Consider the following 72,089-nt stretch of genomic DNA (forward strand, 5'->3'; position numbering starts at 1 on the left):
ATGAAAACCAATGTCAAGGAGATTACCACCTATGTTTCTTTTAGGAGTTTTATGTTTTCAGGTCTTATGTTCAAGACTTTAATTAATTTTGAGTTAATCTTTGTGTATGTTATATAAGAGTTGGTCCAGTTTTATTGTTTTACATATGGCTGCCTGATTTTCCTGATACCATTTATCAAGAAGACTGTCTTTTCTCCATCGTGAATTCTTGGCTCCTTTTTTGTAAATTAATCATGTATGCATGGGTTTATTTCTGGGCTCTCTAGTCTGTTCTACTGGTTTATGTGTCTGGTTTTATTTTTATTTATTTATTTATTGTTGCCAATACCATGCTGTTTTAAGTACTATAGCTTTATAATATAGTTTGAAATCAGGGAGAATGAGGTCTATGGCTTTGTTCCTTCTTCTCAAGGCAATAAATTAAATTTTTGATACTTTATAGGATACTATCACATATGTCAGTTATTCCTTGCCATGTCTTTATTTTAATAAATATAGGTATAGGTAAAATAAATTGGCTTAATCTACATTAACGAGAACTAAAAGAAAATATATTCACTATAAGCACTATACACTAATTGTAAAAGTATTTGGGAATGAATAATAGTTGTCATCCTGTTATGAATATTACATATATTTTGAAACTGGTCATGATTCCCTAAAGAAACTTGCATATTCTAAAAAAAAAATAATAACACCATATTAAAGGTTATTTAGCCATTCTGAAGGTAGAAATAACCTATAGTTCAAAAAACATAAATGATCTATCTGTTTAAAGAGCATGGCCATTGTGCTCCAAAAAAGTCCCACCTTTTTTGAAATGGTTAGACTTCCCTAAATAAAATATGGTGGATAGTCCAAGAATAGAGAAACTGAAGTTTCTTTTAAAGATTCCTAAGCAGAGTCCTCAAGAGGCTGAATTTTAAAGTAAGTGATATATTCTTTCTCTACTCTCAGCATGACTTCACAGACAGTTAAACTGCTTTAGAGTTTTAACTTTGTTAAAGAGGCTTAGAAGTTTAAAATAGTCCAACAGGAAGCCTGGAAGTGGGATGGTAAATGGAGTATTTTCAGGGTTGGGCTAACTTTGAAGCAAAACATGAATAGTATTAAAATCTAATATCAAAGGCTCTGTCTATGGATCGGTAAAAATTTAGGTAAACTTGAAAGCTTTTGATTGTTAGGACAAATAGTGCATTTCCTTACAATCTTTTGTTACCACCAAACCAAATAATCAGCCACAATCATCCTGACAATGTTACTTGAATATATGCAGTGTAGTTTTCACAAAGACTGATAATATTGGTTACTTAAGATGCAGTTTATATCTTCATCTGAAATGGTGTTGGGATATGGCTATAAAGTTTAGAATATTCTTAAGGTGTTATGCTTTTATAACCAATTTATTAGCTTAAAATACATCTAGATAAGGTCACACTGATTCTAAGGGAACCAGAAGTTTTCCTGGCATATTAGGTGTCTTTTGGGTGTGTCTATGAAGTGGCATTAACAGTATGTTTTTATTTACTTGTCATTTGCATTTAGTGTTTCTTGCAGAGTTAGAACTGTGAAAAAAGAGATGAGAAATACAATAATAGATAACAGGATTTTAAGTTAATAACATGAAAAATTACATATATCCAGTTAGAAAAGCAGGACATGGTGAATTAATTGAATGTCTTCATTTGGTACCTGTTTTAAAGATTAAAGCCCTAGAGCACAGTTTCTCTGGATTTTCAATCTGCAGCACAATAAAGCTCAAGTGCAATTTTATCTTATGTGATTTCAACACATTTTCTTCCTATTTTTCTTGTGGTTAAGTCAAATTAAACTTCCAGGTAAATTTATGTAAAAATTGTAAAGATTTTTCCTTATCATCTCAGGTAACTGATATGGAGACTTAAAGATAAACTTCCTCAGCATATTAAGATTATTTTGAATTCTCTGTAATTATATCACAGATATATATCATGTACCAATTACACAAATATGTGTTTTCATCTTCACACAAATCATTAAACAAAAACTGAACAAGTTATATACCTCATAGTACAATTTCAGAGACACACCTTCAGCATCTTCCTTCTTCATTCCTATTTCTTTTCATTCAACTATCAATTGTAAAAGATTTATGAAGAAATAATTACAATATATTCTCATTATTTACCATAATCATGTTCCATAAAGGAACAGAGATACTGAATTAGCAAACAATAGTTCATTGTTGTTAGGGAAAATACAAGATTAACTTCCTGTGAGCTTCTGGTCACAATATTTCCATTGACCAATAAATACATGACCTTGTTTTATGTGTGTTTCTGTTTAACACCTTGTTTAGTACATTGTTTAGTCGTTTTGACACCTTGTTTAGTAGTGTTGTTAACTCAGTAACACTGAGTTCATTGACAATATCACTATAATTCATGCTAAAGGAAGATTATCTGACACAGGCATTTTCTCCATAAAACACATCACAGCTAACTGCATTTAGGAACCCTGGACAGCACATACTTGGAGGAAGCTTAAATAGGAAAAAATCATGAAGAAAAATGGACAAAAATGCAAAAACATGGTGCTCTAGGCCCTGAAAAGAACATTTATTTACAAAGTGAAAAATTAACCAAGAAGACAGAGAATAACCATGTTGATCTCATGTGGTAATGGGTGCACTGAGTGATTCATATTTTTTGCTGTTTTTTACATGCACATGTTCACGAATGACTTCAAAATATAGTTTTGATTTTGTAGTTACAAATATGTTTTAGCAAGTGTATAAATACACAAACATAAAATTTGCAAACAATGAGGAGCAATTGCACATGTTAGGCATCACCTTCATGGGCGCCAACACAAAGTCAAATAAAATTTGGTCCATTCCTTCAGGGAACATTAATCTTTAATATATAGGAAACCTCAATCATCACAAATATTTGTAACTTATTTCCTTCACTCTTTACACAAATATTTATTAAGAAATGAGTTGTTGAGTATATAGCATGATTCAAAGAATAAGATGAGTCCCTGGTCTCCAAAGAGATCTCAGTGAGGGATATGGGCTGGTGAAAAGACTAGTAGTATGCTCTGAACTGGAAAGCCCAAGTTGCAACTGGGACACATAGAAGAGGTACTATATGTTACTTACTTGCAGGTTAATAATAATAATGTCTTGGTAGACATGACCTTAAAGTTAAAACCTGAAGAAATGTGAATAAAAAAATTACAAGTAGAAATTGAGTAGGCACAATAAGTAAATGAAAACATACACCCAAAGGCTTGGAGTTGAGAGACAGAAATAGAAAATAGTTTAGTATAGCAGTTGGCAGTGGGAAATGAGGGAAGTTAATGTATGGGAGTTATTGTTACACGGAAAAGGAAATGGTAAAGGAGAAGCAGTGAAATAAATTTATCTACAAATGTAAGCTGATGCCAAATGATGAAAGACATTAATATCAGTTAATTTAAGAAGCTGTCAATTCTTCCTGAGGGCAATGAGAACAATAAATCTAAAAGTGGCATGATCAGAATTAATTTTTATCATGGTAGTCTGGCTCCAGATATGAGATTCATCAGGGATGTGGGGAGTGAGGCAGAGTTCTGATAAGCAAGGCGATCTGTAACAGACATTTCAATAATCCTAGTGATAGATGAGATGATATGACCTGAAATAGGGTAGCAACAATGAAGATTGACACCAATGGATTAAGCTAAAAGATATTTAGGAGTTGGAGTCAACTGGAGTAGGTGATTGATTGGTTGTTGGAAGAGGCATTCTGCATTGGGCCAAGGATTGTGTTTGCAGAAAGCAATCTTTATGGATGAGATATCATCTTCCTACAAAGCGCAGGAATGCTTACCTCACACTATTAAGCTCAGTTTTCCTCTGTTTTCTTTCACACAACCCACTGAGGGTGCAGACATCCATCTAGAGTGATCTACATTGTCTCCGTGGAATTTGGAAGGTCATGGAGAACTGGTGTTAAAACTAGAAGTTCTGGCTACTTTTTTTGTCTTGGGTAATAAAGGCCTTTGACTCTATCCCAGGAGTCACACATTCTCTGCCAATTTCCATAAAACAGTAAGAGATTGGTGTGTTAGCATGCAAATAAGATAAATTCCCACACTCTTCAGAGTTCCTGACAATGGTTAAATAATTCCATGGTTTCTGACTTGTGTAACTCAAAATCACTGGTATAGGGGACACAATGAAATATGAATTTCAGTGTAAAGGAAACAAGATCTGTTTTAGAAATGTTGAATTTAAAGTGTCTAAAGCACACACAAGAAGATAATTCCAGGAGACAATAGGATATGTAGATCTGTAGACAAGAAGATATATAAAATATTAAGAACTTTCAGATTATAATTTCATTAGTAAAGGAATATGGGAAATGACAAACTGAATGTCTAGACTGATTAAAACAGTTTACACAACAGTATGCAGAAGTATATACACATTATTTTGAGAGAGAGAAAGAAAGCACGAGTGGGGGGCAGGGGGGCAAAGTGAGAGAGAGAGAGAGAGAGACAGAATCCCAAGCCTGACACAGGGCTTGATCTCATGACTGCTAGATCACAACCTAAGCTGAAATCAAGAGTTGCATGCTTAACCAATTGAGCCATCCAGGAACCTCAAAGCATATACACATTGAAGGGACAGTTTGGAACAGGAGAGTTTGGAGCTATGAGAGGGCAGGCCATGAAATGTTTTAAGAAGAAAGCACTCTAATGAATGAAGTCTAAGATATCAAATGAGCATTCTTTTTGACAACAAAAAAATTATTTTTTTCCTTCCAAGTTTTCATTTCAATTAGTTAGTTAAGCATACAAGTTAGTTAACATTCAGCGTAATACTAGTTTCAGGTGTAGGAATTAGTGATTCATCACTTACATAAAGTCATCACAAGTGGCCTCCTTTAATATCCATCACCTATTTAACTGATCCCCACACCCTCATCCTCTCCAATAACCATCACTTTGCTTTCTATAGTTAAGAATCTGTTTTATGGTTTGCCTCTCTTTCCCTCCTCTATGTTTATGTTTTGTTTCTTAAGTTCCACATGAGCGAAATCATATGGTATTTGTCTTTGAATGACTTATTTTGCTTAGCATAATACTCTCTAGCTCCATCCATGTCATTGCAAATGGCAAGATTTCATTCTTTTGCATGGCTGAGTAATATTCTATTGTATATATCTACACCACCTCTTCTTTATCCATTCATCAGTCGATAGACATTTGGACTCTTTTCATAATTTGGCTATTGTTGATAATGCAACTATAGACATCAAGGTGCATGTGTCCCTTCGAATCAGTATTTTTGTACCTTTTGGGTAAATACCTAGTAGTGCAATTGCTGGCTTATTAGGGTAGTTCCATTTTTAACGTTTTGAGGACCCCCCCAAACTATTTTGCCAAGTGGCTGCACCAGTTCACATTCCCATCAACAGTGTAAGAAGGTTCCCCTTTCTCCACACCCTTGCCAACATCTACAACAAGAAGGTTATTAATAACCTGCTAGCATAGTAGTTTTTATAGATTTGACAGATGTAAAAACAAAAATATAATAGTTTGTGCAGAGAATTAATTGTAGGAAGTAACAACAATATATTAAAAATAAAAAGGCAGAGATGTGGTGGAAAATAATATAGGGGGAAAAGGAATATATTTCTTAAAATGGGAAAACACTTGAGTGTGTTTGTTTGTTTGTTTGTTTTTTAGGAGGGGTTTAGGAAGGGAAAGGTGTCAAAATTTATTGAGAGATGTTTCTGAAAAATGGTACAAGATGATACTAGCTTTTAAATAATCTTTTCTATCATATACCAAGGAAGTGGAAAAAGGTAAATAAAGAAAAGTGTGTTTTGTATCAAGAAGAGGAGGGAGGCAAGAAGAGGAGGGAGGCCCTCTGTTCCCTTCTATTTTCTCAGTAATGTGAAAAGAGTTCAAGAGAGAGAAAAGAAGGGTGGAGCAATCAGAGATGTGACTAAAATTTAAAAGAGCTGCTCTTCAGATCTAAGGAGAGTACTACCTATGCGTATGCAATAGGACAACTGAGTACCTTGAGAGGATAGCTGATGTTAAAGATCATGAGTTAACATAGGAAGCTGTTTTTGAGATTTTGTGTTGAGGTTTCTAGGGTAGTCCTCAGCACTGTGGTAGGCACATTCTAAAACATATATTAGAGATGACAGAACTTTCAGTTGATGGGGTGGAAGGACTTTTCACTAACTGGTGGGACAGAAAAACAATGAAGCTGCTTAGTTAAATGTAATGGTAAAAGAAGGATGCCAGTTCTTTAAATGACAAGCTGTATTAATGTAAGTTAAAAAGGAAGAAGAGAAAGCTGAAAGGGGAAAAACAGAATAATAGGCCTCAATGTTTCAAGGGGGTTGAGAAAATTGCTAGGGAGAGTAATTTAAGGAGCAAGTTAAATGATACAGAAATTGTGTCATGGATTGAGAAATTTAATTATGGAGTCCATATAAAGTAGTTCTAATTGCTTTATTAAACAACTTACTGAGCTCCTCTTATATTCTGAGAACTGTCCTAGGTGTTGGAGGTATTCTAGTGTAAGAAAAAGTTAAAACTCCTACCGTCTTGGACCCTGTATTACAAAGAGAAAAATTATCACAATTTTATTTGGTGAGTATGCCTCTATGTATTTTTTATTACGTATGTCTCTAATTTATATTGGCTTTCTTTTTTTTTAGTTTTATTTTACACAATTTTTTTCTCCATTCTACTTTACCTCTTAACAGTCTTTTGTGCACATCTAGATGTAACTTATCATTTTTAAAGTCATAAGGTTATAGTGTGAAAGTAACATAAATCTCTTCTTGTTTTGTCACGATTTTCTATTAGACTGTCATCTTTCTCAGTGACTCATTAAAACATATATAAAATATACATAAAAATCACATAATATAATTATATATAATTCAGACTATATTTTGACACAGTATTTTTTTATATTAGCATTTCAAAACATGTTAATTATATATTTTTTAACTTTCTGTAATGCATCTCTGAAGAAGCACCATCTTATAAGAGTAACTCTTGTAAAAAACATTGAGTGCTTAAAATATTAAATTGCATAGTTATGAAGATATGATTTTGATAGGATGATTCATTTGTTGAATCAAATCTAAAAGTGTTTCATGAAAAGTATGATCTGAAATCCTGCCATACAAATGATAACCACAAAAATAGTCTGGGTTAGGCATTTTAATTAAAGTATATGCCTAGAAACTTAATATTGGGAGTCAGATGAGGAACCAAATTCTCTAGTAAATATACTTACTGTAATTTAAAGGATAGACTAAATAGGTATGGTTTGTATTCCCAACATCCTCCAATTATAGCATATTTATTTCAATCTTTGAGCTTTTATGTGTATGCCATGCATGTGAAATAAGCTGCAGGACTGTTATGAGTTTATTGTATACACTTAAATGCAGAGAAACTGTCATTTGTGTTACCAGAACTAGTGATTATTCCTCCAGCAGATCTGGTTATCTGTTGCGTGATGACCATAATTTTTAAGGGCAATGACCTCATCTATCTTGTTCACTACCATACCCTCAGTGCCCACCCCAGTAGCTTGCATGCAGTTGACAAACCAACACAAGTTGCAATGAATAAATTTAACTTGAATTATTCACTTTTAATACTTCCTTAACAGAAACATGTATGTATATACAACATCTTATGAAAGGTCACATATAGTCCAGTTTAAAGCGTATGCTACTAAAAGCAAAGTACTCATGATATATAAAACATTTATATTACACACTTTTTTTTAAAGCTTCTAATAGTTCATTTGCAAGTTCTTTCTGATGTTTTGGCTTCTAAGATATTCACTGGAGGCTTTCTCGGTTATTTTATTTTCTTTTATGCAGCTAAACTTCATGTGTTTTTAGAAAATGAAAAAAGAAAACACAGAATACCGTCTGCTTGTTAAAAATCTCACATTTGAAACTGCAACAAGGGTTCTATGTCTAAGAAGAGATTTAAGCTGTTCCACACCTCAGAGATTTAACCACCTTCTCATCTGGTATATTTTATATCCACATTTTATTGTCCTGTAACTTATGGCAAGACCTTAGAGAAGCAACCGTGTCCTTGAATATACTGTTTTCCTTACTACACAGATAACACATAATAATCATGCCATAATAACTTTAATGAAAGAAATAGGAAGTCGTATTTTTACCCTATTCATCTTTACTGGGGAAATTTTCTGATTGAAAAATGTTTATTAGCAAAGTTTCTCCCTTTCAAAATCTCAAAGCAATTGTGAAGAACTATCCATCTTATTTTTTTTCACATAATTTAATTTAATTTATTGCAAATATAATTATCATCTCATCATAAATCATCTCAATGTATCAACTCAATAGCGAAAATAATTAAAATTAATATGTTTAACAACATATTATCTTACCCATTCATTTAAGTTCTATCACCTGAATTTTTCAAACAGGAAAATAAAATTTTCCTATCACCTTTTGTTAACCAATATACTTGTGCTGACAAAAGAGTAAGAATTTAGATAATTATCTGTTAAATCAGGTAAATTTGGTTCTTAGGAGCACCTGATTTCTTCTCGAGATTAATTCATGCTTCCATTGGTAACAATTATCTGTCAAGCACAAAGTAAAATGGACAGTAAGCAGTATCTAGATTCCACGATGTCCAACAATACTGTATTATTTATTACCCAATTAAACAGAAAACATACATGGTTGAGATAATTATGCATATAATTGTAGAGTAAATTGCCTCTAATCTTGAGGGAAAAAATTTGCTCCCAAGATGAAAATTTTCTTTTATTTTTTATTTTTGATAATTATTTATTTTTGAAAGAGAGAGACACAGAGAGAGAGAGAGCACAAGCAGGGGAGGGGCAGAGACAGACAGAAACACACACAGAATCCAAAGCAGGCTCCAGTCTCTGTGCTAACAACTCAGAGCCTGCCATGGAGATCGAACTCATGAACTATGAGATCATGACCTGAGCCGAAGTCAGATGCTTAAGCGACTGAACCACCTAGGCACCCCAAGATGAAAAATTTCTAAGTAAATTATCATAATGATGAAACTCATGGGTCTTGGTCAGTTGTCTGTATTAGTTTTCCAAGGTAGTCAGCACTTTGGAATTTTCTTTTATTTTACTTCATTTGAACTGCTAATTAAAAGTTAATGGACAATGAAATGGCCAAAAAGTGGATGGTGTATAGAATAAAAAAAGGCAAACATATAGATTTTTTCCTTTAGAGAGGGGATAGTATACAGTCAATGAAATGATTCATCTTACAGAGGTAAATCTAGTTCATTAATTATGAAAACATCCTTTCTGAGTAAGGTAATGTAGTTTTTTTTAATTTAAAATTTTATCTATTTTATTTTATTTTATTATTTTTTTAGAGAGAGAGCACTAGTGGGGGAGAAGGGCAGAGGGAGAGAGAGAGAACCTGAAGCAGGCTCTATGGTCAGCATGGAGCCCGACATGGGCTTAACCTCACAACTGTGAGCTCATGACCTGAGCCAAAATCAAAGGTAGGGCACTAAACCAATTAAGCCACCCAGCCACCTCTGTTTAAAGTATTTTTACATTATTTGTTTAAAAATGGTTTAATAAGAGAATATAAAAAATGTTATAATAAAAAATGTTTTAATGAGAGAATGTTTAGATATTGTTGAAGTAAAATTTGAAGATTATGAAAAGGTATAGAAAATGATAAAATAGAGACAGAAAATAGTGAAATAGAGAAAAAACATTGATCTTAGTGATTACAGACTAATAGTCTGTTAACCATAGGCCAATGATTATTGATTATTGGTATGATTTATCAATAAATTGCTTAAGGGAGAGATGAAATGTTAATTATTTGGAACTTGAATCGTTTACTTATTAGAAGGAATACCAAAGTGTCTGACATATAGAAAGTACACAGTAAATAATTTTTATCTGCCCTAACTTGAAATAACAAAACTTATTCTGGCTGCCTTTGCAATTTATGGATATTTGAGAGCTTAAACTTACCCCTGTTTTTTAATAGATATGGGTTTTAAGCATAAATACTTCAAGCATGTATTTATGACTCTGTCTTATTAAATAGTTGCTTGGATAAAACCTAGAGAACATATTTATCAAGTTGAAGATACAAAAAACAACTGGACATAAAACAGCCTATTCCAAAGTCTGCAAGTTTGAGGACAAGTAAAAACTGAAAATGATATGTGAGAAAAATGTAGACTAGTTTTGATTTTTACCTATTAAGTACATATAAAATACATTTTGGAAGACTAGTAGCACAAGGGAAGTCTGTTGCATGAAAAAGTAATATAGTATAAATGCAATTAAAAATGAAACTAAGTAACATGTTTAAATGTATTCCAATGTTTAGAGACTTTAGAGATTTCAAGATAAAGGTCTGTGTTCATTAGACAACATATGAAATTCTCCATCCAGTTTGGGCATCCCATTTTATGGCATCCTTTATATTCAAAATGTAATTAAAGGAAGGTGCATAAATCATATGATTACTAGAAATTGTCACATGAAGAATTAGTAAACTGGAACACTTATCTTACAGAAGAAAATATTTAAAGCTATACAATATGTGTTAATAGAAGTAGATGCATAATTACTCTAGGGTTTATTAGAGGGGCAAAACAGATTAAATAGTAAAAGTTATTGAAAGGAAAATTTTGTTCACTTTTTATGAGAAAGCATTGTCTAAAACTAAGTGTTGTACAACAGTGGAATTGCCAATTTCTTGCAGTGGCATTTTCCTTTAAGTGAATATATTCAAGGAAAAACTGGGGTGTTAAAGAAGGGATTCTGTTTGGGTAGGAAATTAAGTTGACAGCTAAATTTCAAGTCTCAACTCTATTAATAATCTTTGAGTGAAAAAAATTTAAATGTTCATCTATTTATTATTGAGAGAGAGAGAGCATGAGTGGGGAAGGGGCAGAGAAAGACAGGAGGGCAGAGCATCCCAAAGAGGCTCCATGCTGTCAGCAAAGCCTGATGAGGGGCTTGAACTCGCCAACCGTGTGACCATGACCTGAGCCAAAACCAAGAGTCAGACGCTTAACCGACTGAGTCACCCAGGACCCCCTGAGTGAAATTTTGTTAATAGTTTCCTTATACACAGGTCTAGACTTCATACCATATTCGTATGCATATAATAAATATATCATATTATTTTAACTATCTGTATATATAGTATCTCTCCATATAGGTACATAAATTCAGAAAAGTATGTAATTCATTTTGTATTTACAATTTATATAAATGGATCAACTCTAAATATACTTCGATATTTATAATTTTAGTTATTTGTGGCATTTTTTTCTATTTAAACTGGGAACAGATTTCATTGTATTTATATATCTCACAGTTGAGTCATGTGAAAAAAAAATGTGGATAGGAAATCCCTCATAATTGCTTTTGAGATGTTGGATTCTCAAGTAGAGATGCATACAAGAGAAATGCAACTTCTGATTTCTTTCATTTGTAAAGGTTTACTAACTTGATCCTGAAGTCTATAAACCATTCATTAGTAGACTAGACTGTTTTATATATGTATATATATATATATATATATATATATATATATATATATATATACTTGAAGTTGCTTCAATATGAAAGATATATTATACTTAAATCGTGTTTCCAGCTGAATACAAAGAGCATAATAAGCTGAACTTTCATTTATTTATAATTTATTTTGGGGGAGCCTGGTTGGCCCAGTCAGTTGAGTGTGGGACACCTGTTTTCAGCTCAGGTCATGATCCCAGGGTCATGGGATCAAGTCCAGCATTGGGCTCCACACTGAACATGGAGCCAGCTTAAGATTCTCTCTCTCTCCCTCTGACCTCTCCCTTGCTCATGATCTTTCACTCTCTTTCAAATTTAAAAAAAAATTAAGAGTACACTATATATTAATGTATATTAATTATATCATACACTATAATAATATATAATTGTATATTATATATTAATGATATATATTAAATATAATTATTATATATAATTATTGTATAATTACTTTTATTATACAATTATATTGCATTATGTATTAATAACTTATGTTAACATTGTATATTAATAAATTACATATATACATATAATTTATTATAAGGTTTTTTAGCAAGATTTGCCCTGTGAATCATTTTTGTATAGTAGATACAGCTTTTAAAATTCAAGCATGCCTGAATTCAAATTACTTAAAATTGCTGAATTCTGCTTTGGCTTAAAAAAATCACTTAAGTTTGTATGTTAGTTTCTTCATCTTTAATGAGCATAATATCTACATCACAGGGTTTCAGGTTAACTAAAGAAAAAAACTGAAGTAAAGTGCTTAGCACAATGATTGTCATGGAACAGACCATCAATCGACATTTCATAAATGTCTTTCCTCTTAATTGTACTATGCTTTTAATTATTTTATTCATGATTAAAGAATGCTTATCTGATTTTTAAAACTGCTTTGTCTTATTTTGAGATATATTAAAGATAGACACATGGGTTAAGGTTATTACGTATATCCTAATAAATTTTTTCATTCATAAAAATTGAAAATACTAAATTTAAAAATATTTTAAAAACTTATACTATGTAATTGTGAATTAAAGGAAGCCTTTTGGTTATTATACACTCAGATTCGGATTATTAATGTAACGTAAAGAAATATAATTTTTATTGTTGTATATCCTTCATTGGATAAGATAAGATACCACTATATGTGAGTTAATAATATGATTTATTGTTTTGTTTTTTCTCTAACATATTTTCATAGATTCACTTAAGATATGTACACCAATCTTTTTCCTCTAATATACCTTCCACTTATATTCACCTGACAATTGACAAACTTTGACAGTGGCCTGTGATAAAGCTAAGTGGATAAAGAAAAGAAGCAAATGATAACACAACCTCACAAAATGTAACTGGATAGAAATTCATTGGTTCTGGAATTTAAGTTCTATCACTTATGTACTATGTCTCTTTAACAAAGGAAATTAGAAAATCTAGATTTAAACAGACATCTGCTTAGTGTAAAATGATACTGTCAAAACCCTTTCTTGCTTTGAAGTAGTTTTTGATTTCTTTTTCTTGACCTGACATGTATCTTATTTATTGCTTAGTATTTGTTTTCTAATCTATAATCAATCTACTTTATTGGTATGAGGCTATATATCTATAAGTATATAATGATATAATAGTTATAGCACATATCAAAGTAATGGGAGCATTTTATATTGCCTTTCCAATGAAAATAAAATAAGTCTTCAGAGAAAATGTTACTGGAGAGAGTAGGGAAATTATGCCAATTAGGATTGCTTAATATTTTAGGTCATCATACAGAAAGTCTAGAGTAAATACGTTATGCGTTTTCAATACAAAAGTACTAGAACTTGCAAATTGTGCAAAGATCATGTTTCAACTCATCTTATCATTTTGAAATATGTTTCTGTGTTGAAAACTTATTTCCAACTGTGATCATATTTATATGGCTTCAGTAAGTTGTTGAAAAAGCTTTCAGTGATTTTTTAATTGTTTATATCACTGTGAAACATTCAATTATATTTCCCTGTATTTCACCCTATTAAGGTATATCCTGTTTGAAATGATAAAAAACTAAGTTATTACTGAGGGCATGTGATTGCAAGTGAAAATTCTGGATATGGAGAGATGGAATTATTTGTAAAGAGACTGGTTAGCTCTAGAATTGAAGGGATAAAAGAGGATACAGGTATAGAAAATAAATGGTAAAGAGAAGATGAAAAAAGGAGATAGTATAAGTATAAAACCCACCCTAGGTCTTGCAGATTTTTTTGGCTAAGATATTGCCAGGTGCTCTATAGTCAGTCATCACCCTGACATCACCACTAAGCTCCTGCACATACTGCTTTGGGACAATGGGGAATAATTTGGCCAATGATGTCTTTTCATCTTTCCCTATGGATTAAAAGTTCAAAGCTTTGATTGTTCAAGTTTAGGTCATGTTCAAGGTTTAAGTCTGTGTACGCATTCCAGACTGAGATGTGAGAGTCTGCACAACAGGGCATTCCCCCAAATTAGGATGCCTGTTCATGCTCAGAGGTATGTCATAAAGATAGAGATTTATAAATCCAAGCATTTTTTTCTTCCCTTATTTATTTTTTTCTATGAATACAGGCTCATTATACTATAGAGAACTAGGAAACAGAAAATTACAAAGAAAAAATGTAAGAAATTCAAAACAACTTCAAACTAAACACAACTATTAATATTCTATTTTCTTTCTAATTTTTATTTTCTTTCTGGTCCTTTTCTTATTTGCAAGAATATGTGTGTATGCATTGCACGTACCCATACGTACATACCTACAAGTCACATTTTTTAAAAAAATTAGATCCTGCATAAATAGATTAAATTCTGTAGCTTGTTTAACTCAAGATTTCATCAAGAACAGTGGAAGTTATTTTAAAACAAATTTATTTTTTAACAGTTTTTAAAAAGTGTTTATTTATTTTGAAAGAGAGAGAGGGAGAGTGCACAAGTTGGGGTGGGATAGAGAGAGACAGAGAGAGAATCCCAGGCAGGCTCTGCACTGACTTTGTAGAGCCCCACGTGACTCAAATTGAGAGTCAGACACTTAACCTACTGAGCCACTCAGCGCTGTTTGAAACATAATTTCTATGTTGTATAACATTCAATTCTACAAATGTATCACCATGTGCTTAAACAGTCCTTTAGTTTAATGTATAAGCTATTCTCGGGGCGCCTAGGTAGCTCAGTCAGTTAAGCCTCCGACTTCAGCTCAGGTCATGATCTTGCAGTTCGTGAGTTTGAGGCCCATGTCGGGCTCTGCGCTGACAGATCAGAGCCTGGGGCCTGCTTCAGATTCTGTGTCTCCCTGTCTCTTTGTCCCTCCCCTGCTCACACTCTGGCTCTGTCTCTCTCTCTGAAAAATAAACAACAATATTTAAAAAATATATGTAGCTCTTCTCTTTTTTGTTGTTGTTGTTATAAACAATGAAAAAATAGACATCTTTTCTCAAAGATTTTATTTGCAATTTCTTTCTTTTTTTTTTTTTTCAGGATAGGTTTCCTCAGAAGGAAGTTATTTTAAGGATAGAACTTTTAAAATTCCTACAATATATTCATGTTGTTTTCAAAAAAGAATATTGTCACAGACTTTGAGTCTGGAGTTCTCTCTTGTCCAGCAAGAAAGCAGATGCAGAATTAAGTGTGAGACAGGCTAATGTCCAGGAGGAGACAAGGGTTCTTGCTCCGTTTTTATTAGGATCAGAAGGCTTACAAACATGAAGGATGTGCAGAAGGAGACAAGGAAACACTGAACATTAACTCATATGTGTGAGAGAAAGGGGGTTTCAAAGATATGCAGTGTTAGGGGTTTGGATCAATATAAAACAAAATTGTGGTGCCAAGCAGATGGTTGTTTGTGGCTAGGGCATAAGACAGAGCATGCAACCTCAGGGTCAACAAGACACCTTTCTTTTGCTAATTAACTCCTTTGGGGGCAATTTCACCCTGCTGTAGTGGTCTCTAGCCCTGTTTACCTGTTTACCTATTCTGGACCTTCTGTCCTGTGAAAGCAGCTTTCTGCTTTTGTACTATGCTGGGGGTGCTTTCTCCCTGTTTACCTATCCTGGATGCTTTCATCTTGTGGCTTCCCATTCCTACGCTTTTGTACTATGCTGGGGGTGCTTTTTCCTGGTTTACCAAATCTCAGATGCTTTCATCCTAAACCTTGTTAACCCATTGGTGCAAGCTCAAGGAATTCCTAAACTTATTCCCCACAGAATATCAGTATTATAAAATAATGGCATTTTTAAACTGTTACTTAATAACACTGTTGAGAATATTTCCTTATAGAAAAAAAATAATGTACTCTTTCATTTTGCTTTAGTTTGACCATTTGTGTAGTTAATGTGTTTATTTTATACATACGTATTACACGTGTTGAGAGTGTGCTAAGTATTGTGGGTACATTACTAAAAAAGAGACTAAACTGATTCCTTCTCTGTCATAGCTTACAGTATAGAAGAAGAAACTCTCATGAAGTGATTCAAAGTCAGTTTTTTAAGAGCTATAAAGTGTAGATGATACTATGGGATGACATAATATGAGCAGCAGAGCCAAAGCTGAGAGAGTCACTAATGCTTCCCAGAAGAAAGGACATCTATAACCTGAGAGTTCACTAACTATACAAATAAAAGGGAGAATGGAAAATGTATTCCAGAAAGTGGGGAAACAGCATTACAGGTTATAAAATTATATGAATTACAAAAGTTTGGAAACAGGAAAATAAAATATCAGGAACTTAGTTATTTAGAAAGTTTACAATGTAGAATATAAAGGGTTGTGGCCCAATATAAGTCTGAAGGAATAAGTAAGAGCAAAATAATATAAAGCTACAAAGTATAAATAATAAGCTAACCTAAGGAACTGAAACTTTGTTCTCACAGCAATGAAGATACATTGAAATTATTTATTTTTTACAGTGGAGAATGCCATAATAATATTTGTAGATTAGGAAAACCATTCTTTCTACATATCTTTTGAAAGAGTTCTATGGAGATAGAGGAAGGAGGCCATGGCAATAATCTTGATGAGAGATAAGAATAAGAATAACAACAACAACAACAAAAACAACAACAACAACAACACTTGGAACAGGTAAATGGAAAGAAGTAAATATTTCCAAAGATACTTTTGATGGATTTTTTATTGGGATGTGAGTGGGAAAGAGAAAAGGAAGAGGGATCAAATATTATAAATAATTCAGTTCAGAGCACAATTTGAATTGTCTTATCTTACCTTTGAATTGTCTTATCTTTAGGATACCTAAGAGGATATGCAAAGTAGGCAGCTAGCATATTTACTCTGCTATGAACTGTTTACCTGTTGTGCACAAAATTCATATGCTGAAGTTCTAACCCCAACATGACTATAGTTGGAGATAGACTTCTGGAGGTACTTAATGTTAAATGAGGTCACAAAGGTAAGGTCCTAATCTAATGGGACTGGTGGGTTCATAAAAAGAGGAAAAGATCTCTCTTCCTCTCTCTCCATCTCTGTCTCTCCATGTGCATGCATGAAGTAAAGGCCAGGAGAACACCCGGAAAGTGGCCATTTGCAAGCCAGAAAAAGAGTCCTCACCAGGACCTGGCCCTGTGAGAACCCTGGTCTTGGACCTCCAGTGTTTAAAATTGTGAGAAAGCAAATTTCTATGTCTAAGTAACAATATTGTAAAATGGCAACCTAAGATACAATACACTCTATCTCTCAGAGGAGATGACTACATGAACACAGAGAAAAGAGGCATTGCAACAGAAGCACCACCATGTACCTAGATATTATGAATAGACTTACCAGTCTTTGTTTTTAAAATTTTTCCTATTACGTCTAGTCATGTCTATTTTCTTTCTGGTTAAGTTTTAAAGGTTCTCCTATCTATGTATACCAGATCTTTGTGTATTGAGAATATCAACTCTAACTCTTTCTCATTGTTGCCATTGTGTTTCATTAATAGTGGTTGATTTTCCATGATTGTCAAACTGACATTTAGAGAGGTGAATCAATCAACCATATAGTACTTCCAGTCTCCAAATTGTGGTAGAATTTTTCACATTTTTTAATATCTCCATTTCATACTTAAAATGATTCTGCTTTGTGTAAACGTATATATGTAAAGGCTTTAGGAGAGATGTATGTTGGGTTATTTTCTCATCACACTAGCAAAAAAAAAAAAATATCAGCAGTGGATTAGATGAGGTGTGCTGCTTAGCAACACTCTTCCATATATACTGTGTTGCTTAGCAGCAAACTTTCAGTAACGTGCTACCTAGAATTGGTATAAGTTCTATCTTCCCTGAGTAGAGAAATGTACTGCTCCTTGGATCCAGTATCCTCAATAGTGGGATTATGAATTCTGGACAGGGCAGCAAACTAACATTCCCAGTTTGTTTTGGACCCTATATTCAGAAGGCTATCTCTTTAAACAAATTTTCTTGACCTACCAGAGGCCTCAGGGTGAATTTGCAAAAAAAGACTACTGTCTTTCAAAGAAACTCATATTTTATCGACCTTATCATACATCAGGATTACTGGAGTTAGCATATCTCTGGAATCCATAACCAAAGAGAATTTTTAACCCTAAGTTGTACTGTTCTTATGTCTCCTTTACTACATCATACAATTTTTTCAAAAAAACAATTTGTTACAGTGATGAACTATCCAATAATAATGCATTACTTGGCAAGACGAGAGGAGCAAGCCGTCCACTGAATTCAATTCACTGGTGTTTGTTTTTATTGGTTTCTTTCTTCTGTCAATCTTAATGTGTTTATAGTAATTTCTTGGCCTCATTTGCATTGGAAATGTTACCAAAGAGACCAAGTGTTTAACATCTTGATGGAAATATTACCTAAAAATCCAGCATTGCGGTTATATTATGTCTATTTAAATAAGAACTTAGTATAAAAGAAAGCATAGGATATTACAGGGATGTAAATGTTTTCTAAATAAGAATAGGTGTTCAAGATAGGTGACTTAAAGACTGGGTGCTTGACTCCACTGATTCCTTTTATTTCTCTTTGAAGTTTATCTTGAATGGGAATACATCATTTAAAACTAGGAAAATAGACAAAAATCATAAAGTTAACTTATTAACTAAGAAAACCTTTTCAAAAAGAGTAAGTGCCACTTATGTGAGATACCAAGAAAAGTAACATTCATAGACACATGAAGTAGAATGGTGGTTGTCAGGAGGTAGGGGAGTGAGTTATTGACTAATGGATATGGAAGATGAAAAAAGTTACGGATATTGTTAGTGGCAATGGTTGCATAACAATGTGAATGTACTTAATAGTTAAAATAGTCAATTTTATGCCAGCATAATAAAAAAATTAAAAGTAAGTCACATATATAAAAATCATATATATATTATTGAACCAAATGAGCATATATTTTAAATTTATTATTTGTTGTAAAAAAAAAGAACAGGAAATATTTAGAAATAATAATGATTTAAAATTATATTATTGAGAAAATAATCTTATGGATTATAAAATTATATTCATTTTGGGGCACCTGGGTGGCTCAGTTGGTTGGGCATCTGACTTCAGCTCAGGGCATGATCTCACGGCTTGTGAGTTCAAGCCCCACGTCAGGTTCTGTGCTGACATCTCAGAGCCTGGAGCCTGCTTCAGATTCTGTGTCTCCCTCTCTCTCTCTCTGCCCCTTCCCTGCTTTCTCTCTGTCTCTCAAAGATACATAAAGACATTAAAAATATTTTTTTAAAAATTATGTTCATTTTTAAGATAAAACAATAGAGATACACACAGGTACTATTACTTCTCCCAAATCACAGGGTACGAAAGTGACAGAGCTCAGAGGCTAACTATAGTATTTATATTATCAACCATTGGGCTACATTGTTCTCATGGAGATAACTTCTCTTAAGAGTTTATTACGTAATATTATGTGTTGTTATGTTTACATGTATTGTTTGCTACTGACTAACGATAACAACTGTTATATAAGTATATTAATCCATTAATCCATATATCAATCTAATGAGGATTAAATAACATTATAAATGTTAAAATATTAGCTTACTTTCAGACACAGTAGACACTAAATATATACTATCACCCATATAATTTTTAGTTGCATAGTCTCACTGTCATTTCTAGAAAATATTCTATTGGCCATATTCTAACATTACTGTCAATAATTGAGAAAAAAAATGTATTATTTTAATCCTATGAATATTAATTTATTTTGGTAAATCTCCTCACTTTGTTCTCAGTTTAACTTTCATCTTCCATATTCTTTTTGTTTTATTCTCAGTCATTGATACCTAGGGAATTATCTATCCTAATAATTTTTATGTAGATTTCATTAATATAGTAACTTTAATTTATTGATACATTTTTATGCATCAGAACAAATCACTGGGGAAGATCCTTTGAGTAGAATGGTTAAAAGTCTATTCATACTACATGTAGAGGCAATGAATGTTACATTTAAATTATAAAATTTTAAGTAGAATTGAAATACTAAATAAGCAGCATGGTTACTCTCTTTCCAGTTGTCAGCTATTATGTTATAAAGATAAGAAGTTTGTCCTATGCAGGACGCAACCAATTTTAAGTCAAAGTTAGAAAAAAATAGTACACATTCATGAGCATACTAACTAAGCAATCATGATTTATATGCCTACTTTAGATATGGGGGGGGGTGGATAGCCTCCATTTAAACAAGCTAGCTTTATAGTTAAAAGGTAGAAACTATTAGGCCCATTTTCTCTCATAACTCCTCAAAAGAACAAAACTAAAAAAGGAACCGAAATAGAATTCGTATTAAGTACAGGCATTTTAGGATTATCACCAAATAAATGCATATTCTTTGAAAAAAAAAAACTCATTCTTTCAGTTCACGTTAAAAATCACCAGACACGGGGCGCCTGGGTGGCTCAATCGGTTAAGCGTCCGACTTTGGCTCAGTTCATGATCTCACAGTCCGTGAGTTCGAGCCCCACGTCGGACTCTGTGCTGACAGCTCAGAACCTGGAGCCTGCTTCCGATTCTGTGTCTCCCTCTCTCTCTGACCCTCCCCCCATTCATGCTCTGTCTCTCTCTGTCTCAAAAATAAATAAACGTTAAAAAAATTTTTTTTAAAAATCACAAGACTTATAGAATGAATGGATTTACAAGTTTACCCTTCAAAAGCTAACTGCAACTATAACCAAAATAACAATACCTATACAAATACTAACAAGGCTAAGTGTTCTCTACTATTTACACCTAGAATCGTGTTCGGTCCATCCTATACTGACTTTCTTCAATCTAGCCTATGCAATCTTTATACTCTTATTCTCCTCCAAAACACTCAGCTTAAATTGTTCACACACAACATTTTTTTAAGGATTTTAGCTAATGAATTCAGTTGCTTTCTTTTCATTATAAAAGGGTTATAAAATTTAAATATTTTGTCCAGAGAAAATAATTTGATACAAGAAAGTGTTGGGCACCTGGGCGACTCAGTTGGTTAAGCATCCAACTTCCTTTGGCTCAGGTCATGATCTCATGGTTGGTGGGTTCCAGCCCTGCATTGGGCTCTGTGCTGACAGCTTAGAGCCTGGAGCCTGCTTCCTGATTCCCTTTCTCCCTTTCTCTCTGCCCCTCCTCTGCTGGTGCTCTCTCTCTGTCTCTCAAAAATAAATAAATGTTAAAAAAATTTTTTTAAGTGTTGAAATTTATCCCAGGCAGTCAATAACAGTGTATTATGATATTAGTTATATTACAGCAAAAACAAAAACAAAAACAAACTTTTGAATACAGTAGAGAACTACTTCCTTAGAATTCTTCAAATGAAAATCAAATGACTGAGAAACTAAAAGACAAAGAGAGTTTTGTTTTGGTTTAGCTCCAGACCTAACCCTCATCTAATCCTTTAATGCAAGATTTAAAAGCACAGATAATTTTTTTTGTTTTTTCTTCTTTTTTTACATGGCATAAAATACAGATATGATCTGATGAAAATAAGTTTTCTATTCAGAATCTGAAACAGTAAAATTTCATAGCTCTTATTAATATTATCAGAAAGATGTATGCATACTATGCATGGTTTCTACATATTTTTGAGTTTTAACACATCTCGGGACAACATTGCTATTTATGTTATCTTGGGGTCATTTGACTATGAATCTATGCTTTTCAGTTCATATTATATAGCATTATGCCATGTTATATACATTTTTCATCACATGTAGTTCGAAAGGTTTTCAATTTTGTGAAACATCAGGGCACAAAATAGAAATGGTTCAACATGTTTTTAAAGTACAATCAGATTTGAGATGACGTGATCATGTAGATATGGCTGAAAGTTGGGGGAATTTCTAGATTAACTAATGGTCAGTCCTATTCTGGCTTTAACAAAACTTCTTTTTGGAAGCTTTCCATAATCACCCACTCTGTTGCTCTCCCCTCTAACCTACCACTGTGTATCATATTAGCCTGTTTATTTTCTTAAGAAAATATGTCAGTAATTTAAATTATGTTATTAATTTTTATATAATGTCTGTTTCCCTCGATATAATGTGAACTCTAATACACAAGCAAGATCTTGTTTCTTTTTTTTATCCACTTCATCCTGACCTATAAGAGCTCCTACCTGGGGAGCTCATAAATACTATGAATGAATAAATAAATGAGTAAATGAATATCATCACTATCATCACTTATTTTTCTTGTATTATAACTTTGTGAAATTATGTAAGTGGTGGGCACAGTAAACATTGACTACTTCACTTCTACTTATGTTTCATTGCTTAAATGTGATTATCTGAAATGACATATAAACTTTCTAGATACAAAAATTTGAAAAAATAATCCCTTTTTTTCTAATCTAATTCCTCATATGTAAAAGCTACTTAAAACAAAGATTCTGAAAAATGTGAAATCATGACATTCACTCAAGAAAATAACACCTTAATAAATCCTAAAACAGTCACATATCCTTACAAATTCAGGGTTTGATGGAATCAAGTAGCTTTGTTTTTATTTAATTAAGTATAGCTATTACAAAATCATTTTACATAAAAACCAAAAAGGGAATTATGGTACTTTGATATATCATACTGATTTTAACTATAAAATTAATTATTTGTGATGCTAACTTTCTTAACAGATAAATTTGGTAAGTGTCCATTTACTTGTGGATTCTTGAAATAGGGTAAATTGATATATTACTCATTGTACTCTATGTAATCACAGAAACTGCAATCAAATGTGGCATTCTTAAATCCAATTGTCAAGGCTTATCCATGAGTAGGCCTTATGAAGAGTCAGAGTAGGCAGCTGAATATGTCATATGATTTGAAAGAACTGGGAAATTATTTTTACTTAAAATAAAGTATCTTCCTCATTACCTTTCTCTGTGCATGAAATTTCAGCCTTAGAAGTCTCTTGGGGTTTTAACTTTAGTTTTCACTTAATACTTAGAAGTGTGACTCCTCTTTTACAAATGCTCTTTGAGAGCTCATATGGAGATTCAGGGAAGACATCCCCCCTTCCACCCACTTCTTTAAAGAACTGCTTTCCTATTTCAGGGAAGTTTTCCTGTCATGAAAATCAGATATAATTTATAAAGAAGGGAAGAAGGCCGCACTTAGCTGGCCAGATCAGTTAAATCATACTTGGGAGATAAATGGTAAATCACTCACTTTGCACTCATATGCCCTCATAGGGTGTTAGTTGACTGAAATTAGAGGCCAGGAAAAGACTGTGAGTAGGAGGATCACTCACACAATAAAATCTTATAATGTATTTAAGAGAATATTCAGTTTACCCCCTCATCATACTAAAGAACTGAAGATCAAAAAGATTGTATTTGCTTAGAGAAACACAGATACCTCTAGATGAGAAATACACCCACATTTCCTGACAACAATCTCCTTTTCTTCTGCATACAATTGTTTCACATCCAAATCCAAAAAAGAAAAAAAAAAAACATAGTAGGGGTTTAATTATTCTTTTCTGTGTGTGTGTGTGTGTGTGTGTGTGTGTGTGTGTGTTCTTATTTTGTCGTTGTGTTTAAAAGAACTCATTTTGAATGGATTACCGACCAGAATGAAGTTTCTTATCTCATTACTTAAAACACTGTTTGTCTTACTGCTCAATTTTGAGTAAAAAAAATATAAACTGTTTAATTCCTAATTTTCCCCATATCCCTTTTCTCTTTTATTTTATGTTTAGCAATTAATACTCTTTAACACAGCATATGCTTTCTTTATGTATTATATTTATTGTCTATTTCCTGCACCCTTCCAGAATTAAGTTTTATGAGGGCACAGATTTTTTTCCGATTTTATTCATTGTTATGTTTCCGGTGCCTCCAACAGCTTGGCACAGATTCAGTATTCAATAATATTTTTTGAATGAGCAAATGGATGATATTTGAGACAAGAGAAGCAAAATCTTTATTAAACCAAAATACTTCCAGTAGCACTCCTACCACTAATACAGGTTTCTAATATCAGATAGAATAAATATACAGGGAAAATGCATATGTTCTAAATGGGCAGTGACACACAAATCAAGAAAACCCCATAGAATGTAGTAATATTATAGAATAGCAAATCTCATCTTTTAGTGGACTGATACTTTATAGTTCAGATGTCCTTCTTAAGTGAGTGCTCTTTTACAGCTTCTAACGTTACATTGCAAGTGAGTGTAAGGTTTATAGGATTTATTTCTCCATTTCCTCTTACTTTTCAAAATTTTCTAATACATAAAAGATATATAAAGATATTTACTTCAGTCAGTGTTCATGAGCATTCAATGCTCTTCCATGTATATGTAGTACTTAGATGCTCTTTAATTAGCTACCTTGGGCAATAAGGTCTGGTTTAGAATGTTAGAAAATATATAGGATGCAGACAGCAATTAAAGGTACATATGGTATTAAACTTTCTGGTGAAAGGTGAAAATTGCTTGATATTATTTCAGTTTTAATAGTACATATTATTTAACCATAAGATGAAAATATGTCAGTAACTTGGTTGTGAGCCATAGTTAAAAACCTTTGTTCTCCAGAGCGCTCTAAAAAATGAGAATATTAAATAATTTGTTAATTGTTTGATCACCGAGTGTGTGATCACCAAGATCACAATCAATATTTTTAACCTATTTCTAATGAAAACATTCACTTTATTTTGGGGTGTATAAGTATGGTGTTCCTTCCTAAACTTACCAGAGAGAGAAACTGCTCTCTGAGCAAAACTGCACATCAGTGTCCGTTTCGATTTTGGTTAACTGCTTAACATCTTAGCTTGTCTTCAGTCAACAAAAAGCTTGTCTAATTCATTGACTCTATATGTGATTTTGAACTTTCATGGTATATGAAGAATGTGTTTTAAAATGTAATTTTACTGAACATGTGTTAACAGTCTTGTAAGTTAAAAAAGAAAAGTTGTGGCAGTTCAAACTAAGAGATAAATTAGCCAGACATTTAAGACTAAATCACAGTTTAGTTTATGAGCTAGACATTTAAGAATAAAATCATAGTTACGAGAAGGTCCAACACCCACAATCTGATGGTGCATAATTATGATAGCATGACACAATTTTTTTTTTAAATATCCTGATTATGAGAGAAGCAGATATAGGCAGACTCTCACCTAGACAAGTCTATATAACAACAAGAATAAACTTCAAAAAGTAGTTGCAACAGACATAAAAAAAATGTAAGATCATTATCTAGAAGCTTGAGGCCATTTATTGTAGAAGTAAATAACTTCTCTAAAAAAGACTGTTACTATACCATTAATTTTATAGTAAGAATTTCTTTTTTTTCAAAACTATGTTCATATTTTTCCTTTGGGTTAGCATGGAAGTTTATAATTTAGAGAGTTTTCTATTGGGAAATTCAGAAGAGAAATCAAAGTATTTTGACTTTACTTAATAAATGATGATGATTAAAATGAGTTACATAATGAAAAATTATTTTCCTTTCTCCTTCCTCTCTTTTTGCCTCTCTCTTTTCCCCCCATTTTTTCCCTTCAAACATCCAAATAATATTTATTGCACAGAATTTTGTATGCTAAAATTCTGCTTAGTAATAATGCTATAAATACAAATGACACAAAATATCTGACCTCAAAAAGTTTACAGTGGAGAATATGAAAATTTGAAAATAAAAAGATGTCACTCCTCCTTGCTTACATCAAATAGACATTCACAAGATTCTTGCTCTAAAGAAGTTGCAGACAGAAACGTCCTTATTCTTTTTTCTGTACTACATTTATTATAATATTTGGTATGTTAACATTGCTCAAAATAATTTTACTAAATTATTATATGTAATTTTATGTAAAGTTTCTGGGTGGGACTCTTTCATGCCAATAGTCCCTTTTTCATATTAATGTGGTAAGGAATTTTTCTGTAAGTCTGTTGATGATTGGAAGAAAATATATAAGTAGTGTTTAATGATATTTAAAAAAATATATATGATTAGTACATTATAGAGAAACCAAACATCATTTCTCTCTTTATATGTCTATGTATCTTTCCCTTGACAATACCTATATTCAATAGGGGCACAATCACAATTCATAGACAAATAGAGGGCAGATGAAGAAATGTCTTCAATACATTTATTTTACATCAGAGTATCATTAATGGGTGATATTCTATCATTTATAGGTGACAAAAAGGCAATTTATTGTACGAGTCTTTAAAAATGTGCTTTTTAGCCAGAAAGAATGGTTTCTAAACCCAGCACAAACTTCCTGATTGACAGTGGGATGCTCTTTACTCTTCTTCACTAGACTGTAGTCTCCATGAAGGGAAGGACTGGTCCATCAAGTTCACTAATGTATTTCTAGCACATAGCATGATGCCTAGTACATAGCAGCTACTCAATAAATATGTCTCTTACAAATGAATAGTGTCCAAAGTTTTAAAGTCCCTTTAAGACTTTATGAAAAAGCAAATACTATCCCATCCTAAGCTAGTTTTAGATCTTGCCTCAAGGAGCTTTCCTAGTTAACCCCAAAGTAGATTAGGGCCCTTGGTAAATGCTCCAGTAACACCTCATAATTGTCTTATATGGATGGTACTTACCACATTATAACATTTGATAGTTATTTCACTGTGTATTCTCTAGACTGTAAGGTCCCTAGGTACAGAACACATCTACTTAGTTGATTACTTTGTCCCTGTTAAGTAAAATATTCCCAGAAACAATATTAATAACCCAAAAATATTAATAAAGTTATTTAAGGAAATACTGTGCTTCAGCTTACCATAAACTAACAAAAATGCTAATCAATTTTATCATGGTTTTTATAATATAGCTACACCATGTTAGAAGACAAAATTATACGTTTTATATGTTTCCCTTCTTCTGAAAATCTAAAATTTAAAAAGGTGATCAATCTGCAATTATGTTAGCACAACTAATTTTAATTTTGCAACTATTAGATTATCAGCCCTTCAAATATTTCATTAAATTCATATTTTAAAAAGTTACTAATTATTTGTTGCTAAAATAGAATGCACAGATTTTACTTCATTTAGGCAAGAATTATATAAAAAAATAACTCTTAATTAGTTTTCAGTAAGGCTTTAAACTTATCATCCTTTTCAACTAGAGTTATATTGCCTTTCAACAGCTAAAAATATGAAGAGCAAGGTAACCTTTGAGAAAAGAAAAGAGAAATGTCATCTTTATTGCCAATAGGGCACAAAAACATGACAGATTTTTTATTGGGAATATTCAGGAAACTGATGACAAAGGTGTCTTGTCAGTGAATGATAATTGTTGAATTTCTATGAGCGTGTTGGAATTTCACTGTTCTATGCAAAGCTGTAAGATGAGAGAAGTTTTCCTTTTAGCTCCTCATTCGAATTCTTCTCTTTTAACACATCCCTTCACATGCCCAGTGCACTCATGGTTCCCCTTCATTTTACATAACTCCTCACTTCAGCACTCTGCCCTATTGTTGTTTCCCCTGAATTATATAATACAGGTTATTTATTTCAAGTCTCACATACAATGCTCCATACTCTAGTTTATTTTATCAGCTATTCTCACTAAACAAAGTAATCTGATAAAATAAGTCACACAAAACTGATAGTATATTTTATTACCCTTTGCATTTGTATATTATTTTATTTTTTTTTAATTTTTTTTCAACGTTTTTATTTATTTTTTTTTGGGACAGAGAGAGACAGAGCATGAACGGGGGAGGGGCAGAGAGAGAGGGAGACACAGAATCGCAAACAGGCTCCAGGCTCTGAGCCATCAGCCCAGAGCCTGACGCGGGGCTCGAACTCACGGACTGCGAGATCGAGACCTGGCTGAAGTCGGACGCTTAACCGACTGCGCCACCCAGGCACCCCATGTATATTATTTTAAAAGTAGATGTGTGAAAGTGACACTATCTTAAATTAGTGTAGCAATAATCAGGAAAAATAGGGACTTTTTGTAGGTAGATTCAAGGCATATTAGGCAGAACAGAATTCTCATTGACTCAAAATTCTGGATCCTAGTTGCCTATACTAGTTTTGTTCTTTCTTTGATTTGTTGTAAAAGTATCATTCAGTAGTAATAATCCCACTTACTAATCCTTTTGATAAAATAATATAAACTTTAATTTTTAAAAAGTAACCTTCTGCAACAGATTTAAGAATAAAAACGGATTGATGCTTGTATTTAAGATGATTAACTGAAGGCACATTAGGTTTATCATTGATAATCGTAACGATAATGCCAAGCTTGTCAGAATACTGCTATGATGACGTGAAGCTGATATTGTGCTCCATGTAAAGCATTTTAGAGGGTATCTAGTATTATTTCTTAGTGCATATGAACCATCACTGCCATTACCACTGGAACACAGTTTAACCCTCTTGGCAAAGGAGCTATATAGTGTCAATATTTGAAAGAAAACTACAAAACTCCCCCTGCTGGCAGAAAGTACTATTATCATAGTAAACAAGTCTTTTGTGCAGGAAACTGGGGGGGGCGGGGGGGGGGGGTGGAATGATAAGAATCAATCAGCTGCCCAAGGAAATATAATAATCAGAAACCAATCAGCAAGTTATCTGCTCTGGGGCGATGAGTGGCTTTCTAACGGCTGATAGGTAATGATACATAGTCAGAAAAACAGGCTTATAGGTAAGTAACCTTCATTTTTCCAAAGGCAATGCACACCATTTATTATACTGTCATGGTTCCATAGCTGGAGGCTTAGAGAGCTCTTAACTTGTAAATAGATTTTGGATAATGGTTAACTCCAAATGACTTCATTCTTGAGGCAGATTATGGGTAGCAATTTTTTAGGGAGATCTGATGTCAAGACTAGCTAGTTGCCTTGTAATTTTCCACTGTTGTAACATTTTGACCCTTAGAAAAATGTTGAAGTAGTGCTATTTGACCCTTTTTGTTGTTATTGCTAACAGATTTCAGTTGTTGTTAGAGTAGCAGCATCTTCTCAAATGTCTAAGGTTTCCATGATCCATCTAAATGATTTTCAACATTACTTTCAGAGACAGTTTTAGCACAGACTACACATAACTAGTAAGGCATAAACTGGAGTTTCTCTTAGGGTGGCAATATTTTAAAAGAAACTAAAATCTTAATACAAAGACACTCTAACTAGAATGTTAGACACTGGCACATATTTAAATATATGGGATTACTTAGGACTATATTTCTCAAGGCAGAATTATTTTTGCCCCTTTTTCCTATAAAGGTAAAGTGAAATGTCTTCATCAATATGTCCGCAAAATAGTATTTTTGCATACAGGGTCCTGTGTTCAAAAATGTTTATGTGACTCAGTACATTGAATTATTTGGAATTTTAAAAATATATTTTCTGTTTGACACAGCTTTCCCAAACATATATGACCATGGAATTTTTTAAATGTAAATTCCTATGATGTCCAGTGAAATACTACTTGAGAAATACTTATCTAGAAAAGAAGGACATTGACTTATCTTGGATTATAGTTAAATGATTTTTCCAAGGAACAAAGTAAGATAATACCAAGATTTTTAAAAAGCTATCTATGCAGTTAGTAAACAATAGATGTAAAATTATGTCATGTTGCCATACGTGAAATTATGTTAGGTTTTCACAATGGTTACCGTTCCCAATATTTTGCAATACATACAGCTCATGGAAAGCAATATGCAATGATCATAAGACAATCTTTTTTCACCTGAAATATTATAGAGATTTGAGTCACAGGAGAGCAGAAAGGGCATTATAGATTAATGGTGCAAACGCAGTCTCCCTCACCTGCTGGTATAATGTTTATTATAAAAGAGAGATGAAGGTGCAAAGAACAGTGGTCAGAACAAGAAATGCTTTGCATGCAAAGCCAAAGCCTTTGAACATGGCCTATAATCTGTGGAGAGGAGGATTTCATGTAGGGGGGATAACTGAGGAAAAATAAAAATGTTCATGGCCTGCATCTTTTTCCTGCAAATTAAAAGAGCTTTGTTGAATTCCATGAATAATATATATTCTTATAACTTGTATAATCTATTTTATGAAATAGAAAAATGTTACTGTGAAATTGGTACTGCTCTTTAATAATGAAAGTTAATATTTAGATCTAGAAATATTTTAGAATGAATATCACATCACAAAAACAGCTCTATTGTTAATCCTTCTCATTTGTGATTTGCTTTAGAATTTATCTGACAGTTTACCTGCATGATCTCACTGTATGCTCACTTTACAGCAAAAACAAGTTCAGAGACTTCAAGTTACTCTCTCATTCTCACATGGTAGAAGAGCTGGAATCAAACTGATTCCTTTCAATGCAGTGTTTATTGAACACCTATTGAGTATCAGGAACTGTGTGGTGCACTGGGAACAGAGCAATGAACAAAACAGTCCTCCCTCAGCCTTTCCAAAACCAGTCCTTTTTATTTTGTAGATATAGGTTCTCTGTCCACTTGGGCTAGCCCACCTGAAGCATCATTACCTCCTGAGATCTCCCGGAATAGTCAGAGGCTAAGGCATCCTTACTATCATTGAATTGCCCTCCAAATCCTAGATCCATGTGTCAGCAGGGACACAACATTGCATCATTCACAGCCTGAGCATATATACAAATTCCTTTTGTGAAACCCTTCACCCTCAAGTTTGTGGTTACATACTGGTTGTACCACATTTACTCTATCCTCCACTGCTTTTCCTTTGCAAAAAAATGAATGCTGCACTTAAAATCAGATTGCAAAGCTGAAAGGTTTATATGCTGGTGGTTGGCATGGAGTTGGTCATGCCTTTGCTGCCTGAGACAGAGCTGCAGAACAATTTGCACCAGGGGTGCACTGTGGCTTAGAAAGATAATTAAGGCTTATTTAGTAAAAATAAGAACTTCTACTTAGTGAAGAAAAAAATTCTTTAGGAATAAGACTAGATACCAATTGAGAGGTAAGTTGGAAGGCTGTTGCAGACAGCAAAATAAGAAACGATAAAAGTTCAGCCAAAGTAGAGGAAATAGGGTAAGAGAGGGTTGATTTGGACAGTATTTGGAGAATAAAATCTAAAATATTTAATGACTGACTAGGTAGAAATGAAAACAGAAGAATCTAGCCTAAGTTCTATATTTCTGAGTTGTACACTATAATACCTCTTTAAGGAAGAATGGAAAATGTAAACTCTTCTGTTTAAAAAAGTTGAATCTATGTTCTATTCACACATATAAAGGTTGCTATTTCCCTGCTAATTTCATTTTCTCATACTCAGATTCCTAGCAAATTCCATTATTATGTCACATATATAACAATCTCTCTATACTCTACTATATACTAGCTCTCTCTCCTAAGCTTCAGACTCTAATATCCACTTCCCTATTAGACACCTCCAACAAAATTTTCTACTGGTAAATTAATTCCGTATGTCCTAATATGTACTTATAGGATCTGTACCCAAAACTGTTCTCCCTGCTATACAACATGTATAAACTGTATAATCTGGGTTGGCTCCCTTTAGTTCTATAAATTAATTTCCTTATCTATAAAAGGAATAATGCCTACACTAGATTATTTCTATAAAGATTAATGAGACAGAAGCAATTAAAAATTGTTGATGATTTTTCATTCAATTCTTAAATGAATACTATTGAGTAATTATTTTGTGAAAGCACTGCTATAGGTACCAAAGATGGGGCAATAAACTAAATAAGGCCTCAACTTTCCTATAGCTTCATTCTAACTGGGGGATGATAAAAGCAAATGATAAACAATAAATATATGATGAAGTTGGTGGTATAAAAGCTACAAAGATAAATAAAGCAAGTTCTGTGAACCCAGAGAAATAGGGGTGATCTTTCTGGTAAAGAAGTCACTGAAGGTCACTCTGAAGAGGTGACATTTGAGCAAAGACATGATAAAGTGAAAAATAAATGGGATGAGGAGCTTTCAAGGCTGAGACTAAGGAACTGAAAAGGTACAAGCATGCTTGGTATATTTAAGGATTAGCAAGAGGTCAGTATGGCTGTTGCTGAGTGAGCAAGAGGTGAAATCCACAGGAGGTAAGTTCAGAAAGATACCCACAGGCCAGACATTCTGTGTTTATTTATCATATACTATGGATTGTCATGTATTTTAGGAACATCAGAGGGAGGTATAAAATAAGCTTCTTTAAAAAAAACTGTTATAAATGTAATAAATATCAATAATAACATAACCTTGGGTAAAGAAATAATGAGAAATTATTTAAAATAAGTCAGAGTGATATTGTGATTGGACTAAATTTAAATTAAAATGACTCTGTTTTATAGTTGTTTATATGCTATACTAAATCAGATTTTATTTTTTGTTTCTGTATCATTTGGCCCTTCTTATACATATTGTCCTTGAATATAGTTTACTTATCCCAACATTTTTTTTAATTACCAAAACTATTTTTAAAAAGTGATAAAAATTATGCATTTTAACATTCTTTAAATTTTCCTTTTAAAATGCATTTGGATCATTGTAAATATTAAAGATGCAATCATGTTCTATTTTGAATATCTTCTAGGAAATTCCATAATTATAGCATGTTTCATTAAAATGTTACATATATGCTTAACTCTGAGATTCTGCACTTCCCGTCAGACATCTTTTCATAATAAAATATATACCAGCTGACTCTCAATCCTAACATATTTTCATTATTTAAATTTGTGTTTTGGGATGGTGTTAATGCCAAAATGTTAATATTTACACAAAATACTTGATATAAACATAGAAGTGACATATTTTTTAATGTTTACTTATTTTGAGAGAGAGACAGAGAATGCATGCACAAGCAGGGGAGAGGCAGAAAAGAGAGACAGAATCCCAAGCAATCTCCACACCATCAGTGCAGAGCTTGATGCTGGGTTCGAACTCATGAACTTTAAGATCATGACCTGAGCCAGACATTTAACCGACTGAGCCACCCAGGCACCCCATAAGTGTCATATTTCTTTTAATTGGCTACAACATAGCTACACCTCAAGAACTTTTAAAGAAATAGAACTCTTTTATTAAAAAAATATGTTTGTATTTCTTTGTATATAGTGTTATACATACATCCTGAAAGCTTGATTTCATTAGTATTCAAAAAACTTGTAGGGACTGATCCCATAAAAACATCTAAACACTTTACTATGGAAGGAGATATAAACACCTCAAATAATAATTTATGTAGGGGCTGAATTTAATAATATGCTGGGCAAGGAAAAGTCTTGCCTCTGAGGAAAAGTCAGTAAGTCTCTTCAACTCTGACGTAGGACAGTGCCATACAGAACAAGGCAGAATAGAGTTGGAAAGATATTTATTGATTGCTTACAGAAGGAAACTGGAAATCCACCTTGCTTATTATTATTGCAGTGTGACACTGTTTTAGCAGGCCTAAAATGAGGCTTACTTCTTTAAAAGGTCTGAAATGTTAAGACTTGAGTTGGTTTGAAATCATGGAGGAGTCAGGCCCACACATATTCACATGTGCAAAACTAAACAGAGATCTCCTTTATCATTATTTATAATCATTATTATTATATATTTATATTCATTTATTTATTTATAATCATGATATATAATCATTACTTATAATCATTTAGCACCTGTACATAACCTAAAGGATGAAAACTTCAAGTATGTATTTTCAAGGTGTTGGTCTAGTTAACATAAATACTTTATACTTTTCTGTTTTTATTCCATGTTTTGACTACAATAAATTGGTTGCAATTACTCCATCCCTGGTATGCTGTTGACACCTAAATACCTTTGCATACACAGTTTCCTTTGCCTTTTATTTATTAACAGTGTTAATAAATATCTATTAAAATGTATATTTGATAGTACTTATTACACATTAATTATATGGTAAGAAATGGGATATATAATGGTAAAAAATAATCACAAGATTTATTCATTCAGTGAGAATTTCTTTTTAATTTCTACTTTGTGCTAGACATTGTTCTAGGAAGTAAAGATACCATAGTGAGCCAAACATAAATTACCACCATCAGAGTGTTGAAGAAAAACAGAATATGTCACTCCTACATATGTCTCTGACAAAAAAATATTTTGAGCTAAAGGCAATTAAGAAGCAGCAAATTCAGAGAGCTTTCTCTGCCATCCCAATGTCCTTTTCTGCTTCAACCCAGAAAAAAATACTTGTTTTGTTAGAGACAGATTTGTATCAACCAAAAGATGATACCAGAGGAATGTGCAAAAACAAACAAAAAAACAAACAAACAAACAAAAAACTATTCCATTAGTTTCCTCCCATCTATTTTCCTTACACACTTTGCCACCCTTGGAAACCTAAAACTGTTTTCCTTTGTTTCGTCTTTTCTCTACAAAGTTATTGTTCTTTGTTGAAAATGCTATGTAAACCAGAGTTCAAAGCCACCACTTGAGTTCCTTTTCACTGAGGTGTCTCCCATATGATGTGTGATCCATGTTAATAAACTATTTGTTTTTCTCTTGTTATTCTGTCTAAAAAGTTCTAGCTGAAAACCTACGATGGTTTAGAAGTGAAATTTTGTCTCACTTATAATATTTACATTCAAGTGGAAGGTTCAGAAAGTGAACAAGTAAATTATATAAGTCTTGTTAAGAGTATGCAAAAATTGCACTGGACCAAGTTAAACAGGCAAGGAAGATTTTTTTCAAGGCTACTACAATAGAGGAAGGAGGCCAAAGTAATCTGAACTCAATTTTACTGAAACAAAGGTTGAGATAATTTTTAAGAGTTAGGATGAACTAGTGGAAAAGTATGGAAGATATTTGAGAGGAGGCTGATCAGAGGGATGTGTGGAATACATTGAGTTATTAACTGAGTTTGAAGGTTTTTTTATCTGTGATTAGACCATTTGTGTTTGCTAATTGGCTGCCATGGAAATTAGGCTCCTGTCTACCTCACAGAGATGAGAGGTAGGAGCACTTCTTTCTTGATGATTACATTTCAAAGGGATGTCTCCTATGTCTGTGAGAAAGACATTCCTAGGTTGTTAACTGGAAGAGGCTTTTTTAAAAAGACTAACAAATATCTCAAAGGGGCATAGAGAGAATTCACAATTATGTTTTCTAAAGAAAATACTTTAGGAAAAGAGACGCCAGGGGCCTAAAATGAGAAAGAAACCTGTCTAAAATTCAGTCAAGCTGAGGTTCACGTGAAGGCTACCTTGGACAAAAGTAAGCAAGCAGAAGAGAGTAATGGGGAACAGCTAATTATGAAAGAATTTTAAGATGACTGAGGAGGTAATATTGGAGCAGTGGCAAAGAGGTGAGTATTTCAAAAGTATTCCAAAGAGTGGCTGAAGTTTCTTGGCAGGGAAAAAAGAAAAGATTTTCTTCCCTAATGTTCCCCTTTTAACTCTTCATTCTCAACATTGTCCTAAAACACCTGGAAAAATTAAGTAGTTTCTCTAGTTTTCTCTTTTATATCCTGGGACTAGTGGACAGCCCTGATCATAGAGGCTTCTACTCTCTAGCTCTTCAGCTCTGTAAGATGGCTCCATATTGAAACGTATCAAAACATGAAGATAACTCTCACCATTGTTATTTAACACAGTACTGGAAGTCTTAGCCACAGCAATCAGACAATGCAAAAAGAAAAAGCCATCCAAATAGGCAAGAGAGAAGTCAAACTTTAACCATTTGCAGATGACATGATACTCTATATAGAAAACACAAAAGACTCCACTGAAAAATAGCTAGAACTGACACACAAATTCAGTGAAGCTGTTGGATACAAAATCAACATTCAGAAATTTGTTGTATTTATATACACAAATATTGAAGCAGAAGAGAAATCAAGGAATCAATCTCATTTACAACTGCACCAAAACGCATAGGATGCCCATGGGAATAAAACTAAATAAGGAGATAAAAAGATCTGTACTCTAAAAAACTATAAAACCCTGATGAAAGAAATTGAAGAGGACACAGATATGGAAAGACATTCCATGCTTATTGGAAGAACATATATTGTGAAAATGTGTATATTACCCAAAGCAATTTACACATTTATTGCAATCTCTATGAAAATACCACCAGTATTTTTCACAGAGCTAGCACAAACAATCTTAAAATTTTCATGGAAACACAAAAGACCCTGAATAACCGAAGCAATTTTGGAAAAAAAAAAAAAAAAAAAAAAAAAAAGCAAAGCCAGAGGCATCACAATTCTCAACTTCAAGTTACATTACAAGGCTATATTGATCAAAATAGTATGGTACTGCTACAAAAATAGACACATAGATCAACAGAACAGAACAGAAAACCCAGAAATGAACCCACAACTATATGGTTAATTAACCTTTGATAAATCAGGAAAGAATATTCAATGGAGAAAAGACAGTCTGTTCAACAAACGGTGTTGGGAGGCATGCTAAATAAATAAATAAATAAATAAACAGAAAAAAAGAAAGAAAGAAAAAAAGAAAACTTGGGGGGGGGAGCCAAGATGGCGGAACAGCATGGAAGCTTTTTGTGTGTCTTGTGTCCATGAAATACAGCCAGACCAACACTAAACCATCCTACACACCTTGAAAACTGATTGGAAGAATAACACAACAATCTGCACACCCTGAACCACAGAATTCAGCAGGTATGTGACATGAAGAGCTGAACTTGGGGAGCAAGAAGCCTGGAAAGATAGGGACCCCTCTTGTGGGCAGAGAGAGGATGGAGACTGGGGGGGGAGCATACGGGAAAAGCACCCTCCTCAAAAGCAGCTGGAAAGAAAGTGGAAAATTGGAAACAGCCACAGGGACTAAACTAAAAAGGGAGAAAGGAGAAAGGAGAGGGTTTAAATTCCATTAAGACTGTAAACAAGGGGAGCGCAAAGGCTGCAACTCCACAGCTCGATACCTGGCGGTGCTCTGGTGGGAAAGGTGAATCCCCAGGAACAGAGTGGGGTCTGGGAGGTTCTCGGGCCACACGGGGAAAGCAGTTCCACTGCTGGAAGGACATTTGGTAGAGACCGTTGAAGTCACCTGGTCCCAGCAGATCCCGGAAGGCAGCCACATTCGCTGGTGCTGACGCAAGGTTGTTGAGGGTGAAGCCTGGTGCCAGATGTGTGTTGTGATTTTCCATGGTCTCTGAAACGCTGAGGCTACACTGTCTGGCGATCTTTTTGGGGGGCAGGCTGGCACCTGGCTGCAGTCTCGGGGCACTGGCAGCAGCAGGGTCCAGCAAGCATTCCTGGGTGCAGCCGACATTCGGCCATTGCTCAGTGAGACCCTCCTGCAGAGTGGTGGAGCCAGTCAAAGCCACAATCCTTCAGAAGTAAGGGGCTGGGGAAAACAGCCGCATCTGAGACAAAACTTGGGAAAGAGGTACTGCCTGGGGCCTGATCACGTAGAGTGGAAAAGCGGGGAGTAGACGAGAGCTGAAGACGGAGGACTGGTGTGCGATTGCTGATCTGGGAGAACAGACTGGGTGGCTGGGTGGCACCATTTTTCACCGCTCCTGCACATGCGCATGCACACCAAGAAGCACCACAACTATCCACCCCAGTAGGCTAGCAGCACCATCTAGTGGAGAGTGGAGCTGTTACACCGAGCCCGCCCAACTGGGCCAACTTCGCTCTTCAAGAACACAAGTCTCACCACCAGCTTAATTTATAGATGATAAAGAGATACATGGACTGACCTCTAGGGGAAAATGAAGCAATTTAATTCCTACTTCAATCTGATAGCAGGTTCATCTTTTCAATTTTTTTTCTCTTTTTCCTTTTTCTCTTTTACAATTCTTTTCTTTTTCTTGAATACAGAAAGAGAAAAAACTCATTTTTATTTTCAACTTTTTATTAAAAATATCTGTCTTTAATTTTTATTACCATATTTTTTACTTTTGTGTAATTGTTTTGAAATTCTACTTTACTTCCATCATTTTATTTTAGTCTACTTCAGTGTACTCACCTTTTCAAATTTTCAATTTCCTTTTTTCTTTCTTTTTCTTTTTTCTCTTTTTCATTTCTTTTCTTTTTCTTGAATGAAGAAAGAGAAAAACTTCATTTTTACTTTCATTTTCTTTTAAAAATATTTTTATTTAATTTTTATTACTATATTTTTTGCTTTTATGTAATTTTTTTGAAATTCTGTCTTACTCCCATCATTTTATTTCAGTCTACTACAGTGTATTCACTTTTCAAATTTTCAAAAGATTTCTTTTTTGTCTTATATTTTTTCTTTTTTATCTTTTTTCTTTTTCATTTTTTTTTCTTAAATACAGAAAACAAAAAAATTCATATTTCTTTTTGTTATTAAAATATTTTTCTATAATTTTTTTCTACTATATTCTCTACTTTTGTGTATTTTAGTCTACCTTAGTGTATTCATTTTTTCAAATTCTCAAACGATTTCCTTTTTTCTCTTCCCCCCTTTTTTTTGTTTTGTTTTGTTTTGTTTTGTTTTGTTTGTTTCTCTAATCTGTCAAACCACTTTCTACACCCAGACCAAAACACATCTAGGATCTAGCATCATCTATTCGATTTTTGTGTGTGTGTGTTTTTAATGTTTAATTTTAATATTTTTTTAATTTTAATTTTTTTAATTTCAAATTTTCTACCTCATTAATTCCTTTTCTCCCTTCAAAATGACAAAACGAAGGAATTCACCCCAAAAGAAACAGCATGAAGAAACGACAGCCAAGGACTTAACCAACACAGATACAAGCAAGATGTCTGAACCAGAATTTAGAGTCAGGATATAAGAATACTAGCTGGAGATGAAAATAGATTAGAATCCCTTTCTGCAGAGATAAAAGAAGTAAAAAATAGAATGAAATTAAAAAATGCTATAACTGAGCTGTAACCATGGATGGATGCAGCGGCAGCAAGGATGGACAAGGCAGAACAGAGAATCAGCGATATAGAGGACAAACTTATAGAGAATAACGAAGCAGAAAAAAAGAGGCAGATTAAGGCAAAAGAGCATGATTTAAGATTTAGAGAAATCAGTGACTCATTAAAAATGAACAACATCAGAATCATAGGGGTCCCAGAAGAGGAAGAGAGAGAAATAGGGGTAGAAGGGTTATGTGAGCAAATCATAGCAGAAAACTTTCCTAACCGGGGGAAAGACACAGTCATCAAAATCCAGGAAACACAGAGGACTCCCATTAGATTCAACAAAAACTGACCATCAACAAGGCATATCATAGTCAAATGCACAAAATACTCAGGCAAAGAGAGAATCATGAAAGCAGCAAGGGAAAAGAAGTCCCTAACCTACAAGGGAAGACAGATCAGGTTTATAGGAGACCTATCCACAGAAACTTGGCAGGCAAGAAAAGAGTGGCAGGATATATTCAATGTGCTGAATCAGAAAAATATGCAGCCAAGAATTCTTTATCCAGCAAGGTTGTCATTCAAAATAGAAGGAGAGATAAAAAGTTTCCCAGACAAACAAAAATTAAAAAACTAAACCAGCCCTGCAAGAAATTTTAAGGGGGACTCTCTGAGGGGAGAAAAGATGAAAATATAAATACATACATACATACATACATACATACATACATACATACCAAAAGCAACAAAGATTAGAAAGGACCAAAGAACACTACCAGAAACTCCAACTCTACAAGCAACAAAATGGCAATAAATTCAAATCTCTCAGTACTCACTGTAAATGTCAATGGACTCAATGCTCCAATCAAAAGACATAGGGTAACAGAATGGATAGAGAAACAAGACCCATCTGTATGTTGTTTACAAGAAACCCACTTTAGATCTAAAGACACCTTCAGATTGAAAATAAGGGGATGGAGAACCATCTATCATGCTAATGGTCAACAAAAGAAAGCTGGAGTAGCCATACTTATATCAGACAATCTAGACTTTAAAAAAGAAAACTGGATGGATTTCTTACACCATACACAAAAATAAATTCAAAATGGATGATAGAACTAAATGTGAGATAGGAAATCATTAAAATCCTAGAGGAGAATAGAGGTAGTAACTTCTTTGACATCAGCTGTAGCAACTTCTTACTAGATATGTCTGCTGAAGCAAGGGAAACAAAAGCAAAAATAAACCATTGGGACTACATCAAATAGAAAGCTTCTGCACAACAAAAGAAACAACCAACAAGGCAACTTACTGAATGGAAGAATATATTTGCAAATGATATATCTGATAAAGGGTTAGTATCCAAAATATATAAAAAAACTTATAAAACTGTATACTCAAAAAGCAAATAAGTCTGCTAAGAAATTGGCAGAGTACATGAATAGATACTTTTCCAAAGAAGACATTCAGATGGCCAACATATACATGAAAAGATGCTCAGCATCATTCATCATCAGGGACATACAAATCAAAACTACAATGAGATATCACCTAATACCAGTCAGAATGGCTAAAATTAACAGCACAGGAAATAACAGATGTTGGTGAGGATGTAGAGAAAGGGGGATCCTCTTGCACTGTTGGGATTACAAACTGATGTAGTCATTCTGGAAAACAGTCAGAGTTTCCTCAAAAAGTTAAAAATAGACCTACTTGGGGCACCTAGGTGGCTCAGTCAGTTGAGACTTTGGCTCAGGTCGTGATCTCACAGCTCCTGAGTTTGAGCTCTTCATCGTGCTCTGTGCTGACAGCTCAGAGCCTAGAGCCTTCTTTGGATTCTGTTTCCATCTCTCTCTGCCCCTCCCTGCTTGTGCTCTGTCTCACTCTCTTTCTCTCAAAATAAATAAATAAATAAATAAATAAGTACAAAATTAAATTAAAATTAAAATTAAAAAATAAAGTAAAATCTTCTTATAGTAGTCTATAATACCCAACAATCTAGTAATTGCTCTACTAGGTTATTTACCCAAAGGATACAAAAATACTGATTCAAAGGGATAGATGTCCCCTGATGGTTGTAGCAGCATTGTCAATGATAGCCAAATTATGGAAAGAGCCAAAATCTTTATCAACTATGAATGGATAAAGAAGAGGTGATATATGCATACAATGGAATATTACTCAGCCATCAAAAAGAATGGAATCTTGCCATTTGCAATGATGTGGATGGAGCTAGAGTTATCATGCTAAGTGAAATAAGTCAGAGAAAGACAAATACCATATGATTTAACTCACATATGGAACTTAAGAAACAAAACAACCAAACATGGCGGGGGGGGGGGGGCGGTGGGGAATGAGAGGCAAACCAAGAAATAAATTCTTAACTATATAGAACAAACTGATGGTTACTGGAGGGGAGGTGTGTTGAGGAATGGGTTAAATAGGTGATGGGTATTAAGGAGGGCACTTGTGATGAGCACTGGGTGTTGTATATAAGTGTTGAATTACTAAATCCTGTATGTGAAACTAATATTTCACTGTATGTTAACTAACTGGAATTTAAATACAAACTTAAAAAACAAACCAGAAAACCCCAAACTAAACCAAACAAAAAGAAACAAGTAACTTTTTTATCAAATAGATGAAACTTCGTTAATTTGTACATTTAAGAATGAGATGCTTGAATATTCTCTCAGGTATGTTAAATATTTCTCATGCAATTTTATTTTCTTCTTATTAAAATGGTTTATTTTTTTATACAAAACTAAGGGGAAAAAGTAAACTTTAGTCACAAAATTTCAGTGTAGTGTTTTATAATTTTCCCTCTCCCTCATAAACAGATGCACACAATGAAGTGAATTTTCAAAAAATGACTTCTAAAGTTGAATGCCTTATAAGTAACCTGATAAATACTGGAAAAATTTCACAAGGCATAACTGTACCAATTAGTTTATATGACAGTTTTCTAGAATTCTTGCTTATTTGAATAGTAATAATTTTAAGTAAAAAATGTTATATATCTCTTGGAGTCTTATATTATTAATGGCAACAAATACACACATTTCACTTAAGTAAAATTTTTAAATTTAAGCAAAATCTTTTTTTTTAATTTTTAATTTTATTTAAATATGAATTAGCAGATAGTGTAATAATGATTTCCGGAGTAAAATTTACTGATTCATCACTTACATATAACACCCAGTGCTCATCCCAACAAATGTCCTCATTAATGCCCATCACCCATTTAGCCCATCCCCACACCTAACACTCCATCAGCAACCCTGTTTGTTCTCTGCATTTAAGAGCATCTTATGGTTTGCCTCCCTCTCTGTTTTTATCTTATTTTTCCTTCCCTTCCCCTATGTTCATCTGGGTGTTTTTTCTTAAATCCCACATATGAGTGAAATCATATGATATTTACTTTTCTCTAACTTATTTAGTTTTGCATAATACCCTTTAGTTCCAACCATGTTGTTGCAAATGGCAAGATTTCATTCTTTTCGATCCTGAGTAATATTCCATTATATGTATACACTACCTCTATCCATTCGTCAGTTGACAGATATTTGGGCTCTTTCCACAATGTGGTTATTGTTGATAGTGCTGCTATAAACATTGGGGTGCATGTGCCCCTTTGGATCAACATTTTTGTCTCCATTGGATAAATAATAGTAGTGCAATTGCTGGGTTGTAGGATTAAGCAAAATCTTGATTAGGGTGAAAGTGGATAGTATGAACAGCAACTGATTGAAAAATTCTTAGTTGTTTTAAAAGTATTTATTAAAAAAAAACTAGATTAATGAAAATGTTATGGCAGAACATAAATTAATGAAGCCTTATTTAGATGTGAGTAAACTATTCTCTTGGAAACATTGCTACTAGTATGTGAACAGACATAAATTTTGATATTACAAAATTCCTTGTTTAAAAATATCTTTAATTACACTATAATTTAAATACATAGAAATAATTTCCCATGAAATGGAATTTGTTCTTCACTAAAAAATGAAGAGCTATAAAATTAATTAACATTAGCTAACATTATTAAATTACTGAGAATGATTTTTGAATTTCAGTAATTTGTTAATTTTAGTCGACATTTTTAGGCAGGTAAATGAATTAATAATTTATTAGAAGCAGTTGTGTGTATTTAAATGTAGCCTGTTGTCAAAGTATTTTTCAGCAATAGTATTCTTTGTTATGTAAATATTGGGTTGATATGGTCACCAGGCAGAGTTTTCTCGCTGATCATTTGACTATTTCCGCCTTGCCAAGGATAAAAATCTCCAATTGTTATGCATTATCACCATTGTAGGGTACAAAATAATGGCACTGTGAAGCAAGGAGGAAGCGGTCAATATCTCATTAGTCCTGCTGAGCAAGATTTACACTGCAACACATCCTCAAGCTTCAGTCTATAAATTATGTAGAACTGTTACCCCCAGTTCAGTGACATATTTGTGGCTGCTATTTAAAAGGTAGGCAGAACAATCCTTTCATGTACAGAATTTAACTAGAGGTCTGAGTTCTAAAAAAGCAAATTCTAATATAAACATTTTACAGACATGTTAACAGATGAAAGTAATTTTTATAAAATCATATTCTGTGAAGGTGGAAATATAGTGTGTTTGTAACTTTCTTTAGGACACATAACAAACAGAATAATATGAGATTTGAACTTATTTTTATATAAAAAAAATTGATAAATATTTTTGAATACCTGGGATTGTACCCAGACCTTAAGCAGTAGCCTGTTTTTTTATTCCCCTGAGAGGACTTAAAAGTAGTAACATGGCATAAAACCCACTTTATTGAAATAACAAAGATATTTTAAAACGGCAAAATAATAGTTTTCTAAAGAAAGTACAAGAATTTATTATATATTTTTTATAAATTAGGTAGGAATTATCTCAAAGACATCATTTGGACTAAGAAATTAGTGGGGCCTGAATTTGACTGCTAATATTGATAATCTATTAAGGGAAGTGAAGGTGGGCACATTACGTAAGCTTTCTGATGCTCAGTTCACTCCCCTAAAAAAAAATCAGGTAACGGTAATTTTTAATATTAATTATGAACCAAAAACTTATGTAAACTTAACATATGTACTAGGATCCATCAAAGAATATGCACCTCTAAATATTTAGGCTATTGCTATTTGATTTTTATTCTCGGTCCTAACACATGCCATCATCATTACTTATTTGTAATGACACACAATAATGTCCTTAGTGGTATCATTACTTTAATATTTTCACCCTCATATTAATCCCACCACCATCCTATTCACAAACTTTCTCTTAATTTCTTTGATCAAGTGTTTAAGGGCTTTTAATATTTTTATATTTTTTTAATAAATCTACTTTTTCTTTCCTCTACTTCCCTTCTCCAAACATACATACCTGTCAAACTATGTGACTTCTTATTTCTTAGATATTTTTTCCTCTGTATCTTTATGCATATCATTATTAACTCATTCGGAATTACCTTTCACTGACTGATGTTCTGGCCTATAATTTCTCATCTTCCAAGAATCAATCAAATCCTGCATATAATTTTTACAAACCTTCATCTTTCCTCTTCCTTATGTTGTATTATGCATAATTACACAACCCACATAACATATTGGTTTATGTTGCAATTGTGTAAACTTTACATCTACTTTCTTAAATTATAAGTGATATTATGGCCCCCAAATTGCCTTATAACCCTAACCTCTAGTATGTATGTATTGTATGTGTGTGTGTGTGTGTGTGTGTGTGTATCCACTAATATATATATCTAACCACTAATATATATACACATACTTTTTCTGGAGAGTAATATTTTGATACTGAGCTTATCTGAAGCATGTTTTGCTTATAGAAATGAATCAGTCCCCAAATGAAAATTAGGTAATTTGATCTGCTTTTTTTGGCATTAAACATAACACTTAAATATGGACTATATATTGCAATGTATAATAATAGTGTTATAGTCACAGTTTCCTGTAACATGACTTCTGATAATTTAGAAAGCAATTTGTAAATGCAACAGCAATAATCTTGAAACAAGATTTTTAAATTATTTTTTCGTATTTACAAAAGGTTAAGTAAGATATAACTTTATTGAAACATAACTAATTTATTGAGATATAACTTTACATATATCTGGAATATCAAAACACACATTTATTGAAGTTATTCTATAAATGAAGGCACAGAACACCTTTACAAGACTTTATTATGAGATGATTATAAACTAACTTTGAACTTTGAGGTTAACAACAAGTTTGCTTAAGAGTACTTAAAATTTTTTTTTACTAATACTCAGTGAGGCAATATCACTAAAACCTTTCAGGGAAAAAGAGTTATTTTATAATTAATATATTGTGTAATCTATAATTTGGATAAGAAACAGAAAAAGAATGTGAAAATATATTTAGACTGATGCCTTTTGCAAAAAGAATCTGGCAGCAACATTTTGTACCAGGTGGAGTTTATGTAGGTTCCTCTTGGGCCAGAAGCCAGTAGAGGATTGCATTAATCTAATCTTAAAATAACAAAAGCGTGAATGACCATTCCAAAGTCTAATTCAAATAGACATGATTATAACCCAATAGGGGTTCCTTTATGTGAAAGTAAGATAGAGTATCTTCCCTAGCAGAATAAATAGTTTAAAACAAAATAAATCCAGGAAATAGAAAAAGCAATAATAATATTTTATAATTATTCATTTTTACCAGTAATTGAAGCATTTAGCTCAATAAGAGAAAAAAACTTAAAAAAATAAATGATATTATTAAAGATATTAAGATAAAAAAGGAGCTTCTTTCAGCTTCAATTATTTCTGTAAATATTCTTCTACAGTCTGTAGTGAATATATATCATATACTGTAGGTAGCCTGGCTGGATAAATTATGGGAATCAAACAAATACAAACTACTTACAACTGACCATTAATTTTACTATATGATTGGAATCTAACTCCACTAGAAATACATTAAAATGTATAAAGTAAGCAATTTATTAGTGATGAACAGTTAACAATGAAATACTTGTAAAATCAAAAATCATATTTTAAAAAGCCAATCTTAGACTGAATAAAGAAGAGAATAAAAAACAGACCTATCTTGCCAATAGGAAGAGTAAAACCATGATTGCATATATGTATGAGTGACATATGAGTAAATAATATGAATGAATGTTTGAATAAATAATATTAATTAATAAATAATATGAATAATATGAATTTAAATCAATGTGGTTATGTATGTTATACACTATGGCCACCATCAAAAATCAAGTTACGCTCAAAGAAAACAAAAATCAACCTCAAAATAGTTGTTTCATGTTGTTGTTAACAGTGTTTGTACTTAAATAGGATTTTATATTTACAACATCTTTAGATCTTGAATTTCTATCCAGTTGGGAATTTAAATTATTATTACTTGTCAATTCATTCAAAACTGTTTGTTTGATCTCCCTCTCTCTCTCCACACACAGACACACACAGGACATACAATTACATAATCAGTTTATCATAACTGAAAACTCTTTCTTAACTTTGATGTTTAATGTTAAGTTTATCTATAGTTCCATGAGTTTACACAAAATAAGACTGAGCTAATAGATATTATAATAAGTGGCTAGCATTCCAAACTTATGTTAGTCTGTAGGCAGACGTCCCACACTGGGGCCATGTTGAAGGAACAGAAATGTTTATGTCTAGAGCTTTTATGAATCCTGATAATACAGATCTGTTAATATTCCACAGAGTCCTAAATGATGTATTCATAAATAGCTGTTTGATAAACTTAGGAAATTCTCCCTTTCCTTGAGATCAAGCTGTCAAATAATGAATTATGGTCTTGGAAAACTAAGAAGTGAATTTGTTATAAAATTTGCTAAAATACCCACAATAAATGATGGTATAAAATTTCCAAATATTTACATGACAACATTAAAAAATACATACTTGATCCTTCCTTAATAAAAAATAGCCTATCCTATTCAACCATGACAAACAATAACTTCTATTTATGAAATAATCAATTTGTAAACAGGGATTATGACATTGTGAAAACAGATTAAAATCTAATAGATGCCTGACTCCTTTATTTAGTGAAAATATCAGAGTCATTTTAATGATTCACAAAGGAATAGTTCTATACTTCCCTCTGTGAATTTTATGTGAGAGAACTTTAAGACCAAAATATGGATTATTATTAAGGCTATACTGAGGTTAGCAGTAATATACAAAGAAATACTGAATGTAAAAATAGCTATTTTTACAGAAAGTGGAGGCAGAGGAGGAGGAAGAGAAGCAAATGACCAGCTGAGTTCAAGCACATAGCTCAGTAAGAACTGCAGAAAGTTAACAGAGCAAAGTGGTTAAATTGTTCCCTCCTGGATTGTTGTAATAAATCATGAAAATAAACTAACTCTGGAGGCAAAAGTGGGTCTTTGATCTAAACATAAGCTCAAAGTCTAAAGGGTGTAGGTGGATTATATTTTGAAAGCAAGATTAGGAGACTGTCAAGAAATAACCAAAAAACTTTTGGCAAATATTTAGTGTTGGCAAAAGGAGAGAAATCTTGTCTTATTACTCATATTATCGAAAGAATCGAGATTTCCTGACCCTCAAGACAGTCTCTGATACAGACATACCATGGTATTTTCCCTAGCTTTTGTCATTAATTTTTGTACCTAGATAAAGACCTTCAGATTTATTATTAAAAAAAAAAAACACTTTAGAAGAGCATAATTTTCTAGTTCAGGGAATCTTGTGTTTAAAAAATTAAGAAGTAGCAGATGATCTACTAACCGCCTTCAGCATGTACCAGCAGAACCATCCATTTGTAGGAGATTTACTGGGAAGTACTACAAACTTCAGGGCTGTCATCAGTCCACATACTACCCTTCAGGCCAGAGGAAAATAATGCTTTCTTTTTTCTTTTCCACCTTCCAAATATCATGTGAGCACATTGTTTTAACAAAATCCAAACCACAATTTTGCTGACAACACTGTCTGGAAACTGGACTCTAGTTTGCCAATGTGTATGATAAAGGAAAAAAAAAATCAAGAAGACATAGATGATCATTGAGTCAAAATCAGTATCCAGAATTATTTGGTCATTAGTCAGCAATCAGAAAAAAAATACAGCCATAAAAATTGTGACAAAATGTAGATACTGGATGTGAGCAGCAGAGAAAGAGCCAGAATTTTTTTTTTTTTTTTTTGGACTAGTAGGACATATTGGCCAGTATCTGGACGGCAAAAACTTGAGAGGTGAAGAGCACCAAAAGTAAATTTATAAGTCTCACCAAAAATACTTTTAACTATGTGAACATTTTCCTAGGACTGACTTTTACTCTTTTCTCAGTGATTCACAAAGAGAGTAAGCACATTCATATGTAACTAGAGTATATAGTCTGATATTCAAACATATCTCTGTACAATACTGGCCAGATATTTTACTAAGATTGAAAAGTAATTAATAATGATCAAGTCATGTTACCATGATATGATTTATTAAGAATGAAAAAAAAATAGAAATTTAGAACTGAAATCATCTTTAAAGATCAACTATTCTAGCCATTGTACTTTAAATATAAAAACAATAGAAACAAAAAAACACTGAGTCTCAGAGAAGTTGTTTCTTGATATCACATATCTAGTAATTAGATCTATGTCTAACAACCTTGTTTCCTTATTCCTAATATTCTGCTCTCTTTATGCTACCATCTTTTGGTTATGTAGTAGGCAATGTTTTTTTTTTTAATATATGAAATTTATTGTCAAATTGGTTTCCATACAACACCCAGTGTTCATTCCAAAAGATGCCCTCTTCAATACCCATCACCCACTCTCCCCTTCCTCCCACCCCCCATCAACCCCCAGTTTGTTCTCAGTTTTTAAGAGTCTCTTATGCTTTGGCTCTCTCCCACTCTAACCTCTTTTTTTTTTCTTTCCCTCCCCCATAGACTTCTGTTAAGTTTCTCAGGATCCACATATGAGTGAAAACATAGGGTATCTGTCTTTCTCTGTATGACTTATTTCACTTAACACTCTCCACCTCCATCCACGTTGCTACAAAGGGCCATATTTCATTCTCCATTGTGTATACAAACCACAATTTCTTTATCCATTCATCAGTTGATGGACATTTAGGCTCTTTCCATAATTTGGCTATTGTTGAGAGTGCTGCTATAAACATTGGGGTACAAGTGCCCCTATGCATCAGTACTCCTGTATCCCTTGGGTAAATTCCTAGTAGTGCTACTGCTGGGTCATAGGGTAGGTCTATTTTTAATTTTTTGAGGAACCTCCACACTGTTTTACAGAGTGGCTGCACCAGTTTGCATTCCCACCAACAGTGCAAGATGGTTCCCATTTCTCCACATCCTCTCTAGCATCTATAGTCTCCTGATTTGTTCATTTTGGCCACTCTGACTGGCATGAGGTGATATCTGAGTGTGGTTTTGATTTGTATTCCCCTGATGAGGAGCAACATTAAGAATCTTTTTATGTGCCTGTTGGCCATCTGGATGTCTTCTTTAGAGAAGTGTCTATTCATGTTTTCTTCCCATTTCTTCACTGGATTATTTGTTTTTCAGGTGTGGAGTTTGGTGAGCTCTTTATAGATTTTGGATACTAGCCCCTTGTCCGATATGTCATTTGCAAATATCTTGCAAATATCTTGTCATTTGCAAATATCCCATTCCATTCGTTGCCTTTTAGTTTTGTTGATTGTTTCCTTTGCTGTGCAGAAGCTTTTTATCTTCATGAGGTCCCAATAGTTCAGTTTTGCTTTTAATTCCCTTGCCTTTGGGGATGTGTCAAGTAGGAAATTGCTACAGCTGAGGTCAGGGAGGTCTTTTCCTGCTTTCTCCTCTGGGGTTTTGATGGTTTCCTGTTATTTTTATACAAACAGCATTCATTTTTCTGCTTCTTGTAGTATCTCTGTCTTGGTTTGAGAACATCCATATTCTCACTACATATATTCCTTGTTGAACCATTAATCAAACTGCCAAATAACCCTCCACTATAACAAATTATGTACACCTCACAAAGCCAGGCTAACTAGATGCTCTATCCCTTAAATTTAATCATTAATAAGGTACACATGCCTGGAAAAAAATTTGAAATCCATTTCTACAATGATATCCTAAAGAGACCATGCATTAAATTTTGCTACCTAGCTCACTTCCTATTTAAAAATGGCTATTTTTCCTTTAAATTCTGTGATATAATTCACATAATTCCAAAAAAATTCCCTTTTGCTTACAGTAGGCAATATAATTATTATTATTTGCAATCAATCCTAATCATACAAAAATTGTTACCAGACAATGGATATGCTCAGAACAGACGGTCAGGGAAATGTAAATGATTCAGCATTGTGGAGATTCCAGTTCATGTTCTAGAATGGGATTAAGAAAGTGTGAAATGCAACTGGAGTAAGGGTACCTTGGAATATTCATGAGACTTGGAGATTTCTGAATTCCCACTTCCTTCTAAATACTCCACAGTTCATAAAGCTGTTCCTTCTGTGACAGATAAAACTAGGAAGGCCTTTTAGGGCTAAATCCTGTTTATTACTATGCAATTACCACATGCTCCTGATCTCAGTATGTGTGCAGCATGGTGGTGAGGTGGAATTATATAATCACCAAAGTAAGATTGAGCTTTAATAAGTGGTTGGAACTACTTGGTAATCACAGCTATAAAAATGGTTCAGGGGTGCCTGGGTGACTCAGTCGGTTAAGTATCCAACTCTTGATTTTGGCTCAGATCATGATCTCACTGTTTCTGGGTTAGAGCCCTGCATCTGGCTCCATGCTGACAGTGCAGAGCCTGCTTGGGCTTCTCTCTCTCTGCCCCTAACCCGCATGTGCACTCTCTCTCTCTCTCAAAATAAATATAAACTTTTTAAAAAAATCATTCGAATCCAAGAAATCACTAGATATGTATAAACAATTTGTATAGTTAAAAGCTATTAACAGTCAAAAGGAAAACAAATATTTTTGAGAACATAGCTCTGGTTTGGAATGAGATCATTCCAATTACAATTTTCAAGCTTGCTTCATGGACCAATAAGCACCTACGACTAAAGTCTTTTCTATGAAACCACAAGTGCATATCTTGAAATATTTTCTTAAATTTGTCAAAAATGTCCTATGGTCATTTACCAGGTAACTGTACTTTTTTTTCTTACATTAGTTTCAGGTATACAATATACTGATTCAAGAACTCTGTTCAGATTCAAGAGGATTGAAAAACAAAATCTACATCTTGATAGATAAGCGGCAAAGTTACATTGCAGAAGATCATATGAGATGAAAGTTACTGTTTTCACATCTTTTTAGAGACACCAATTTATTAAACATATTTTTTATTTTCCATGTTATTGCATGCAAGTATTTTGTGAAGCTTCTAATACTACACAATATGACTGAATTAGTAAAGATTTTTCAGAGAAAAAAGAACCAATAAGATCTACATCTATGTCTGTCTGTCTATCTATCTGTCCATCTATCTATCCATCTGTCTATGTAGGGAGAGATCTCCATAAATGTAGGTTGATCTCAATATAATAATATATACCCCTATGAAGAGATTTATTATGAGAAATTGGCTCATGTGATTATGAAGGTTGAAAAGGCCCATGATCTGTCATCTGCAAGCTAGAGATTTAAGAACACTAGTGGTGTAAGTCCCAGTCCAAGGGCCTGTGAACCATAGGAACTGTATTATAAATCCTGGTCCAAGGGCAAGAAAAGATGGATGTCACTCAAGTAGGCAGGCAGGAAGTAAAAGGGGCAAAAAAAAAAACCCTCCTTCCTCTGCCTTTTTTGTTCTGTTTAGGCCCACAATGAATTAGATGATGCCCACCCACACTGGGGAGGACAATCTACTTTACTGAGACCATTGATTAAAATGTTAATCTTACCTGGAAATACACTCACAGATGCTCAGAAATAATACCTAAATTGGGACCTCTCAGCCCAGGCAACTTGACACAATCAGTTCATGTGTTTCTCCAACATCCAATAAAAATGTCTTTTCTTCTAGTCTCCTCAAAGCCTTCAGATCTCTGCACACTGCCTGATATTAATACTAATGCCACATTGAGTATTTTTTAATAATAGTACCCCATTCCAACAACTAATTTCTGTTCCCATGATCTATTCTTGCATACCAAGCTATGACTAAAATTTAGTAGGTTAAAACAATCATTTATTATTGTATTGAGTATGTTTATGGGTTGTCTTAGCCTAAGTGGTCTTGCTTGTTAGCCTTCTCAACCATTATAGTCAGGTGGCAGGTAGGGCTAGAGTCATCAAGAAAGGTCACTGACATGGCAGTTGGTGCTGTTTGGCAGTTGCGGACTCAGCTGGCGCTTTCCACCACAGTACCTAAACATGGTCCCTTGGTGTGGCTTGGGCTTCAAACAGAATGCCACGTTTGTTCCCGCTGTAAGCATCTCAAAAGTCAGTATTCCAAAATGCGTAATGATGCAAATTTGATTGAGAACTACCCCCAGAACTAGAAAGGTGACATTTTTTCTTAATCTATCTGTTAAAGCAATCCCAGGATATTCAAGGGGCTGGAGAAATAAGTGTAATTTCTTGATGCAAAACTGGCAAGGTCACACTGCAGAAAAGCATATGGAAGTGGATACATGGTTTTGGTCATCTCTGGCAAATATGACATTGGGAGGGGTTTGTGATGGCATTAGGACATACAGCCTTTTCAGAGTACTTAAGTCATGAGGCTGGAACCCTCAAAAATGAAATTAGTGCTTTAGAAAAGAGGCTCCAGGGAGCCCCTTTGACCAGGTGACCACACAATGAGAAGTCTGACTGGGAAGAGGGTCCTTACTTGACTATGCTGGCACCCTGACCTTGCTCTTCCAGTCTCCAGAAATGTGAGAGATAAATTTCTGATGTTTATAAACTACCCATCCTCTGGTGTTTTCTTAGAGCAGCCCAAATGGACTAAGGCAGTAACCATATAAATATATTACCATTTCATTCTGGATATAGAGCTACATGGTATTTCTAATTTTACTAAGTTTTATTAATGGATACATCACTGATATATGACCAATATCACTTTTCCCAACAGAATGAACATAAATATGTGTGTGCCACTTCCACGTCTGAGCCATAATTCTACCAGTGTGTTATCCATCATATTCTTTCTCTTTTTAGTTGGTTAGGATAGTGATGCCAGGGAAATCTGGGATACCACACACTGAAGATGGCAGAAACTCTGTGACCCTGAATACCTAAATGACTGTGTGGATTAGACAGAGCCATTACTGACATAAACCTCTCACCTTGATTCTTATGTCTGTGATGTGTAATGTGTGTAGAATTCTATTAATGATCACCCAATGATCATCACTCATGTATAATTCCCTCTTGCTGAATATGGGATGAATCTATAAATATGATGATCTATCACTTCCATGCTTTTGTTATATTCTATGGCAAATGAGAATTTGCAGATATAATCAGTTTTCTAAAGCAGCTGGCTTTCAGTTAGGGTGATTATTTTAGGAGGGCTGGATCTAAGGGGCTCTTTCTGATTAAAAAGATACAAAGACAAAGATTTGAAACATATCAAGGATTTGATGTGACAAATATTTTTCACTGCTGGCTGTGGTAAGAAATATGGGTGGCATTTAGTACCTAAGAGTGACCTCTGAATGACAACCAGCCAGAAAATAAGAATTCCAGTTCTTCAGCCATCAGGAACTGAATTTGGTCAACAATGTGAATGACTCTGGAAGAGTACCCCAGACTCCAGATTAACAACAGAAATGGCTAAAACCTTGATGTCAGCCTGGTGAAACCCTAAACAAAGAGCCCAGATATGCAGAACCTGGACTTCTGACTTACAGAATGATGAGGATGTGTTTTTTTTTTTTTTTCAATTCAGTATTGTTTTCCTTTATTGGCCAGATAAACCAAATGTAATTTTTAAAAATTAACAAACATTATATTTTAGAGAAGTTTTAGGTTGACGAAAATATTCCATATGAAGTACAGAGCATTCCCTCTCTCAACTCTCATAGTTGTATTAGCATGGTATATCTGTTGCAACTGATGAACCTATCCAGATAAACTATTATTAACCAAAGTCCATGGTTTACTTCAGGGTTTACCCTTTGTGTTGTATAATTCTATAGGTTTTGACAAATGCATAATATCATGTATCCACCATTACAGTACCATACAGTATAGTTTCACTGCTCTAAAAATTCCGTGTTATATTTATTTATCCCTCCCTCTCCCCCAAACCCCTAGAAACCAGTGACTGTTTTTACCATCTCTATAATAGTTTGCCTTTTCCAGAATGTCATTTAGTTGGAATCATACAGCATGTAACTTTTTCAAATGGCTTATTTCAGTCAACAATATGAGTTTAAGTTTTATTCATGTCTTTTTGTGGCTTGAAAGCTAATTTCTTTTTATCACTGTGTAACATTCCATTGTATGGATGTACTGAAGTTTTATCTATTCACCTATTGAAGGACATCTTGGTAGCTCCCAATTTTTTGAAAATTATGAGCAAAGCTGCTATAAACATTTATGTGTAAGGGATTTGTGTGTGTGTGTGTGTGTGTGTGTGTGTGTGTGTGTGTGTGTGTGTGAACATAAGTTTTCAGCTCATTTGGGCAAATATGTAGGATATAATTGTTGGATCAAATTATCAGATTATGTTTAGCTTTGTACAAAACTGTCAAACTGTCTTCTGAAGTGGCTATGGCATTCCCATCAGCAATGAATGAGTGTCCTTGTTGTTCCACATCTTGGCCAGGACTGGGTGCTTTCTTGAGTTTTGGATTTTAGCCAATCTTATAGATGTGTAGCGGTATCTTGTTGTTCTACTTTGCAATTCCCTAATGGCGTATGATACTGAATATGTTTTCATATGCTTATAGGACATCTGTGTATCCTTTTTGGTAAGGTGTCTGTACAGATCTTTGGTCTTCTTTTTGTCTTTATTGTTGAGTTTAAAGAATATTTATATATTTGGATACACGTCCTTTATCAGATATATACTTCACAAATATTCTTCTCCTAGTCTGTGACTTTTCATTCTCTTAACAGTAACTTCCATAGAGAACTAATTTTAATGAAATTCAATTTTCAATTTCTCTTTAATGGATTGTACCTCTAGTGTTGTATCTAAAAAGTTATCACTCAATCCAAGGTCACCTACATTTTCTCCATTGTTACCTTTCAAAAGTTTTACAGTTTTGTATTTTACATTTAGATCTATATTCCATTTTGAGTTAATTTTTATGAATGTGGTAAGGTCTAGACAGTTCTCTCTAGATGAACTTTCTTGTTTGCGGATGTCCATTTTTTTTTCTAGGATGATTGCTGAAAAGAATATTCTTTCTCCATTGATTTAATTGCCTTTGTTTTTTGTTTTTTGTTTTTTTTTTTTTTGTCAAAGATCAGATACATATGTTTGCGTCCTATTTGTGGGCTCTCTGCTTTGTTCCATTTACATTTTTGGCTATTCTTACTCTAATATAACAATGTCTTAATTACTGTAGCTTACAGGGAGACTTGAAATCAGGTAGTGTCATCCTCTGATTTTCTCTTCTTCTACAGGTATTGTTTTAAGTGGTCAAGTTTGTGGTAATTCCCTACTCATCCATAAAACAGATATATAAGTTTATAAAGGAATAAACATAGTTATCTAACAGTTTGCATAACTGTGTGTTAGTGCAGTAAAATCCACGCTAGATACACCTCTTAATATTATCTAGAAAAGTTTGGTAGTTTTGAAATCATTTTTTCCATAAATGCCTTGTAGAAATCTCTGGTTTAAGTTTTTTAGCTTTCAGTGCTATTTGTGGAAAAATTGGTTATTGATTTGAATGCTGCAAAGATTAGAGAAGTATTCATTTTCATTTATTCATGAGTTGGCTATATAAATTGTTTTCCTAGGTATTTGTCCATTTAATTCAAATATTCAAACACTTTGGCATAAAATTTTTCATGATATCCCACAATTTATTTTTCATGTCTTCACCATCTGTTGTGATATCCCTTTCTCATTGCTAATATTGTTAATTTGTACATTCACTCTCATTTTTATGCTCATGAAAAATTTTTAGTATTATTAGTTTTTACAAAAACCTTATTGAACAAGGTACTGAGCTAACTGAAATTTGGTCTTTCTATATTGTCAAATATTTGATCTATTTTTATAAATGTTTTATGGGTACATAAAAGGAATGGCTATTCTATCATTACTGGATGCATTTTTCTATATATGTACATTAAGTCAATTTGTAATTTGTGTTGTGCAATTCTTTTATATCCTAATTATTTTTGTCTCCTGTCAATTACCAGAAGAAATTAATTAAAATCTCCCAATATGATTGGGGATTTGTCTCTTACTCTTTAGATTTCTCTCTTTCCAGGGTGCAGCTGGCTGACTCATTTGGAGGAGCATACAACTCTTAATCCCAGGCTCATGAGTTTGAGCATCAGGTATGGTATAGAGATTACTGAAATAAATAACAACAACAACAACAACAAACACTAGCATTCTCTCTTTCCTCCTCCTTGTGCCCCTCCCTTCTCTGTTTTTTATTCTCTATTTCACATAATTTTCCATTTTTATTACATATTATTATTGTTTCTTTATACATACTTTCTATTTTTTGTTACAAAATTCTCTACCCTTATATTTTCTGCAATGTTGTTTTAAAAAAATGCATTTTGGGGGCACCTGGGTGGCTCAGTCAGTTAAGCATTCAACTTTGGCTCAGTTCATGGGTTCGAGTGCTGTGTCAGGCTCTATGCTGACTGCTCAGAGCCTGGAGCCTGCTTCAGGGTCTGTGTCTCCCTCTCTCTCTGCCCCTCCCCCCCTCAAAAAATGAATAAACATTAAAAAATAAAATAAAAATGTATTTTGTTTTTTATCTGGTTAGATAAATTTTCTGTTAAATTTACCCAATTAGTTAATTTGTATACTCTACTAATGGGTTAAAATTAACATCTACATCTGCACTTTTCTGTTTGTTCTTCCTATGTATCTTTCCTTATATTCAGTTCTTGCTTCCTTATAATTATTTAATTATAGAAAAGACAATTCATTTTCTTCTTATTCATTTAGTGATAACTCAAGAAATTACAACATGTACAGTTAGTTTACAAAGTATAAAGTTAAGCAATACATTTTGTTTTCCTTTCAGATAGACCAGGTTAGCTATATCTACTTCTCGTCTATGTAATACTGTTGCTGCATATACTATCTTATTCTTTTTAATACCACTAGACATTATAATTTTTTCTTTAGATGGTCAATATTAATTTACAATTACCTACTTATTTACCATAATGCATTAACTCTTTCTTCTTATTTTTCACCTAGAATTATTTTGCTAATGTATATTTATATTACTTTAATGAGTGTCTGCTATTTTCAAACTCTCTATTCTTGTTTATCTGAATTTGTTATATTTTGCTGCAAAATATGTTTTTGATCATTATTGACTTCTAGCTCATTAGTTATTTCATTTCAGCATTATTTTAAGTATGACACTATTAACTGACTTCAACTGTGACCTTATACTTTACTCCACATCCTTTAACCTCTTTTCTATCTTTTCTATTTATCTTTCTTGTTATTGCCTCCTAGATAATGGTTCTGATCTGTTTTCCAGTTCACTAATTTGTTCCTTAACTGTGTCAAATGGGATATTAAAACTGTCCAGTGAGTGTTTCATTTTTAATTTTCGTTGCCGTATGTCTAAAATGTCATTGGACTCTGTACATAGCTTTGATTTTGATTTCAGTTTTTAACACTTGGTAAATGTAGTTTTTTTTTTTAAATTTGTGTCCAATAATCCCAATCTTCTAATACTCTCTCTTAGTCTATAGTATAATAAACTATGTATCTCTGCTCTCTCTTCCAGTATTTCTCTCCCATCATTCTATTTGTTTCTCCCTGTGCTTGATATATTTTACATATCCTTTTCAAGTATGATGTTTGAAATACCTTTGAAGCCTGGGATAAAGATTTTGTTTTCAAGTGAGTATTTGGATATGCTTCTGGTAGACTCAAATCAATACATATTTAGTATGTAATTTACAGCCTGTTTACAGGACCCTAGTGATGTAAGCAGTTCCCTAGTGAACTGCAAATCACTGTGGAGGTATTCAATGCTTCTCAGAAACAGTTTTCCTTCTTCCTTCCCTATACAGTAACAAAGAATCTAAGTGTGAGAAAATTTCCAGCTGCAAATGAGCTCAATAATATAAGATATTCTCACTGTAGGTATCCTTACCTTTGCTTAAACAGCTATTTCACAGTTTTCCAGAAGCTAGTCCCTAGCACTAGGCTCCCAATATGTTACAGTGGTCAGTCATATGCCTTTCACATGATAAGCAATTTTTTTTGTAATTTTACTTGCTTTTTCTCATTCTCATTCTTTTTCTACTATTATAATCTGGGCATTTATTGAAGATCTCTATGATATATATCATTATTTATGAAAAATAATTCACATCACAGTACAGAGCTACTATCCATGAAACACTTTCTAACATTTACCTTATTAGTGGAAACAAGTTGTTTTTACTTTAGAATGCTGGTATGGTTTTTGAAAAGCAAATCATAGCAAGAGCAATGTGACAACACATTGAGATGTTCTAATACTTTCCAGCAGAATATGGAGTGGGCTATAAATTAGTAACTTATATATGATCCTATTCCTCCCATGTCAAGGAGTATGTACTGAGGATACAGGTATAAGAGTAGAAGAAGAGTCTATTATTATTATTATTCCTAAATAAATTCTCTAAATGTTTCTCTTCTTACCAAGATACTATGGGCTATGTTGGTATTGATGTTCCAATATTAATTAAAGGAATACATTTCAACAGAGATTGCTTTTGAGATAGCAACTTGGCCATTCTCAAGTCTTCATGACAAGGGTTAAAGCGAAAACAACAACAACAAAACAGAAATGCTGTGATGATTGGCGTAATTGGCTCAAACTTACACCCTGAAGTAGGGATACTACCACATAATGAACACCACCTGGAGGAGTACTGAACAATTCTGAAGAGGCCCATCAGTTCCCTTCTTATGTTACAATGTAGTTGGGGATGACTTTAGTTATTTGAGGGTGGCAGAATTGATGCTGGAAGATCTACCTCAAAGAAGGCTTTTTTAAAATTTATGTGCCTGATGTCTTGATACAGGTCAGTGAAGGGTTTGGCTCAGCTGGGTCTGATGTTCAGAGATGTTAACATAGACACTCTAGCATGATATCCTCTCTACAGTTGGGGTGGTACTCAGCTCAGTTTTATAGCAAACAAAATGGAAACTATATGATGTTTTATGATCTAGCCTTAAAAGTCACACAGCATCACTTCTACCATACTCTCTTTGTCAAAGTAGGCATACGATCACCCCAATTAAAGGCAAAGAAATATAGTTCAGTCTCTCAGTGGAAAATGTATCACAGAATGTTTAGTCATTTTTAAAGCTTCTAAATCTACTCTCTGCCCACAATTTAATTACATATCTCCTATGTGTAAAATAAACTCCTCCCTCCCAGGATCCCCCATACGTCCAATCTTTTTATGACATTAGCTCAGGTTTGTGGTTGAGAATCTCTTTATCTCAATTAGGTCAGAATGTGTAAGAACCTCCTCAGATTTTATTTTTCAGGTACAATCTCTATTAATCTGAAAACCAATGAACTAAAGAGACAATTAGTTTTCCCCTTGTAATCAACATAAATTGGAAGAAAAGGCATTGTTTAACAATAATAGCCACCCCTAAACAAAATGGAAAGAGGAAAGGCACACAGAAGTCACCAGTCCTAGCAAATCTGCCATCAAGTCAAGCAGATATGTTCAGTCAGGTTCCAGTCTTGCTTCCTTTCAGTTCTATTTTCTGGTTTCTTGGTTCTGCACTCTTAGTCATCCTTCCTTTTCTATAACAAATAGGCCAATGTCTGTAACTGAATAATTTTACCAGCCTCCTTTGTGCCCACTGAAGTTTGAGAGTCTACTGGAATGTTTTCATATTGTGTTTTGTGTCTATAGTCCAAGTGGCTATAATTTTTAAAAACTGAGTTTCTTATGAAACTATTTGTAATTCAATCCATTTAACAAAAGCCAAATCCAGAAATGTTGAAATTAACTCTTCTTTACCTTAGCTCTGTCTGAGTTTACCAAGAGACTACCACTATAAGATTCTCAGATATCCTACTGTTTAAGAGAGAGCAACTGTGAAACATACTTTTAAGAACTTTTTTTCCCAATCTGAAACATTTTAGGAGACACTAGTTTAATTTTTTTTTCCTTACCAGTGTTTTGAAAACTGTAGCATATTCTACCTTGAATAGCGAAAGCAATTTTGAGAAAGAAGAACAAAGGTAGAGGCATTATACTTTCTGATTTCAACTATATTACAAAGCTGTAGTAATCAAAATACTAATGTACTTGCATAAAGACAGACACAGATCAATGGAACAAAATAGAAAGTCCAGGAATAAACCAACATATATATGGATCAATTAATTTATGACAAAGGAGCCAAGAAAAAACAATGGAGAAAGGACAGTCTGTTCAATAAATGGTGTTGGGAAAACTGGACAGCAACATACAAAAAAATTAAAATAGACCACTTTCTTACTCCATACACAAAAATTAACTCAAAATAGATTAAAGACTTGGATGCAAAACCCCAAATCCAAAAACTCCTGGAAGAAAACCTAGGCAGTAAGCTCCTTGACATTGGTCTTAACAATGATTTTTTTTGGATTTGACACAAAAAGAAAAGAACACAAAAGCAAAATAAATAAGTAGGTCTATATCAAACTAAAAAGCTTCTACACAGTAAAGAAAGTGATCAGCGAAATAAAAAGACAACCTACTAAATGGAATAAAATATTTGTAAATCATGTATCTGATAATGGGTTAATATCCAAAATATAAAAAGAACTGATGCAAAACAATCTGATTAACAAATTGGCAAAGGATCTGAACAGACAATTTTCCAAAAAAGATACACAGATGGCCAAAAGATACATGGCAGATGTTTAACATCATTAATCACAGGGAAATGCAAATTAAAACCACAATGACATATCACCTCATACCTGTTAGAATGGCTTAAACATACAAACAAACAAACAAACAAGAAAAACAAGTGTTGGTGGGATGTGGAGAAAAGGGTGGGATATGCACTGTTGGTGGGAATGGACATTGGTGTAGCCATTATGGGAAACAGTATGGTGGGTCCTCAAAGTACCATACAACCCAGAATTTCCACTTCTGGGTATTTATCCAAGGGAAGTGAAAACACTAATTCCAAAAGATATATGCACCCCCATGTTTATGCAGCATTATTTACAATAGCCAAGACAAAGAAGTACCATAAGTGTCTACTGATGGATAAATGGATAAAGAAGCTGTGGTATATGTATATGATATAGTATTATTCAGACATAAAAATAAGGAATTCTTGCTCTTTGTCACAATATGGATGGACCTTGAGGTTATTATGCCAAGGGAAGTAAGTCAGACAGAGAAAGACAAATACTACATCACTTACATGTGGAACCTACAAAAAGAGGTGGGAGGTAGATGGTGAGCAAAATGGATGGTGGCCAAAAGGTACAAACTTTGATATAAAATAAATAAGTCTTAGGGATGTAATGTACAGTGTGGTGAATACAGATAATAATACTGCATTGCATGTTTGAAAGTTGTTAAGAGGGTAGATTTTAAAGTTCTCACTGTAAAAAACAAAATGTTCCTATGTGATGTTAACTAGACTTATGGTGGTATCATCTTGCAATATATACAGATATTGAATAATAACGTTGTAAACCTGAAACTAATATATGTCAATTATATTGAACTAAAAACAAATACCCACAATACCACATTCTGCCTACCACGTGGTCACAAACCCGAAGTCATGCATTTAAATTTTTGTTATGAACCGTATCACATCCAAGTAACAAACTTAGTTCAAGTTACTATTGCTGCCTAACAAACAACTCCAACATTACTGGTGTAAAACAGAAAACATTTTATTATCATTATGGATTCTGTGAGTCAGGGACTTAGGACACGGAAAGAATGTCTCAGCTCTGCTTCATACTTTATAGCTAAACTAAGAAGACCTGTCTGGAATGGCTGGTGATAACTTGATTTGTTTGAGAGTTGGTGAAATGGTACTGGAGTATTCAATCAGAGATAATTTCTTTATTGTTATGTTTGGGACCTTTAAGAATTGGCTAGAAATATGGGATTAGCTGGAATTATTGACAGAGTTTACATATAATATCTTCAGAACGGCAGTACTGGAGTAGTGGAACATCTTTCCTGATGGCTCAAAGTTCTGGCAAACAATGTAGAATCTGCATGACCTTTTAGACTTCAAAGTCATTTCTGCAGTTTGGTGTGAATCAAAGCAGTTCATTCATGTGAATTCATTCGTGTTCAAGAGTGTTTCAAGAAATTAGTAGTCAACCTTTAAAATTATCATGTTGGAAGTTTTATTTTTATATATGAAATGCAGTGGTTCTGCTTCTCTAGAGAACTCTACTACAAATTTTGGTACTTACAGTGGTTCTATAGGCACTGAATTTTTAGGATGAGTTTCCTGACTCAGTTTTAAGGTTTCTAAAATTGACTAATGTGATTAGATTTAAGACAAGAACAATTATTCCCAATACTAATTAGGGTCCTAGCAGTCCACTATATAAACTAGTCACAGAGATATGCAAAATATCTATATGGGATACTCCTAATTTACCACTTATAAGAAGCAAGGATGAGCTCAGAAGTTTGAATTACCAGTTTAAGTAGTATAAAAAATTACCTGAAGGCTTCTATGTGTGCCCTGAGGGAGACCCTTATCTCCTGAAGCTGCAGGATTGAGATTGCTAAAAAATCAAATAAAGAATCTCATCCTGTGGTTGGGTGCATTACAATGCAAATTCAACTCTCAGCTTGGCAGGGTGTTTACTTTTAAAGTGAGGGTACTGATTAGGGGGAAAATGGTATCCTGTAAACTAGGATGGTGCCATATGGGAATACCCTGATGAAGCTGGAGACATGAAGTCCCTAAATTCTGATGAGATTTTGCCAAGTGGCAGCACTCATCCACCAAAAGAAAGTTGGGAGTGGTTATCCTAATAGACAGGAGAGTTAAAATAGCAATCAGAAAAGTCTGACTCACATAGACCTATGGCATTCATGAACTAATTTTGGTGGTCCTATAAGTGAAATAGGTATAAAGCCAACTAAATTTGTATTCGATTTGTATAAACCGAAAATCATGATATTAAGTGAACAATAGTCTAGCTTGAATCATAAAAAGAGTCACAGTCCCTCAATCACTTCCCAGACTTGAGCCAGTTTATAGAACCAGAACCCTTTAAGTGAAGGAGAGAATGGGTTTGCCTTGAGGAAAGACCCCAATACACTGCCAAAAATTTAAACTATCAGTCATTCTGATAGTTTCCCAAGGGGACCTACAATATTTTACCAGGATAACTGTACATGGGGAAAAAGGAAATAATCAGACATCTTGGGGACTCCTAGACAAACACTGGATCTAAAATGACTATTTCTGAGAGACTAAAACATCACTGTGGTTCACCAGTCAAAGTAGGGGCTTAAGGAGATCAGATGATCACTGGAATTTTAGCTTGGGTTCATTTCACAGTGGGCCCAGTGAGACCTCAAACACACCCTGTGGTTATTTCCTCAGTTTCCAAATGCATTATTAAAAAAAGATATATTCAGCAGCTAGCAGAAGGCCCACATAGGTTTGCTGACATATAGAGTGAGGGCTATGGAGTGAGAAAGACTAGATAGAAGACACTAGAACTGCCTTACCTAGGAATATGGTAAATTAAAAGTAATACCAAATTGAGGAGGGACTGCAGAGATTAGTGTCACTATCAAGGTCTTGAAGGATGCAGGAGTGGTGATTCCCACCACTTTCCCATTCAACTCCCCTATTTGGCCTGTGCAGAAGACAAATCGATATTGAAGAATAACAATAGATTATTCTAATTCTTTATTTATTTATTTTGAATTAGAGGGAGAGAGAGAGAGAGAGCGAGCAAGTGAGCAGGAGAGAGGCAAAGAGAGTGGGAGAGAAGAAATCCCAAGCAGGCTCCACTCTATCAGTACAGAGCCCGATTTGAAGCTCAATCATATGAACCTTGAGATCATGACCTGAGCCAAAAATAACAGTCAGATGCTTAATCAACTGAGCCACTCAGGTGCCCCATAGACTATCCTAAATTTAACTAGGTGAGGACTTCAATTGCAGGTGGTATGCCAGATGTGGTTTCATTGTTGGAGCAAATTAACACATTCCAGGTATCTGGTATTCAGTTATTGATCTAGAAAATGCCTTTCTTTCTCTCTTTCCCTGTCAATAAACCAACCAGAAGCAGTTTGTTTTCAGCTGGAAAAGGTAATAATATACCCATACTGTCCTTATATCAAGAATATCAAGAATATAGAGCTTAGCAACTCTCTAGCTCTATGTCATAATTTAGTTCACAAGAATCCTTATCATATTTTATTTCCACAAGATATAACACTGGTCCATTACATTGACTACATTATGTTGGTTGAATCTAGTGAGGAAGAAGTAGAACCATATTAATTAAGTATTGGTGGTAGTACTTATAGGTAAGATATTTGTGTGCCAGAGGTTGGAGAATAAGTCTGACAAAATTCACAGGTCTCTATCTCAATGAAATTTCTAGGGGTCTACTGGTGTGGGGCATGTCAAGATATCCCATATAAGGTGAAAGATAATTTGTTGCATCTGGCACCTCCTACAACCAAAACAAAAAACCAAAACCAAAAAACAAAACAGCCACAGGGCCTAGTAGGGCTCTCAGAATTTTGGAGGCAACATAGTCATCATTTGGGTGTGTTACTTTGGCCTATTTACTGAAAGATTTTAAAAGCTGTTAGTTTTAAGTGGCGCCCAGAATAAGAAATGGTGCTACAATAGGTCCAGGCTGCTAAATAAGCTGCTCTGTACCTTGGGCCATATCATCCAGGAGATTGAATAGTGCTTGAATTGTTAGTGACAAATAAGAATGATATTTGGAGTCTTTGGCCGTCCCATAGGTGACTTGCAGAGCAGGTCTCTAGGACTTTAAAACAACACCATGACATCCTTGACAAATCTCTCCTTTTAGGAAGTGGTCTGGACCTGCTATTGGGCCTTAGTAGAGATTGACCACCATAGGCCATAAAGCTGGATGTACACAGCAACACTGCGTCATCAAATGGAGATGGTATGCATGTGATCACTAATGACCAGCCCCTCAAAGGACAAGTAAGTAACATGAAGAAGTGGCACGAATGCCCATGATCTCTCCTTTTGCTACAGTGCCTTCTCTACCTGCCTGCATTATGGCCACATGAGGAATTTCCTATGATCAGTTGACAGAGGAAGATAAGACTCAGATCTGGTTTACACATGGTTCTACACAATTCACAGGTACCATCTGAAAGTGGACAACTCAAGCTGTACAAACTGTTTCTGGGACATCACTAAAAGAAATTTGTGAAAGGAAATCCTATTAGTGGCAGAACTTTGAGCAGTGCACCTGTTTACTTTCCTTAAAAAAATGCATGGTCATATGTGCAAGTATATACTGACTGATGGGCTATGACCGACCAATGGTTTGGGTGGATGGTCAGGGACTTGGAAACATGAATGGAAAAATGGTGTAAATATGTGAAGTATATGGACTGGCTTTTCTGAAGAGTTAAAAAATATGAAGATATTTGTGCTCCAGTGAATGCTCACCAAAGAATAACCTTAGCAGAGGAGGATTTTAATACTTAGATTAATAGGATGACTCATTCTGTGAATACCAGCCAACCTTTTTCTCCAGCTATCCCTGTCATTATCCAAAGTGTTCATGAAAAGCATTACCATGGTGGCAGGGATGGAGGTTATGCAGAGGCTCAGCAAAATGTTCTTCAACTCACCAAAGCCAACTTGGCTACAGCTACCACTGAGTTCCCAATCCTCCAACAGCAGAGACTAACACCAAGTCCTTGATATGGCATTATTTCACAGAAAGATCAGTCAGCTACCTTGTGGTAAGTTGATTACTTTGGACCACTTCCACCATGGGAAGGACACACTTTTTCTACTGGAATAGACACTAACTCTAAATATAGATTTGTCTTCCTTACACACAATGTGCTGCCAAACTAACATCCATGTCCATGTACTTACAGAATGTTTTATCTACTGTCAAATTATTCCACATGGTATTATCTCTGATCAAGAAATTCACTTCACAGCACACAAAAAAAGAAATAAACAAAGAAAAGAAGAGAAAAGAAAAGAAGAGAAAAGAAAAGAAGAGAAAAGAAAAGAAAAAAGCAAACAAACAAAATCTGCAGCAATGGGCCCATAGTCATGGAATCCATTGTCCTTACCATTACTGTTCACCATCCTGGAGCAGCTGCTTTCGTAGAATGGCCTTTTAAAGATTTAGTTACAGCACGAACCAGGTGGCATTACCTCACAGGGTCATGGCAAGGTTCTCCAAAAGGCTCTATATGCTCTGAATCAGCATCTAATACATGGTGCTGTTTGTCTCATAGCCAAAATTCATGGGTCCCAGAATCAAATGATGGGAATGGGAGTTACACCACTTACTATTACTATTTTTGTTTCCTCTTCCCATGAGCTTATCCTCTTCTGGTCCTGAAGTCTTCGTTTCAAATGGAGGAATGCTTCCAGGAGACTCAACATGATTCTATTGAACTGGAACTTAAGACTGCTGCCCAGTCACTTTAGACTGCTCATTCCTCTTAATTAAGTAAAGAAGATAGCTACTGTGCTGGCTCAGGTGACTGATCTTATCTATCAGTGGAGAAATTGAACTGTACAATGTTCTACTGTACAATGGAGGTAAGAAAAAGTATGTCTGGAATACAGGAGATAGCGAAGGGTATTTCTCAGTGTTACCATGCTCTGTGATTAAGGTCAACAGAAAACTACAACAACCCAAACTAGGCAGGACTACTAATGACCCATATACTTGAGGAATAAAGTTTTGGGTCAATGCCCCCAGGTAAAAAATCATGACCAGCTAATGTACTTGCTGAAGGCAAACACACCCCTCCCTCTCCCCGCCCCCCAACATAAAGCCACAGAATGTGTAATGAAAAAAGGTGGTTACAATTACCAGTTACAACCACATGACTGATTACAGCAATGAGGACTTGAACTGCAATGAGTATTCCTCATCATTATGTGTGTTTATGTGTGAACTTGACTGGATGGCACGAAGCCTAGGTATCTGATTACTGATTAAACATTATTTCTGGGTATATCCACAAAAATGTTTCTGGATCCATTTGAATCAGTAGACTGAGGGAACAGGATTGCCCTCCCTAATATGGATGGGCATTATCCAATCCAATGAGGACACCAATAAAACAAAAAGGTGGAGAAAGAAAGGATTCATACTATCTGTCTGAATGCCTCAGCTAGGACATTGATATTCTCCCTTCAGTGCTCCCCTTTTTCTGACCTTCAGGTTCAGATGAGAATCAACACCATGAGCTCTCTGGTTCTCAGGAGAGAACTACAACTCTGGTTTTCCTGGGTCTCCAGCTTATTGATGGCAGATTGTGGAAATTCTCCATAATCACATGAGACAGTACCTTATAATAAATCAATCTCTCTCTCTCTCTCTTTCTTTCCCTCCACTTCTCTATTTACTATTCCAATTGGTTCTGCCTGTTTTTTGTTTGTTTTTGTTTTTTGTTTTTTTGTTTTTGAAAACCTTGATTAATCCACTAAGGAATGTTAAGTGTAAGGACCATAGATTTAGTTGATTTCCTCAGGACAACTACAAATAAGTGGCAGAGGCAGGACATGACACTACATAGTCTTTTTTTTTTTAATTTCTTTGTTATTTTCAGAATAGAAGGAATGAAAAATAATGGGTTATGGCTCAAATCAGTTCAACTTCTTAACATGACTGAATTTACTATGAAAAGGAAAAAAAAAAAAAAAAGGTGAGACAGAAAGCCTGACGTAAACTTCTATCTATTATGCTGTTTCTGAGTTTTTGTTTTTGTTTTTTGTTCTTTGGTATTTTGTTGTTTTTTGTTTTTTTGTTTCTGTTTTTGTTTTTGTTTTTTTGGATATAGATGAAGCTTTTTGAGAAGCTCTTTCTCTTGATATACTGGATTATATTTTGTTTGGTAAATCTTTCCTCTAATCATGTACTCTGCTCTACAAATAACTTATACAATTATCAAGGATAAAGTAATCATTTTTTGTTTATACCACTTTCTAACATTGCCCACATGACCTCATAAATGGTATTAATTCCATTAATTATATAAAACGTAAAGTTATTTCAAAACAATTCACCTGCTGTTTATGTTTATTTTTGTGTGCATGTATGTGTTCAAATATGAAAACTTCACACATTACTAAAGATATTGCATTTATATCAAATGCTCAAAATTACAGATTAATTCAAATGTGAATAAAAACTCAGCTGTGGGGGATAAGCTTAGGAATCCCCCAGGCTTACACCAATGGGTTAACAAGGCACAAAGAAATACAAAGTCAATAAAATGTTCACACCTGAGTTTGGGTAAACCAGACTGGCACTCCAAGAATAAGTGGGTGCAAAGACACCCTGAGAATATAGAGGCACAAAGGTGCCAGGAATAGGGAGGTGCAAAACACCCCAAAATAGGGAGGGGGTGCTAGCCCCCCAAAATAGAGAGAGGCAAAGACCTGAAATATAAATGGTGCAAAGGTACCCAATACATAGGAATAACAAGATTAGATATTCAGGGTGAAAGCACCCCAAATTTAGTACTATAGCAGAAAGCTGCTTTCATAGAAGAATAGGGCCAGGTTAGGTAAATTGGTGAATTGGAATTTGGACCGCTGCGCTCCAGGCAAAGCAGCCCTGAGTGGAGATGGTTACCAAAAGAAAAGGTGCCTTATTAACCCTGCAGTTATTCCCCCTATCTGTCTCATCTAGGCTGGCAAAGATAAACAGGCACTGGGCCTCCTGTCTGCTGTTAACAACCATCTACCCATCTGCCACTGCCTGGATTTTGTTTTATATTGACCCAAACCCCAAACACTGTATATCTTCAAAATCCTCTTTTCCCCTTCACATCCACAAGTTAATGTTCCTAGTTTCTTTATGTCTTTGTACATACCCATCACCTTTGCAAGCCTTCTGATATGAATAAATACGGGGCAAAGACCCTTATTCAGGGCTCTAGTCTTTTTCCCAGACATTAGCCATCTCTCTTTTTAATCCTGTGTCCGCTCTTCTGCTAGACAAAAGAGAACTTTAGACAGAGTCTACGACACTCAGCAAGTGTAGTTTCTCAGTTATTACCAATATTAAATAGACATTCCATAATAATCAGGACAAAATAGAATGTCCATTTAGCATTTAAAAATTTTTTTAATGTTTAATTATTTTTGAGAGATACAGAGACATAATGTAGTGGGTTAGGGGCAGAGAGAGAGGGAGACACAGAATCCAAAGCAGGCTCCAGGCTCCGAGCTGTCAGCACAGAGCCCGAGGCAGGGCTCGAACTCACCAGCTGTGAGATCATGACTTGAGTGGAAGTCAGATGCCCAACCAACTGAGCCACCCAGGCGCCCCTGCCCACTTAATATTTTAAAGGCTTTTGTTTTCCTTAAATAATCAAAAAATAAATGTCTTACATTTTTATTAATATAGCACTGTCTTGAAACAAAATCATCGTCCAGGGGCTCCTGGATGGCTCACTCAGGTGAGCGTCTGACTTCGGCTCAGATCATCATCCAATGGTTCTTGAGTTCAAGCCTGCTTCAGGCTGTCAGCCCACAACCCACTTTGAATCCTCTTCCCCCTTCTCTCCCTGTCCCTCCCTCGCTTGTGCTCTATCTTTCTCTCAAAAAACAAACAAACAAACTTAAAAAAAAAAAAAAAAAAGAAAAGAATCCTCCATATTGCTTGCCTTTATATTTAAAGTTATCTTAGGCCACAGAGAAGCTATAGAGTAAATATATACAATTTTATGATTTATAAAACATTCTTTTCCACTTATTTATTGAGTAAAATCAGTGAATTGGGTGAAGTTTCATTAAAGAGTATGGAAAAACAATGCTCATTTCAGCAGTATACAGTTTGCCTCAGTTAACACAACACATAGACTGTGATATGTAACAGATGGTGGTATAAAAGCGAAGTAGTGTTTCCCTTTTGGTACTTTTATATTTATGTGCCTATTTATTGGGGGAAGAAAACGGCTAATCTGCAAATTTTTTTAAGAGAAATGGAGTTTTAAGAGAAAATTTCTACAGACAGGACTGCTATTTTGCATGTTATATTGAAGCTACTAAAAACCTATAGAAATAAAAATAAAATTTCTTAAATTCACAGTCTGCAGGGTATAGCAATGGAAGAAATGGCAAGGGCATTTGTAAAGTTTTGACTGTGTTTGCAAAACCATGATTAAATTCCACACTTCCTCAGTCTTTCCACTGAAGCTTGGTATATAACGAATTAACTGGCTTATCTTTGTTTTTTAAAAATTTTTAAAATGTTTTATTTATTTTTGAGACAGAGAGAAACAGGGCATGAACAGGGGAGGGGTAGAGAGAGAGGGAGACACAGAATCCAAAGCAGGTTCCAGGCTCTGAGCTGTCAGCACAGAGCCTGATGCGGGGCCTGAACTCACAAACTGACAAACTGTGAGATCATGACCTGAGCCAAAGTAAGATACTTAACTGACTGAGCCACCCAGGCATCCCTGGCTTATCTTTGTTTTTAACAAAGAACAGTATTATGTCAAATTAACTCTGTGTGTGTGTGTGTGTGTGTGTGTGTGTGTGTGTGCGTGTGCGTGTGTGTAAAGGGGCTCCTTAACCCTGAAACAAATGAACTCAAATACACAATTAGAGAATACCACTGATTCTCTTTGTGTACAATCTAATGCACTTACATTTATATTTTTTCTTACAATTTTCACAAGTTTAATTTTATTTTCTTAAATAAAGAAATTGAAGTTTAAAAAGGAATTTATCTAAATTTACAGAGTAGGTATGTGGTGGTCCTGGGGTTATGCTTTACTGTATAATTTTTAGAAATATGGCACAAAAATCAAATTTCAGTAGTCAATTTTGACTTTATATTTTGAGGTCTTGTTATTTTTTTAAAAATTTGGAATGAATTAATCACTCAAGCATGAACAGATGTAGATTGTTATGACATTAATAAAGTTTTGGCTTTAGGATCTTAAAACCTTCTAAACTGGGCACATTTTTCCATATGACCCACTAGATTTTAATTCTATTATATTTCAGAACCCCTGCTTTTAGGTTCTCCATGTTATCATGTGGAGATATAATAATCTACTGTCCTCATGCTTTAAAAGAATCTGTAGCCATCTTGAAAAAAAAAGAGAGCAATGTGGTGATAACTATGGATTCTGTCCCTCAGAATAATATACTTTAAATTATTTTTCAAGTGGTTCTCAGACTTCAGCTCTATAGAACATTTCCAAACTCTGACCTTGCATGTAAGAGACTTGAGAGCCAGGATTGTGTGTTATTCATCATTTCACTCTGAGTATCTAGAACAGTGTTTACCAATAAATACCTTGATAAACTGAAATGCCCCTCGTTTATTCCAGACAAGAATAAAAAGGTTAGTGTACTGAAGGCTCTACAGCTTTATGAGTGAATAAGAACTCTTCAGAAACAGTAATTATTTCCACCACTAATCACCTAAGAATGAAAGCTGTGCATCTTTTCATATATTGGATAGGGGATCAATATGGGTGGATTTAAATAAGAGGGAAATAAATGTTATACTTACCTTGATCACAACATAAATTACATTTTTTTACATTTATTTATTTAGTTATTGAGAGACAGAGAGAGAGACAGTGAGACAGAGAGAGAGAGAGAGAGAGAGAGAGAGAGAGAGAGAGACTGAGAATGAGCAGGGGAGGGATAGAGAGAGAGAGAGAGGGAGAGAGAGAATCCAAAGCAAGCTCCACATTGTCGAGTTCGATACAGGGCTCTATCTCATGAACTGTGAGATAATGACCTGAGCTAAAATCAAGATTTGGACGCTTAACTGACTGAGCCACCTAGGAGTCCCCATAAAATAAATATCAAATTGAATATATGTCTACTTTATAGATGCTGACTGGGAATGAGAAAAGTAAG

Source organism: Acinonyx jubatus, chromosome A1, assembly GCF_027475565.1.
Source record: "Acinonyx jubatus isolate Ajub_Pintada_27869175 chromosome A1, VMU_Ajub_asm_v1.0, whole genome shotgun sequence".
Taxonomy (NCBI): domain Eukaryota; kingdom Metazoa; phylum Chordata; class Mammalia; order Carnivora; family Felidae; genus Acinonyx; species Acinonyx jubatus.